At 41.6% G+C, this 56565-nt stretch overlaps 1 protein-coding gene across 1 annotated transcript; it reads right to left on the bottom strand.

Moving 5' to 3' along the window:
• Nucleotides 1-1287: 1287 nt before the first annotated feature.
• Nucleotides 1288-55405, bottom strand: MYH9 (myosin heavy chain 9). The gene is made up of 40 exons (XM_061371764.1): nt 55032-55405; nt 48774-48930; nt 40477-40504; nt 39596-39689; nt 34392-34484; nt 33641-33704; nt 33026-33124; nt 32008-32151; nt 29114-29209; nt 27927-28045; nt 26746-26898; nt 24776-24949; nt 23885-24058; nt 23200-23314; nt 20640-20833; nt 20203-20324; nt 19757-19826; nt 18604-18764; nt 17747-17855; nt 16581-16712; nt 15747-15953; nt 15112-15249; nt 14501-14624; nt 13474-13645; nt 12701-12913; nt 12114-12258; nt 11400-11606; nt 10319-10423; nt 9655-9807; nt 9055-9303; nt 8358-8570; nt 7392-7604; nt 6875-7036; nt 6068-6196; nt 5640-5728; nt 5315-5438; nt 3938-4146; nt 3443-3551; nt 2953-3125; nt 1288-2806 (listed from the first exon to the last, which is right to left on the bottom strand). The coding sequence occupies exons 1-40, from the start codon at nt 55362-55364 to the stop codon at nt 2689-2691; spliced, it is 5883 nt and encodes a 1960-aa protein (XP_061227748.1). The 5' UTR covers nt 55365-55405; the 3' UTR covers nt 1288-2688.
• Between the last annotated feature and the right edge of the window lie 1160 nt (nt 55406-56565).

The raw sequence follows: 56565 nt of genomic DNA, 5'->3' as shown, positions 1-56565 counted from the left end.
TCAGCAGAAACCACATGAGCCACTGAGCAGCTCTGGAGAGCCACAGAACAGCCAGCGTGGAGCCATGAGGACTTGCTAGCTCAGGGTTGCACTCTGCAAAGTGGAAAATGGTGTGAGAAGCCAATGTTGGCCTTTCCTCGTGAAAGCACAAATGTGGAAAGATGAAGGAAAGTGAAGGAAAAAAAGACACAAGTCTCTTTCCGCCTTGCACAGGACAGAGCAGCATCCAGGCAGAACCTGGCTCATGCGCAGCAACACAAAGGACTCTTCAAAAACCCCTTACAAGGGTGAGCACACCATCATCAGCACATCGGTGTTAGGGCAGTTCCGCTCTGTATCACAGCAGTGCCTGGCCAGCTGGTGTTACTGAAGATGGTCCTTCATTGGGAAAGCAGCTTTATCATCACCTGAAAGGCTATTGACAGAGACACCCTTTGTGTTGCTGCAGAACACCATGGGAAATTGAAGCATCTGAACCAGCAACCTTCCAGAAGAGCATGACTCCAGTCCTGTTTGCAGTGGTGTAGACTCAAACCATCAGCATGGCAGTGCCTGTGTCCCACATGCCATGAGTGCACCTCCGTCCTCCATTAACCCCATCCAGGCCCTCACAAGCTGCAGCCTGTGTAACACACCACCAGGCCTTGCTCATGCAACTACACACAAATCCTTGTGCCTCCTCCTCCCGCGCACCCCAACCCGCCTTTTATGTTGTAGCTTCTACCAACGCTGATGTTTCTTAACAAGGAGACTTTCCCCGCTCCCAACATTTGTTCAGATGGAAATCCCACCCTTCTGGAGCAGGATACATGTGCTGCCCCAAGGATGTGCTGAGGGTGAGCTCACCCACCCCGCCCACCATTTGCCAGCCAAAGGGATGAGGGTAGTTACCAGGTGCAGGTGTCACAGGTCCACATCCCTCTTGTGTTGGCAGCCTCAGAGCTGAATTCTAGACATCTGTCACCTCCTCCACTGGCCCAAGCTTCCAGTGACTCCAGAGGTTGGAAATACAAGCAAAGCAGAGAGTTTGTTTGCTCAGTTGTCAGTCCCCGTTAGTCAGAAATACCACCTTCAGGCCCAGAACAGAACTAGCTCAGCCCACAACCTTGTGTTTGAGCAGGCGGCTCCCTACGACCACACAAACAAGGTGCGTTACCATCCTCCAAACCCCTTGGTGCTGCCCTGCTGATAGCCCAGGGGTACCTCAACACCCGATTTCAGCACCGCTGACAGGACAGGCTGATGCTCTGATGCCAAGAGAGGGAACGGCAACACACGCACACGGACTGCAGCACATGGATAATCTTTATTGGTAACATCAGTGGAGCACCAGTAAACCATTACTGACTGTAGTGGTGACACGCAGCTGAGGCACATGCTAAGGCACTTTTATTATATAAAAACAAAAAAAATCTAAAGTTCTCTTTGTGACAGCAATTGGGACGCGAGGCTCCAGCAACGAGAGCGCTTCAGGCATACAGTATGGTGCTTCATATGGAATCATTTTTACTTCGCTCATAAGTAGGGTCTAACCGCAGCATATACAATATGGTTAATACAGGTAAATCCAGCAACCAGTGTACGGTGTAGAAAAGTAAAGACTATCTATATATAACCATGGTCCCAAGAGAAAGGCAGTGATAAAGACCTTTATTTTTTTTTTCTTAATTACTTATTACAAGAGATACAAAGGCCTTACATATATCTGTGCAGATTAAAGGGTTTTTAATATACTCTTAGTCAACGGTGTACAATAACTAATCCCAACCCCTGGTTACAGAGCAGGTGCGAGAGGCTTGGACATGTCAATAAAAGAGGGATTTCCCTCCCCTCATCCCCACCCTCTGCCCACTACCCTATTAAATTCCCCTAGATTCTGTCTATTACCATTAAATATATTTGGTCCCCCAGAGATTCTCAGACAAGCCCAAGGGCACTGTTCTGCTTCCCCAGCCTGTCATTAACTACTGGTCCACGCTACCTTAGATGGAACCGCTCGGAGGCAGACACTAACAGGACATCATTGCACTTCAGAGATCTGTCCACACAGTAAAAATAAGAGGAAAAAGAAAAGAAGACAACTTTGGCAAGTCCTCCAAATAACTGGTCCCGAGAGGAGCTTCCCTCTTCACCCCTCCCTGGAAACGTGTGAAAGCAGAAAGGGCAAATTGCCATGGCCAAAGCACACCGTTTTTCCTGAAACTGCTCCCAAACCATGTGGGTGGGCAGAGTAAAAGAGGCAGAAGTCTGAGGTCACTGAACATGATTGCCGAAAGCAAACAAAGAGGGAGGGGAAAGAATACAGGAAGGAGCTTCCCTGCAGCTAGAACTGAAGACAAAAGGAGATTTACAGCAAAAATAATCTTTCCCTAACCCCACTCCCTCCAAACTGTGTACGGATTCACCAGCAGACATGGCACAGACAGTTCTACAGGCCTTTGTGGTGGCCAAACTGCTGGTCAGATTTCAGAGACCCAACTCTTTGGCATTAAATACAAGAGGATTAGGAAACTGGAAAGAGAAGGAAATGAGGACCACAGATGCCCCATGGCTCCAGATACACAGAGCTGGGCTTGCTCTGCAGATCCCCAGCCAGTTTAGGAGGACAGGGTTTGCTGAAAGTCCAGTGGAAGAGGGGAGGGTGGATGGGTCACTCCATCACATGTAACCTGGGTCAAATGAGAAGACTTATTCAGTAGCTTTGGTATCACCAGCCTCTGCCTTGCCGTCCACTTCCTCATCGGAGCACTCTCCTGTACCCTTCCTGACAATTCGACGTGTCACGACAAACGGCAGGTCCCCACGCCTAAGGGAAGACAGACAGCACGTTAGCAACACGAGGTTCCACTGACCTCACCAGACAGGGCAGGCTCTGCAAAGAGGTAAGCAAGTACCTGACCACGCTGTTTGCAGTGGGCAATTACAGCAATGGCCCAGATTGCTCCACCTTACCTGAGTCTGTTCTTCAGGGTGCTGACTTCTCTATTCATAGCATCAGCTGTTTCAGTGGCATCCTCCAGCTCACGCTGGAGCTTCCTACGGGATGCATTGGCTCGCTGGGCCTCCTCCTCTGCTTCCTCAAGTTGGCGTTTCAGCTGCTTCAAGCGCATGTTTGCCTTATCCGCCTGAGCATGTGTGGGGAAGAGAGAAATACAAGTCAATGTTTCCCAGAGCTGCAGCAGAGTTAGTAGTGAGAGCAGCAAAAAGCAGTTTTCAAAGCCCCCTCTTTGCTTTCGGAAAGGAACTGCCTCAGACTTGACAGCTCCAAGCTTTTCTTCCTTAAAAGCATTTTCATCTGTGTCATCTTGTAATTATCACAGTGAGGATAAAGAAGAAAAGTCCATAGGAAGGTTAATGCCCTCTTTATGCAGACAATGCTTTGGCCATAGGAGGAGAGTTCTCCCACCACAAAACTCACCAGTGCTGCAGTAACTATACACACCTGATCTTTGAACTGCTCAGCGTTGCGCCTCTCATCATCCACCTGCAGCAAGATGTCTTTCAGCTTCTTCTCGGCACGGCGCACTTGCTTGCTGGCAGCCTGGCGCTCCCTATACAGAAACACAGTGATGCTCAGACAAAAACTCCTCTCCCCTTGTCCCCAACAAGATGACATGACTTGGGCAAGTTAGAAACAAGGAAGATAGCAAAACTGCTCATAACCTAGGGAAAAAAGGGGATGGCAGGCTATATTACCCAGAAATAACAAAAAGGAAATGATGTCACACAGATAGGACACTTGGTGAAGCTACAGAAGGGCAGCAAGTGTATCACAGCTGCAGTTTTAGGGGTGGTTAAGTCTGGAAGGAGCTAGAAGCCTCTACAGTGAAAAATGAAGGTTTGCCAAGATCTTACTTCCATACTACCCACTACCCCTAGGATAAAGCCTTCACTAAGACAAATCAGAATTTAAGACAGAGTTTCTACTAGGACATACTTTGTCTCCATGTCCAACTGCTCTTCCAGCTGTGCTACCTTTGCTTCCAAAGCCGTGATGGTAGCCTTGTACTTGGACTTTACTGCGCTCTCCATCTCCTGCAGTTTAAGCTTAAGCTCCTTGTTCTGGCGCTCCATCTGCTGGCGAGCGTTCTCATTCTTCTGTGCGTTGCTACGCTCGGCATTCAGGTCGGCATTCATCTGATCAATCTGCAGAGAGAAGAAGCTCTGAGCACATCCAGCGCTCCAGCCTGAAAGGCTGATTTACTTCCCAGGCACACGCTGACAGCAAAGAAAAAGGACCCTCAGGGTAAGCTGAATACCGGGAATAACTATGATGCAGAGGGAGCTCTCTGTAGGCAGGGCACTTCTCAAAATATCTTAGTTTACCCAGATTTTCAAAGTAATTCCTTGAATAACAGGTTTATCAGCCTCTTCTTAGGGCTAATTTGCCAATCACACACAATGCTCTCAGTAGCAAAAGCCATGGTTTGGCACATAACACAATAATTATCAGTCTTAGTGAATTACAAAAATCCTGAGGCAAGTAGATCCAATACATGTGCTTTACTTATTTATCATTTATTTGCTGTCTGTCTACTCCCTCTGTCTACTACAAAGAAGCAGCTTAAAAATACTGACTTTCAAAGGGGAAAGGGCAAGAACTCGGTCCACTTGCAAGCCAGAGAGGGCTCTGGCTGACCGTCAACCAACTCGAGAACTATGCTCTCATCCATCAGAGTGAACAAGCCATTTGGAAAACCATGAGCCTAGCTCCTTGGCTCTGGAATGTTGAGAAAACAACACGCTCAACCCTCAAAGTTGGGCAGACAAAATATGGCAGAGAACAGGCGGATTACAATCCTGGTTTCTATAGCGGCCTAACAAATTCCATATGGTTAGTGCATCAGAAGCAGCACAGAACTGGCAGAAAAGTAATTTTCCGAGCACATTGTGGCACTGTTCAGCACGCCAAGTTGGAGTAGCAGCATGATATGGATCATCTTTCTCATAATCTCTTAATACAGGAAAAAAAGGGACTGGGAGGTTTGGGGTATTTTTGTGTGGTTGTTTGGGGGTTTTTTGGTTGGTTAGCGGGGTTTTGCTGGTCGTGTTTTTGCTTAGGGTTTTGTTTTAAATAAACTTGATTGTTGCAGCTACCCAGTGATTTAAGTGTTTAAAACCTGTGAGCTAACATCAGCTCTGACTGCCCAACCTATCTTCTGTACTGTGGTATTCAGGTGTTTCATCTTGCTCACATCTAGGGACTTCTGAGGGCCTATACACAAAGGGGCAGCTGGCATTAATCGGAGTGCAGTATGACAATTTACACAGACTAGAGAGCCCCTGCTGACACACATACAGCCTGGATAGATACCTGAAGGTTTGCCTTCTTGAGCCGGTCATTGATTATCTCTGTGTTGCCCTGTTCTTCTTCCAACTCCTCCTCTAGCTGAGCTATCCGGGCCTCCAGGCGCCTCTTTTCCTCCATGGCCAGTGCTCTATAGGACACAATCATTAAAGCAGTGTTAGTGCCACTAATGCCCTGGAGAAAATTCACCATTTCTCATTTCTTTAAATAAACTCAGTCTTTTGAGAGCAGAGGGGATGCTGTGCATGCTGCAGACTATATAAAAATAACAGCCTGCAAAATATTTTCTCAAACCAGCTCCTCCACCCTTAAAACAGGGAACATTACTCACCCTTTACCACTGTTGTTGGCAATCTCATCAGCCAGCTCATCTCTTTCTTGCTGGGCCTGGCGCTTGGCACGCTCAGCAGCTGCAAGCTCCTGGAATGAAAACGAGACGGTCACTGATCCAATGGGAAGCCACCAATTAATGCAGCATAGGAAAAAGTAGTTACTGGCAATGGGTGGTATGGTCTCTAGCTACATCCAGACTTAATTATAAGACATGGTCTGCTCCACACCCACCCCATGGCTTCCTTTGTTTTGCACTCTCCTATCACAGCTGTCAAGGCCAAATTCTGCATTTTGAAGTAGACCTCCTATTTCAGCAGAGCAGAAAGTACAGGAGAAAGGAAATAACCACTCAAGCTTAGACTTCTATGCTTAGTTCTTGGCCAAAGAAAACGAACAAACCCTTTACTTGCATGCATATTCCATTACCTCCTGCAACTGGATCATCTCTGCCTCCATGCTCTTCAACTTCTTCTCATTTTCTTTGGCCTGGGCCAAGATCTCTTCTCTGGAAGTACGTGTGTCCTCCAGTTCCCGCATGTAATCCTTCATTTGTGCCTGAAAAAGGGAGAGCAAATGATGGATTTCAGAGCATCTACATTAACAGACTGGGTTTCTTTGTCTTACAGGAAACATGAAGGGAAATGGAAACAGGGATTCATTAATCTTTAGCTACCAAAAAGTCCGCTGTAAAAACAAAAGGAATAATCCTTTTCCCATTTCACAAGTAACAAGGAGAAGGAGTAATGAAAGCAAACAGCACTGCTTAAATGGCAAGGGAAAAAATCTGTCAGGTATAGGGAGGGGGCAGGGTACAGGAAGCTTTCTAGTGAAGCAATACAATGGATGGTCTAGGGCAGATCTGGCATTTTTCCTAAGAACAGATCAGACAAATGCCTGTAAGAATTACAAAAGCATAAGAGAACTGTGGTGGAGCAGGAGAAGGCCTAAGTGATATTTAGGCCCCTCTAGCTTTGCAGCTCCATAATCCTTTCCAAAAACACTGACACGAGGCAAGCACTAGACTTTCCCAACAGCTTGTCTCTCAGGGAATTAAACAGGCAGATCGGGGTTAGAAGGATATTTGAAACGCCAATAAATCTTTCCCTGTAAATTGCTACAAGGTTCTGCTGCTCTTGTGCCACTGATGCATGGCTCTCACAAGATGAAATCTTGTATCCCATTTCCCTGGGTAAGTGTTCTACAGTGACAGCTAAGACTGTTGCAGCATCTCACCTGCAGTTTGCGGAGCTGCTTGATGGCTTCTTCCCGATTCTTGTTAGCAGTGTCTATATGGCTTTCCAAATCCTTCAGGTCCATCTCTAGCTTCTTCCTGGCAGCCACAGCAATGGAGCGCTGTTTCCGTTCATCTTCCAATTCCACCTCCATCTCCCGCACCTGTAGAAGGAAATACAGGCATCAGCGTTTCAGCTCCTTGATTTCCTAATAGCCAGTTTTCATATCCCGCTTTCAAACTGTACGTAAGGGCAAGCATGTGACTCATTTTCTTTCTTCCTGGCAGGGAGATGGGGCTAACATTCCTCACTAATAAAGCCACATGGGTTCCTTTAATAGACAAAGGCTGTTTGAACGATCATGCACACAAGGGATAAAGTGTCTCACAGCTCTGCAGTGCTGCCCAGACAGTTACCATAAAAAAGAACCTGAGGTTTGACACTCTCTGTCTAACCATCTTTGGACACAAGTGTCTTTGGGTATGGAACACTTTCAGGATTTACAGAGCAATTCTTACTTGTCTAATGAGCTGTTTCTTCTTCTCTTCATTCTGTTCATCACGTCCCTGGAGGTCCCGGTCAAATTGTGCCTTCATGGCCTGTTGGTTCACTTCTAGCCGCAGTTTGGCATCCTCTGTGGCCTGCAGTTCATCTTCCAGTTCTTCCAGCTGTGTCTTCATCTCCTCCACCTGCTGCTCCAGGGCTCGCTTAGCCTTCTCCAGCTCATGGACCTACAGCACAGTACAACATGTGAGGTTTCCTCAGAGAGAGTCACACAATTTCACCTATCCTAAGCGCAAAAAAGGCTAAGAACAACCATTCACATAAGGCAGAATACAAGAATGCTGCATGTGTCTCTTGTAGTAGGGCAGAGGTATCCCTCAAAGCCAGCTGCTCGCATACCTGCAAGCTGCCAGTCAAAATCACAACTACCACTAGTTCTGGTCATGCATGTGTGGTGGGGAAAAAGAAAAAAGCATTTGCTAGCCCAGTCCTGACCTACTGCAGACCTACATCTACTGCAGTCTCCTACTGCTGGAGACTTCTGGTGCTGACAGAATTCAATAAAATACTTTCTGGCCTCTAATTGATTTGTTTTTTGTTTTTTTTAATTTATTTTCCTTCCCGCTTATCATAACATTTTTTTTTGTTTTGAAATACTGGGTTTACTGTCCTCCATTACCTGGTTAATCTCTGTATTTTACAAATCAGACTCTTATCATATCTTCATTTCTGCCACAACAGTTAATTAACAGCAGTTCAGTTTCCCACTACCTCAGTTTTCAACCACTTTGGGTCATTTCCAGGTTCTTGCAATCCATCTTTCACACTTACTAATGCAATACAAACATTCACAAACTCACAATGTGTCCAGTATTCTTTACTACATTCATCTGTGTTAACACTAACATAAGCTTTTTGCAGTATTAAACAGTATCACCTGTGTGGTATTTCCTGGCCAGACATTTTAACTTCATACTTACACTTTTCCCAACATCATCCTTTGAACTCATCAGGTCTTCCATCTCTGCACGGAACTGCTTATTGATTCGTTCCAGCTCATCTTTCTGCTCTATGGCTTCTTCCAGGGCTCTGGCCAGGGAGAGGGCCTTAGTCTCCTTCTCACGGGCTTCTGCCTCAGCACGGTCCCGTTCTTCTGCATACTTGGCAGAGATGCTCTTCTCCTCTGCCAACAGCTACAAGAGCACAGTATCAGTATTCTGAGAAACTCATGACAATTTTCTAACAAGGTAAACATGCACCTTTCCATTAGTGTCCTAGTAGTACTCTGCCACAGAAAGCAGGAACCAGCTTCCAAGAATGAAGTATGCTATCCCACCTTTTGTAACTGTGCTGACCCCAAATGAACAAACTTTCAATTCCCTAGGCCTCAAACCAAGTATTTCCAGCTCTCTCTCAATGATCTTCAAACAACGCTTTAAATTTGATCTTGGTCTTGATATAAATGCTATGCCTTTGGGAAAGAAGTATCACTAAGCTTCCTCTGCAAGCACCAGAATGAATTTAATTCTATGAAAGCTTATTTCTCCACTCTATATGCTATGCCTTAGTTTGGAAATAAATATGCATTCTCCAAGCAGCATTGCTTAGGTGTTCTTAAAGCAGAGCTGTTCAATAAGATGCACCTACTGAATGAATGCCCAGTGACTGAAGTCATACCTGGTCAAACTTCTTCTGCTTCTTCTCCAGGTTGGAAACGATCTGCCGTTGATGATCCAGGTCCACAGCAAGGTCATCCAGCTCCTGCTGCAGGCGGGTCTTTGTTTTTTCCAGCTTGTCATACGCAGCTGTTTTCTCTTCATAACGCTGGCTCAAGCCCTCCAAGTCCTTCTGCAGCTTCTTCCTGGCTTCCTCTGCTGACTCAAGGCAGCCCAGACCATCATCCATCTTCTTCTTTGCATCTATTGCCTGGAAGCCGGAAAAGATCTCACATGAAGCCATACCACAGACAACGCTGTATGTAGTTTACTGGCATCAGAAGTTGAGCCTGCTCAGTTTTGAAGGTCCCAATCCCCCCTCAACTAATAGCTGACTGAATTCCTGAAGGAATTGTCAGATACAAATCTACAAGTAGTTCATATGATTATCATCAGAGACCTCTTCATTTCCTCTCTTGCCCAAATCACCAGGATCACCTTTTCCCAGGAAAGGTTCTGCTACTTAAAGCTGATTCTCCATTTAGATTTTACTACCCTATAGAAGGATTGCACTTAAGCTTTCTTTCAAAAGTCATTGGTTTATAGGATGCAGACTCTGTACCTGTTGCTGAAGCACAGCAATCTGTTTCTCCAGGTTTCTCTTCGCTTCCTCTTCTTCTTCCAGTTGCTCTTTGAAACTGTTCTTCTCATCCTCCATTTGCTTCAGCTTAGTGCTGAGGCTCAGTTTTAGGCGAGTCTCCTCCTGCAGCAGCTCCTATGAAGCAAACACCCCAGTGGAATTCAGCACCGCTCCTTGGCCTTAAAGGCTCACAACACTCACCCACTCTCTCCAGAATGAGTACTTTTGCAGTTGATTTTAAGTATGCAAATTATTTCACAGATAACACAACCAGAGACAGAATTTAAGTAATTGTCTTCCAGCAAGTCCATGCAGAAACAAAATACTCTGAATGGTCCTATTCCCTCATACACTCTAATAATTAAAGTATATTACTTCGCCTCACAAGCCACCCACAGTCTCTTCTGGAGTCTTTTGAGCACACAAACCATTAAACCCTTCCCAGACTGTATTCTGCTACATGGCTTTCTCATATTCAGGTATCAAAGAAAAGGACAACAGGCTAAAATGATATAGCAGGCTAAAACCAACCTTAATAGATTTGTGGTCATTTACCTACTTCAGGCACCAGCATCATCTTACTTTTGCAAATTGTAAGACATCTGGATGCACTACACAGAGATGCCTTGGTTTCCAAAGCTCTCACCTGTGTATCCTGAAGCTGTGATTCCAAAGCAGAGAAGTCCTTAGCTAATTTGGCTGATTTGCTGTCAGACTGGTTCAAGAGACCTGTGACATTGTCCAACTCGACCTGAAGGAGAGATCAGGTATCACTTAGTGAATACATCTGCAAAAACAAAGCCAGGAACAAGTGCGCAGCTACAGGACCCAGAAATGAAAACTCAGGCACCTCTTAACAGTAAGGCATGCATATATTCTCTCAGGGAAATGAATGCATCGTTTCCAGACTCCCAGGAATGGAGTGTGAGAAGCTGAAAAAAAGATTTTTACATGGGATCCCTTCTGTAGCAAAAACCTTCTGGTTCTGGGTGGTTTGGGCTTTTTAAGGCCTACATAAGACTTTAGACAGCCTGGCAAGGATTTTAAAAGCTTTCATTAAACTAACTCCCTCTTTTATACTATCTGCTTCAGGACTATATCTACAGTCTCAAAATTACATTTGCACGTTCTAAAAGATAGCGCACTCACCAGCAATGCTCAACTTTTAATAACAGCCCTCCAAAAATGAGAAGGCAGAAGACAATGCTCTGTGTGACTCAAAGCGGTTTGCTGTTCACTTGAAGACAGGAGGAGAAACCCTAAATTTCCACATCAGCCTTGAGCCACACCTCATCACCATCAACTGCATTACAAAACTTCAAGAAGCTGTCTTCCAAATGAGTTACACAATTGCTGGTCTGTTTATGTCGGTCTACTTCCACAAGCAGCTGAATGTTTGCACAACTGCAAACTGTACTGTACAAACCACTGCATGCTCAAGGGAATGAGCATGCTGATACTTTAAGGCGTACAAAACTCAAATGGCAACTAGTTACTTCAGCTTCTCAGAGCTGGTAAGCAACATCAAGCCAAAAGTCCTGCCCTGGCAATGAGTTAAATAGCTTGCATAGCCCCAGGAAGCAAACTATGGATTTGCTTTTTGTAGGAACTTTATCCTCAGCAGGAACAAGATTTTTTTGAACTAGGTGTGGGGAGGCACAACCCTACAGTGCTTTCAGTCTAACCCTGGGCTCTATCAGAAGCTACAGAAAACCCATGCCACTCACCTGCAATTTGTTAACCCTCTCAACCAGTTCAGTCTTCACTCTTTCACCTTCCGTGAATTTCACCTGGAGTTCTTGGAGCTGAGCATCTACTTTTTTCCGCTTGTGCTCAGCATCCCCTTTGCCCTGCAGAAGGGCCTTCACCTCATTGGCCAGTTCAGTCCTCTCACTTTCCAGAGCCTGTTTTGCTTTTTCCAGATTTGCTTTCACCTGGAGAGGGAAAAAACACAGCGAAACCTCTCAGACTTCAGATATGGCAGGATCCTTCCACCAACTACTTTTTCCTCTCCCCCCGCAACAAGCAAACTAATGTTTCATGTTCAGCAGCTAAGTTGTAGGCTCTTACTCAGAAAAAACAGATTAAGCAGCCTGTCCCTGATATGCAGGAGACAATCTACCAGCAGAGAAGACAACACAGGAGATAGTTTTCCATTATCAGGTTCCAAATTAAGGCTGTGAAAGTCAACAAGCGCAAGCTGGGAAAAGAACATCTTGGTTAAGCAGTATAACATGCCTGATTGGAACAAAGAATGAATGCAACTATTCAAAACAGCTTCATAGTGAAAAATAATCTACCAAGGGAAGAAGAGCAGATGTATCAGATGCCTAGTATCACAAACACTTTATGTTCTTCTGCAGCTTTAAGACATGGTCATAGAGCAGCTGTCCTTTCAGGGAAATTGACTGCTTTGGCCTCGTGTTTTCTATTCCACATACCCGTTTGGTTTGTTCTAACTGCTCTGCCAGCTCTTCAATAGCTTGTGAATGTTTCTGCCTCATCTCTTGGATTTGAGCCTCATGTGTCTTTGCCTCATCTTCAAGGGTCTTCTTCAAAACCGTTACTTCTTGTTCTCTCTTTGACCTACAAAATTCACAAATTCCATTAGTGAGGAAATCAAACAGAAGTGTATATCCACCAAAAGCATGTCTAATGCAGAAAAATGCCAACGTCTGTTTAGCCCTACAAGCTACAAAGACACTTTTCAAAGTTAGAGCTTAGCAATGCACTGTTCCTAAGCAGAAGCTGGCAGCATTACTTTCAGCCTAAGCAGTAATAGCCTGAAAGAATGAATGCTTCAGGTCTATCACTAACACTGTAGTTATGGAGCAAATTAACATTCTTACATCAGGTGAGGTAAATGCAGCTTTGAGTACAGCTTGCACACTACCTCCTTCTATGGCCACTGAGGCTGCTAACCAGACTACTCCAATAAAGGTAAAGACTTGCTTTGGTAACAGACTGGATGCTCCAGCATTTATTAAAATAGTCAAAAATAAAGACAACAGCTACATCGTGGAGTTACCTGAGCTCTTGCTGAGCAGCTGTAGAATCTAGAGTGTCTTCTAGCTCTGTTTTCAATGCTTCCAGCTCTTCTCCCAGATCCCGCTTCTGTTTTTCAGCTTTGTTCCTGAATGCTCTCTCTGACTCCAGATCTTCCTGCAGCTCAGTGATCTGGGATTCAAGTTCCCTGATCTTTTTCAGGGCCATGTTCTTCTGAGCTGCCTCTTCTTCCACCCTGTGTTCAACATAGTGTTCTGATCAGAGCCAGATTTAAACAGTAGGTAAATTAAAATCAACTAGCCTATCAAGAATAATAAATAAAGAAAGCTGCCACAGGCCAGCTCTACAATATTACATTCAAACTTCGATGCATGTGTCACTACAGATTCTATTTCCCAATATCTGAGACAGCACAATCACCACCTTAAAGAAGGGGACACAGAGAGAGAACAGAAGAAAGCAGAAGGGAAAGCACTGTTTTGCACTGGAAACTGGACACTTTACTGAACAGATGAATATAGCAACTACCAGTGAGAGAGTCTGTTGTCACTACTTTAACCCCCTCTAAAATCTTACAGCTCCAATGAAATATTAAATTCATAGCCATGCTCTGCACAGAGAATGTGGCAGTGAGCAGCAGCCAAAGAACTCTGATGCTGAAAACATGGATCCTGACAGTCCACAGGCTGAAATGCAACTACCACAGATTCTATGTAGTCCCTATTCCAAAGGGAGACAAGACAAGAAATACTTCCCAACTTGGTGCACCCTGAACCCTGCAGATCAGGCTCTCACCTAGCTAAGGCTGCCTGCAGCTCCTCTTCTTTCTTGGCCAGCTGCATTTTGAGTTCTGCAATCTGAGCCTGCAGCTCAGCAATCTGGTCATGCAGATCACTGGAGTCCCCTTCAAGCTTTCGACGAGTCTTTTCCAATTCTTGCCTTTGCTTTTCCTCACGTCGCAGACGTTCTGAAGAAGGTGGGGACACATTAAGTTATACAGACGATACATACCCAAAGAAATGTTGTATGAGCAGAGAAAATAAAGCTATTTAATCAATAATTTCTTTCCTAATAATACAACTTTCCCGACTATAGCTAGAGTGCATGCCTACACATGCAACTGCCCCCATATTCTGCCCTCAAAACATACCTGCATGACTTCCCTTCCCCTCGTCTTACAGCCAAACCCTCTTGCCCTCTTTTTCTATACTAAACAATGCCAGGGCAATGCTAGTCTCTCCGAACATCCACACCACACAGGCATAAGCACTCATTAAGTGACACTGACCACAGGGTCTGCTCTCCCTTTACAGAAACTAAGCAGGCTGGCTCCTGCTGTGTTAACCTGGGCAGTCTCCAGATGAAGTACCTCTAGCTTCGACTCTGAAAAGCTCGTGCAAACAGGATATCAGAAACAGCACTAACCCTGACAGATTGATGCTGCTGCTGGAAGTAGAAACGTGGTTACACTTCCACAGCAGGAAAAGAAAGAGAACCAGCCTCTCTTCTCCATTGGCCTGCTGCTTTAGAGAGGATTTTTATTTAGATCAAGGGCTCAGCTGACTAGGCACATAACCTTCATCCAGTCACCGAACAGCTCCACCAAACCAATCAATAGCATACACACGATAGAGTAACTTTTAACCCCTCAGAACCTGGGGAGGACTAAAACTCCAGAAATCAAAATCAAGTTCAACAAATTTTAACAAGAAACCACCTAAAATTAAGAAGTAAACAGGCAAGTTCTGTGCAGAATCTGCCTTAAAACAAACAAACAAAAAACACCCACACACAAAAAAGCCCTGAACAAAACCAAAATCACCTTCAAGGTCTGTGATCATGGCCTCATGTTTATTCTTGAGTTTGGCTAAGCTCTTAGACTTCTCCTCTTCCTCTGTCAGGTTTGTTGTAAATTCAGACATCCTGTCTTCCAATAGTTTCTTTTCCTGCAGAATAGAGAAGGCAGTATCAAAGCAGTTGCTGGAATTACAGGACATTTTTCCACAACTGACTGTGCTTAAATAGGTCAGTGTCATGAGTGCCTACTGCTCCTGTAAGGAACTTGGAACAAAAGAAATCCTTTCAGGACTACAGATAGTATTCAAATCAATGGCTACTTAAAGATTTGTATTTGTAGCCTTTTCAAATCTGAAAGGGAAGTCTAATCATGGAATAACTTGATATTGTTTGGCATAATGATGTATCAGAAAACTTTTGTTAGCAGATCATTATTCAGTCAAGGCTATTTAAATATCATACCCTACTGACATGTAAAAAATACAGGCAGGCAGTTAATTTCAGGTCACAGTTGTCATAGACATGACTGAAATCATTTGTTTCCCCACAATGTAAGAAAGGTCAGCCTTTGGTGGGTAGCTTCAGAAGAAACACCCACGCGTCTTCAGCCTGTGTAAGAAGCTGCAGGAATCTTACCTTAGCCAATTTGAGATTCTGATCTTCCAGAACCATCACATCTTCTTCCAGTTTCTTCAATTTGGCCTCTGTGGTCACTTTTTCCAGCTGCAACTTCTGCCTTGCACTTTCCTCTTCTTCAAGCTGTTCCTCCAGTTCCTTCACAACACCCACAGAAAAGCAAGGCATCTGTCAGTGCTATTTATCAACCTATGTAATAGCACAGTAGCAATCCTAGAACTTAGAAGTTTTCTTTACCCTTCCCCTAGGTATTAAGGTACCTCAAGGTACTTTCCAGAATTAACATCTGTTGTGGCTTGATGCAACATACCCTGTCCTAAAAACCAACTTTTCTAGCAGAACAAACAATACCATTTTGCAAAGAAGAATGCACCATTCTAAAACACCTTGCTTAAGCTTACTTGTCTATTTGACAAGCGGCCACCATCTTCAAGAATGGAAAAGCTCATTCCAGGTGACTGGCTGAATGCCTCAGCCTCAGGACCAGAATCACTACGTTCTATTCCACAGGTAGATTTTTCTATGCTTTATTTTTTATTCTCTCTCACCTGCTTCCCTCCAAGCTGAGAGAACAGAACAGCTCTGACCCTTACTATACTCTTTACTGACAAGAGTCAGTATTCCTAAGGCATTACCTGGATATTCTGTTGCATTTTCTTCTTTTCAGCCTGCAGATGTTGACACCGTTCTTCCTCTTCCTCCACTCTTGCTTCCAGGTCATGACATATCTCCTCCAGTTCTTGTTTCTTGGCTGTCAGGCGGGCTCTTATCTCCTCAGCTTCAGCACAGAGTTCAGTTTCTGCTTGCAACTGTTCCTGCAGCTGCATCTTCTCTGCCATTAGCTACATTAGACACAAAGCCAGAAATGAGACAAGCTCCAATTTACCAAAGCACTTAGCAATCTGTGTTATGCGCTCCTGTGTTCCACAGTTAGTCTTAATCGTTGCAGCAGTCTCCTGCTGCTAATCAAAACCTAAATATCAAAACACAGTTCGTTTGTTTTCCTTTACAAAGGAGCACACTGCAACCACGTATTATATCAGCCTTAATAATTTTCTCAAGACCATATCCATTTGAAAAAAGGAGATTGTCTAGTTTTCCCCTGCAAAAGTAACGCAAATAATTATCAGCCCAGAACAACAATCCTGCTGCCACCTTCTGTGTTCCAAATGAAAAGGATTCCAGTAATAGTGATTGAATTCAACTAGCTTGCTATAATACCCAGCCAAAGAAGACTTAACATAATGGCTATAGAAGGGCAATAAGTGGTCACTACACAAAATGACCTGCTAGAGAAACTAAGCTGGAAAGAAGGGCAAAGGAAATTGAACAAGATGGCAGCCAAGTCACATATTTCAACAACCAGGAATCCTACAGCTTGTCCATCAGACCAATAAAGCAAGGGGTGCTCTCAAGAAGTTGGCCAGGTAGAGGAGAATAACTTTTACACATAAGATTTGAAAACTCACCTGGGCCTGGAAGGTCTCCATCTCACTCAGTCTATTTTCTGCAGCCAGCTGCTTCTCCTTGACTTTTATTAGTTCTTCTTCCTTGGCCATCATCTCCTCTTCCTGTCTGCTTACTTGCAGAAGGGGCTTCACCTGAAAGGGAAACCAAAGGAATGAGACATGTATAAGGAACAAGGAAAACATGAAGAAACACTCTTGTACTTGATAAGCACTGAATAAAACTTATGTAGAAAGTGTTATATACCCTGCCAATAACACAGTTTCTGCCCGCCCAACTTTTTCTTCAGGATGGGATGCATCAGAAAAGGATTAGGGCAATTCCAGGTCTTCAGGAGCTAAGTAGTAATAGCAGGAGAATAAAAAAGTTGCCATAGAGTGGGGAAATTCACAGGTGGGTCAATGTCACCTATCTGCACTTCTCTAAGGCCTTTGACATGATCCCCCACAACATCCTTCTCCCTAAATTGGAGAGATATGAATTTAATAGATGGACTGTTCAGTGGATGAGGAATTGGCTGGATAGTCGCATCCAGAGGGTAGTGGTCAACAAATCAATGTCCAGATATAAACGGGTGCAAGTGGTGTTACCCTACACGTCATTTCATAGGAAAGAGAAAAGTTTAAACTCTGCTCTCAACTCTCATATAGCTGCAAAGTCTTATGTCTAAAAAGCAAGAAATCCCATACGTTTAGAAAAAAGACCATCTGTTCATGTGTTCATTGTCTTTATAAAGGTAGATTATGTACAAGCCTAACAGCAAGATCAGACCTCAATGCTTTTCTTTTGCTTTTACAGTGGAGAAACAGATGGCAAGCCATCCCTGTATTATCAGTTTTTGTCTAGCTAAACTGACTAGCCATGTAGTAAGCGACTTTTTGAAGTGCCATACTGCCAAAGCAAGTGATCCTCTTACTCTTCTTAAGTATAAAGCATCAAAAGATGACTTCTGCTTTTCCACAACATTATGTGGATATAGTCTTGAATTTGGTTTATGCAGATATACTACATAGCTATAAAATATGCTATGATATTCTCTGCCTAAATAAATCAAGGTGTAGTTGCAAGCCAGCCCAACTGCAGAAAAGTGTTTTTTTGGTTCTCTGGTTCAACCCAAGAAGCTGAAACTGAAACCAAACTGTCACAATTGAAAAGGGAAAAATGTTACCTTGGTGAACAACCTCCACCACTGCCAGTTCCGCAGCTTCAAATAGGCAGCACAGTTTCTCTGAAGCACTTTCATGGCTGTCAACTGCTGCTGGCGCTTGGCAAAGGCTCTGCAAAGCAAGCGGAGGTCAGACAAAGGAACTCACAGCAGCATGCAACTCTCTCCATCAAGCCCTTTCTTAGATGCTTCTACTTTTTTACTTTAGAAGGCTCCCTCCTAAAAAAAAGGAGCAAGACTTCCAGTGAACTTGCTCTATCAATTTTTTTTCTGCTCTGTTATGAGCAATTATCCTTTCCTTTATCCAATTTCCTATTTAATAAAGTTTTTCCCTAATGTCTAATCTGAAAAGCCTCACTATTTTAACTTCAAAAAAGGGAGATGTGAAACAGAGGTGTGTTCTGCCAATCTGGCAGACACTACTTTTGTTTTTAGAACTGAATCATTTGCAGTCCTACTTAGTATCTTAAGAGAAATCCTACACCTCCTGGATCAGTACTGTACCAATACCTTTTCATTTTCACATTTGCAGTTTGCAGCACTGTCAAAAATTTTGCCTGCTGCATAGTATTCCTGTAGAGAGGAATAAACTTTACTGCTCTGGTTGTATGTGGGATAGCAACACATGGAGTTTCTTGCAGGTGCCGGAAGTCCACCATTACAGAGATCAGAAAGCCCTAAAACACCATCATCTCTAATATACAAGAAATAAATCATGTCAACAAAGAATATAATTTCTAGACAGATTCTTTTGAAGAAACACTCATAATCGAGTGGGAGAAATATATATGTTTCTATGTGTACTTTATGTACACGTTTATAAACATGTATATATGCTCTTTACAAAATATGATCCTTACTTTCTCGCCAAGTAGCCTCTGCAGCATGCTTGGAAGCCAATAATGACATCTGTGATCTTCAGGTCTCTCTCTTCTTCCAGATGAGCAAGGACTCCAGCTCTGAAGAACACTTTACTCTGTCCAATTCGGTAGAGGTTGGAATCCAGCTCCAATGCTTTGATCTAAAGTGAGAGAGGGAAGAATTCATGTACTGCAAAGACTGCTTCACATGAAACATGACAAAACATACTTCTGTCTCATGGCTTTAAAATATCATAGAATCATAGAATAGTTAGGGTTGGAAAGGACCTTAAGATCATCAAGTTCCAACCCTACAATAAGCACTCAGGCCAGCCAAAGTTACTAGTTTCCAATACAGTTCTGCCCCAATTAGAGGAGTTGGATCTCAGCGAAGCACAGCATGAAATGGAGGTAACCAGAGAGAAAACAACAGAAAGCACTGTTTAATACAACAGCACATCAAGTATTCAGAACTATAAGGATGCTGTGAGGAACATATGCCTAGTCCAAAGAGCCCTTTCCTTTCTGGAAGGAAACACACATGTTGATCCTTCCTATTTATTTCTTCCCAGTCCTAATCTTTATCAGAAAAAGGCACTCCAACTGACTTCCTCATCCTTTAAAGGATTTGCTGTCAACACTTAAACTAGTGTAAGGGCAATAAGGTACACCCCTTTAAGACAGAAAAAAGGGGATCAATTACAGCCAAATTCAATTCAATCTCCCCTAGTCTTCAAGCTACAGAGCCAAAACTTTCCCTCAGAAGCAGGCAATTCTGAATAAACTAACTGGAGCCTTCACTGAAAGCATTTGTCATCAGCAGACCATTACCAAAAGTTTGTTGAAGCTCATACTTTAACCATGTGCTACAGATAACATTAATGCTTCTGCACATTTTGATTCCATGAATACTGCTGGCAACTCAAAGTGTATGCATCTGTGGAAAGATCCTCTTTGCCTAGGACTACTGAATTCCATGCTAGCCAAAAGCATCCATCTGTGAAGCCAAGAGAAAGGTTTTTGCACCCTCAGACCAAATGTTTAACTTCAGAATTTTGGTCTGCGACTATAAGATGCATTTTTAACATGCACAGCTCAGATTTCCAAACCGCACCCCAAAATATATTCAAGTAGAGTTTCTGGGGTGTCTTACCATCAGCACGCAAGCTTGCTTTCCATCCATGAATCCTTTTGGAATTGCATTTGGAGTTAGGATTTCATATCTGAGAAGGAGAAAGCATTAGACTAGTCACACAAGTATATCTGAAAACAACAACAAACAAAACCTAAAAAGCAGTAAAACATTCCTATGCCACTTTGAATTTGACAATTTACAGTTTTATTAGAAGAAAAAAAAATAATGTATCTCTAGACAACAGAGTACAAAGCAGCAGTCTTGGATGGGCTCCCTCTGTGCTCACCTTAACTACATGCTTACTAGAGGGTCAAAGGTGGTTTTGGAACGCTTTGTGCCAGGAAATACACCAATGGTCAGATGTGTTGCTTTTAAAAAGAGTGGCAATCCTGCCGCAATAAAATACTTCAATTTTTGCAATTTTCAAAGGTAAAGACTGCTTCAGATTCTTTCCTAGGCCTTACCTTTGCCTGAATTCCTGGAACACAACTCTGTTGGGGAAACCTTGACGACAAATACGGATTCCCTCCAGCACTCCATTACAGCGAAGCTGGTCAAGGACCAAGTGGGGATCTAGTTTTCCAGCCTGGTGATGAAAAGGCATATTTTATTAATACCACGAAGCTTGTACAAAAGGGGTTTATCCCTTGCCTCCTCCTCGGTTTTTGTAAAGCAGCCAGTTCTCCCTTTTCCAGTTAGAAGTATTTGAAAGCTTTTATGCCAGCTTAAACAGAACCAAAAGATCAGTCTCCAAGATTCTGGGAAGTATACAGTTATTTAAGATGACCTTAAAGAGAGATTTTGAGGAAACAAGACTTTTTCTAACTGTTTTTGAAAACCTGACAAAAGACAGCAAACCCAGCTACACACCCCAGGAAGTTACTGTTGAAACTGTTTTTACCTTTTTCTCATGGTTGGGGATAATACAGCGGACGAAGTTAGGGTTGGTGTTCCTCAAGGTAGCCATCAGTTTAGCCAGTTGTTCCTTATAGAGCTGTCCCACTGTTCGGAACATACCCTTCCTGGTTTTAAAGGCCCCTGGCAGTGCTGTATCTGACATACCAGCTACCTGGTCCAGCCCAACAATACGGTCAACTAAAGAGAGCACAAGAGGGAGCATTAAAATCCTGCCACAAACAAAAAAAGCTTTGGAACACACATCGAACATCTGGGTAGAACAGGAAGAATGACAGGAACTGCAGGATCCTTTTTGCTTCATCTCTACACAGATGTTGACTCCTGTACAGATTTGTGCAGGGATAGGAGCAGGAAGGAAAAAAAAAAGCAACAGCTCACTACAGGAAGTATGATGGAGTCAAACTTACTCCCAGAGATATTCTACTGATGCTCTGGATGGCAGCTCTGGAAGAGCAATCTAGGAGTGAGTTTCAAATGCTTCTTCTTGCTCAGGTTACAATGAAAAATAACAAACCAAGAGTTCTAGCTGTTGGCCCAGCAGAGTCTGTTAACTAGAGTCTACAGCTAGTTAACTCTGACCCAGAAGAGGCCACAGTTAGATAAAAAGCCCAGCTTCACTCTTGCATTACAGGCAGAGCTGCCATGACCGGTGATCAGAAGAAGCAAGTCTACTTGTAAACTGAGCAAACACAGTAAAAGGCAAGACACAAACCAAACCTCAAGATACCACTGTATGAGTTATTTTCGGAGTACAAGTATTCTATGACAGAGACATATACAATATCACTAGGAGAAAGTCAGAACTCCCTGCCCCAACAGTTTCTCCACTATGCCACAGTGACATCCAATCACTGATGAAGCTATCACCTTGATGGTTGGACTCCACAGATCTTTTCAATAGAAGCCAATTAAATCTGAGAGTAGCAGGGGCAAGAAGAAACTAAATCATTACTTTTTCACATTGCTCTTCTACATGGAGGTAAAGATACACCCAACCAACCAAAGCCAACTGCAGCACTGCAAGTTTTCACACTCCCAGTCATCTTTATTAAGGGTTTTCAAGCTACTGCTTCACTTTATCTTTAGTGGTTGGCTGATGCCTAAACTCAGGCTCCCAATCCTCACTTCAGAAAATATATCAACTTGTGCTCAACTGGCTTCTGATTAAAAAAAAAACAAACTGCTAAGAGAAACCCCTACAAAAGAAGAAGGAAGAAAGGATGCTCTGATTTATAGCTAATATCATAGAATCATGTATCAGTTTAGAACTGCTCAGTTCTAGAGTACCTGTTAGAATAGGGTGAAGGTTGTCCTACCAGAAAAAGGTTATGTTACTAGGTGACATCATAGGGAAATCCACAGAAGAGTGTCCCAGATTACAGCTGGAACAATCCTCTTAAAAATCTTGAGCCCTGCAGTCTACATCAAGATAGCAAAGAGGGCAGCCACTTGCAACAGAAGATTCAGGTAAGAACAATAAATGAGAACTTATAAGCTGTGGTTCAGCTGACATTTCAAGTCCAAAAGGAGCCGCATAAAGCAAAGGCCTTGTTAGGCACAACTTGCTGACAGCCATTTTTCATGCAGTACAAGTTCCTTTGCCAAACAAAGTTTGCTGATAGTTTAAACTATCAGCAGCCGAAGTCAAATCCCAATACTAGAATAATGTTAAACTGGATTTCAGTTTAAACCTAGTCACAGAAATCATCCTTCCAAATCTTGCAAGAAATACAGCCTTCCTAGCTCTGCATTCAAACAGCTGACAGGGATTTGCTTTTAGCTGTTAGAGCAACCTTCAGCACCTGAGCATGTCCATATTTTATTTGTATCCACTTGCAACGTGAGTTTTACCTTTGTTTTAAAGTCTGTGAGGAACTACTAGCACAAAGCGGAGGAAATGAACATGAAAGACAAGCAGGTATGACAGAGGGACAAAGAGAAGTTAACGGAAGCATTTCTTGCATGGCTCTAGGATGCATTACACATGACATAACAGCTGGGTTTCTCAGTCACCTGGTTCTAGATGAAGAATAGGAAAGTGTTGATAGAAATAGGCTCTCTGAACGTTCTGCATCTCTGCAACAGACAGAGACGTCAAAGAAAACCTACCACAGAAAGTGACAGCAACAGTAAGACTCAAAAGCAGATAAACTCAGAGAAGATAAAAGTAAAATACTGAACAGCACTGCGGAAAGAATACACTAGCTGCAGGACTGAAAACATAGATTCAATCTCAGATCTTGCATTTGACTGTTGCAACTACGCAAGCTGCTGGGACATAATGGTATATTCATATTTTATCCTGGCATTCTTGGTTTCGAGAAATAATTGCTATATATGCAGCAAGCTAGCATAAGTTGATGCAGAGAACCTTTAATGAGATACCATGATCTAAGCAAAGGATGTTCCAGATGATGCTCATCTTGGTGGCTTAGTCTTCAGGAAAAAAGCAACACAGATCATCACAGACTTTTGATGATCAAACAAACTCTCCCACATAAAACAAGAGAAAAACCCCAACAAGATTAAGTTTAATTACATACCATCTTTCCACAGCTCAGACACAAACTTATCCGATGACTGGTGGAGAAGAGTAGCAATGTTATCATTCAGTGGATCCATGTTCTTCATCAGCCATTCATCTGCTTTATAATCCACCTGGAGAAGATAAATATGTCAAGAAACTGGGGGGTGGGGGGGATTTTCTGCAGCTCAAGATGCGCTGAGGTCCTGCAAAGTCTATAAAAGTAGCACTGAGGTTGCACAATCGACAACAGATCACCTGATCATTCTTGGATTTGCTATCCAAGCAAGCATACCTACAAATTTCAAACCCTAACAAACAGCTGCATGTTCTGTTTTGTCAGTAAAGAGATTTGCAATGCTAGTTTGCTCCACCCAGAGTGTGACACAAGAAGCAAACTGCATCATCATTTTTGGTGATGAAGTCTGATGCAAGGCTTCTGAAAAGTACTGCCAATCTCACCAAGCCACAGAGAGCAAATTTAAACTGGTGTCAGTTTGACATTATCAACTATTCACATATAACTTGCAGACAAGCCCCCTATGGCACTTTAAGGTCCACAACAAATGGAACAACTTTGTTAAATCTTCCACTGGTTTCCCCTAGGCAGATGTTTTGGTAAGCAGCCATTCCTAAGTGGTGGTTATGCATTAGGAAATATAGCAGACATTTAGATGTTCACATTTTAGCTCTGAATTCTTTACCTTGCCAGCATAATGTATGATACAGAAGTCAGCTTTGTCTTTCAACTGTTTTGGCTTCTGAAATTTGGGGTGGGTGCCTTGTTCTTGTACAACTTTTTCCACAAAGCTTTTGTCTGTTGCTTTTGGGAACCAGCACTCTTCATCCAGCAGGGCCAGGATACCAGGAGGCCCAGCCTTAAAGAAGGGAAACATCAAAACATTATTAAATACATGACTATTCCAATGATTAATTACATTTAGATGACTAGAGGAAATAAAATGATACCTAAGCCCCCATTACATTCAACTGTTGTTTGGTACCAGCTCTACACTAATAAACTGTTAATAATTCTTCAAAATCCTCATCTAAATTTTGCACATTTTATGAGAATGTCGCTTCCACGACATTTGTCTAGGCTGGTTTACATGGAAAAAAACCTTTTTAATAGAAGGAACAGTATCACACTGTTCGCCAGATATTAAGGTGTCTAATGCAGAAGACTGTCAAAGAACATTTCCCAAACTAGTACTTACATCTATTATGAAATTCATAGTTTTCCGAGTTTCATTAGGGCAGAACGAAAGCAAGAGATAGTCACAGCTTCCCATCACACTTATAGTTAAGTAAGAAAGATGTACACAAATGAAGACGATTTTGCGAGAGGAAAATTGGCTCACTAAATATATTTTCATCCCATATTACCTACAGAACTGATACTAACAGATTTATTGGTGACACACTTCAAGGCAAAGAGGAATCTGTTCACTTCCACTTCTAAGCACACCACAATATCAGTAGAGGATTACAAAAGCTAGAAAGCTAGTTTCCAGTCTACAGGTAGAGGTTATGTCCTCAATGGCAAAATCAGTGCAGCCATTTCCTGCTGCTTGATGGCAGAACAACAAGCTTACCGGCTTCTCTATGAGGTCAATGCAGGGCTGCAGATCCAGGCCAAAGTCAATGAAATTCCACTCTATGCCCTCCCTCTGGTACTCCTCTTGCTCCAGAATGAACATGGTGTGGTTAAAGAGCTGCTGCAACTTTTCATTGGTGTAGTTAATGCACAACTGCTCAAAGGAGTTCAGCTGATGAAGAAAAAGGTAGAAAGATGTTTGAACAGTTGCTTTTGAAGACACACCTACTATTCTCTTAGCAGGAAAAATCACACCTATAGTTCAGGAACTTAAGCTAGCGTTCTCTGTGGGGTGGACAGCCCAATGTCAATAAACCCATTTGCTTATGAACTGCCTTTCCAGTCATGTGCTCCTGCATCACTGCTGCAATCCCTAGGGAAGTTCATGAGCTCTGTTCCTCAGACTTTGCAAAGAATGTTTTGTTACAAACAGCAGAAGAATCACTGCAGCTACTTCACTTGGGAACAGAAAAGACTCCGGTTTTCTCACAAACTCAGAGCTGGCAAGCCCTCTTCATAGGAAGAGGAAGCAGCAGAAGCCTGAAGAGAAATTCCTAAAAGCATGTGGACTGGAAAGTCCCTTTTTAATCCTCATATGTAAAATCAGATGAAGGAAAATGAGGGGAATTTTTTATCTTCAAATTTCTTCAAACTGTAAGGACAAGGTTACTAAATGACAGCGCATCTTCATGTCAGATCACACTAAATATAATGCAGCTGCTAAAGAGAGTGGTCCACTTCTTTCATGTTTCAGTAATTCCTATAAATGTATTTCCATTCCCCTCCTTTTCATGAGATCCAGCAACTATGAAACCAACCATGATCAGAGGGGGAATGAAAAGAATAAAGTTATCAATGAATTTGAAAACTAAGGCATAGAAAAGTTGGTTTTCTTTTTTAAATTGGTCCAATTCATTTTGCAGCTGCACATGAGCTAGATCCAGTGTAACAGGTTGATAGGAGCTGCCTAGCTGCGATAATGACAGGACAGTTCTTTTCTGATGGCAGCTTGTTGTTGCTTCAGACTAAGTGTAATGCAAAGGCACATTCTGAGGTGTTTCATAGACATGATTTTCCTAACAGTTCACTGCCACCTATAGGGGGAGCTCCCACTTCCCCTCTTTTCCATCTCTCCTTCAACTTTCCCTTCAGCTCTTCCTCACCTATATTTATCTTGCATCAGTTTTTATGCTCAGAGTCCCCTTTGCAGACTGATTCAACTATAAAACACCCTAAGAAGCATTTTTCACAGAGGTAAAGAGGCGATTAGTACAAGTGGTTGCAGCCAGGAGCGGAACAGGAGAGAAGGAGCAAGTTCACTCCTTTTCTGGATCAGGGAGTTGCTGTTAAACCCATTTTGCTGTATGTGAAACCACACTCTGATCCTCGATTTTCAGGCTTCTTTGCAGAAAGGAGCATATATAGGTCAGAATTTATGCTGGATCTGATTTGGTATATACCCTGCCTTTGCCTTTCCCAAAACTCATCAGCAGGAAGAAGAAACCATTTCTAACAATTTTTAATGACGGCAACAGGTTTCAGTGGGTCACCCCTTACATGTTTTAGGACAGACTAATATGACATAAAATTTTAAGTTCAGTGATGATCCAGTGATGACATTTTAAAGGACTTCTTCTGTAGGTTAGCAAACTTTTAAGCTGTGAGCTATAAAGAATCGAGAACACCTGGAACTGTGAAATTAAAGTACTTCTAATACACATACCAAAAAGGATGTAAACACCAGAATACACAGTAATGAGGTAATGTTTTTTGCAGAATACATAAAATACTATAGAATGAGCACTTATTAACTTATCTGACAGTTCACTTTGCAGAGATTTCTAGGAACAGAATTGGAATATATACCGTATCCAAAACCAAACTCTTCCAGTTTTAAAGTCATTTCCTTCAGCAGTCTTTGCTCCAATGGTAAACTGTACCAAGTACAAGCACCTGACATCTCCTTACCTCGAAGATCTCAAAGCCAGCAATGTCAAGGATTCCAATGAAGGATGCACCCTGGCGCTTGGTTTTATCCAATGCCTTGTTGATCCGCATAACCAGCCACCGGAACATACGTTCATAAGTGGCTTTAGCCAGCGCTTCAATGGCAAAGTCAGCCTAAACAGAAAAAAGTCAAAAATCAGGAGTTATACTATATATCCAAAGAAAGGCGCAAGTTACACTGTTTTGGCACCTAATGGCCCAGCAGTAGGCCGATATTTTCTCTCCATCAAACTCACTGAAAAAGCTTAACTTCAGATGTTATTCCCAATGTAAAGCTGATGGCACACTGACAACCCATAAAGAAGAGCGAAGAATTTGTCTTACTTAGTGTGCAAAAGCCAAATTTCAGGACCCTGCCTGTTGGAGAAACCAATGCCTGGCATTCAAGAAAGAAAACTTATGACCATTCACCTCCAAAAGCTATAGTAACACAGCATGTTTAATAGGCCCAAAGAAAAGCATTTAAATTCTTTTGTAACTTGGGATTTCTGAAGCCAAATCCCTCCCTCTCACGCCAATACCCTTTCTGTAGTAAGAAATTAAGTACCAAAATTGAAAAGCAGCATGGAAAAGCAGTCTGTGATTATTTCCAGACTTTGTGCTCTTCCTAACCCCTTCCATGTTATGTGGACACATTTATTTACATTGGGAATAAGAGTATGCTCATAAAGAAGCCATGCAGTGAGTAAACACAGGGGCTTTCCTCCGTTCTGGAAGCCACTAGCTCCCAGGTCAGGTTTCATTTTTAGCACAACCTGATTTAAGAGTGTTACAAAACTTACAGTCAATTTGAAGGGTGAGCAGCAAATTCTTCCACCCTGGTAGCTGACCTACTCAGAAGTGCCATACAGAATGTACAATACAGAAGTGGTGCTTTCTGTATTACAGCAATTTGAAAATGTCACCTTTGCATACAGCACTGAAGGAACACTCCCTTGGGACAGCCAGATTTCTATCTTCATACAAATAAAGTGAGCAAATACTAGAAACAATATGTTTGCTACATTATTCAAGTGTGGTAGCCATACATTGCGGTCATAAAGATGGTTATTAAAAGCTACAGAAACCTGTAATATACTTGTTAGCTTTGTAGTGGCAAGATTAAAGACTAAAGTACACGTTCACTTTTAGAGCATGCATACCTGCTCTTTGGTCTGAGCTTTCTGGACATAATCTCGCCCAACTTTGATGCGAGGAGTCAGGATACCTCTAGTGAAATCCGTCACATTGATACCCAAAAGGTGAGACACTTTCTGAGCAGCTAAAGATGGTCAAAGGAAACAACAAAAAGATGAATATTCTTTCCTTTTTCTCACAGAAAGCAAGAGAAAAACATCCCTGCAACTGCCTTCCCAACAGCTTTTAAACACCCTCCACCCCAAAAAAAGTTACATGAAGAACAGGCTGATGGGACAGAAAAAAAAGGTATCTTCAAAAAAACCCAAACCCTTGCAACCTATACTACAGGTTGAGTTTCTCCTGAAGCCACGAGAGTAAATTTGAAATGATACTCTCATACCATTAAGTCATAACACAGAAGCTTTACAAAGTTCATAGCCTGTAATCAATTTATAAGCTATGCCAAGTAATAGATTTCTTAAGCTAGCAGTTCTGTCTTCATGTACTGATTAGTCTTTGAGGCAACTGTGTATTTCATATTCAAGGTCCAAAACCAAACCGGTTTACTCTCCTCCCCAAAATGCCACTTAGAGCATATTTTCCACAATGATAGCCAAAAATATAAAAAAGGGTATATTAGCAGCCTCTTATATTTCTGCAGTATGTCTATAATGAAGGTGTAAGAGTTAAGTCTTCCTTCTATTATGTGAAACATGGTACTATTTACACATGAAACAATAGACAGTGCAATTAAAATATGTACACATACTTTACACCCACCACAAAACTATCCCTTTTACTCTTACAGCTACAAGTCTAACTACCAAGTCAGCAAAGAACATTCCTTAAAGTCTGATAATATAGGTTTGTAGGAGCAATTACTCCTAGATTGGCTAAACACACACACACACACACGCACACTACATATTCCAATAAAGTAATCCTTTTCATCTGGTCATCACAAGTACTTCCTGCCTAGCTCTTTCACAAGAACAGTGCCACATTATTGCCCATGGGTGGCTGCAAACACACGCCTGGCAAAACAGTGTGCACTCGTGTGAAGGAGCATGGCAGCTCCTTTAACAAATAATTCAGAGAGAAGCAGGACTCCAGCATTCCCTACATACTGCAATACATTCTCTTACTTGCAATAACTTCCTGTAGGGGGGTTTCTGCATTTTTCTTTGTGGATGGAGAAGAGATTGGTTACCTGTGTTGTCTGGCATGGAGGCTTGGTCTGTATTACGCTCCTTCTTAAAGACTATGTTGCCAAGTTGAAGAACACCAGAGATAACCTTCAGCAGACCTTTTAAAATAATAATAATAGCTTAGTGGAAGACATTACCAAAAGCCCTGATATGACCCACTCGTTTTTCCTGGCATGATTAAGAGGCCCTTCTCAACATCCCAAAGCTTGTTCTGGGTAAAAGCATCAGAGGAATTACCTTATATGACTCTCATGCAGGACACAGGACACACCCTATCTACCCTATGCAAGACTACACAGCTATTTTCAACATCACTATAGCAAAGTGAGAGACAAGATTGAGCATAATATGCCGTCTTCCAACATCTAAATTTTTTGATAAAACATTTATTCTCTGATAAGGCTCCAAATTCACTCAATGAATTCAATACTCAATTTTCCTCAATGACTACTGTTAAACACAGGAAAGAGACAGCTAAGAGTATAATCAGTTAAGAGGAGGAGGATTTTACTCTTTGAACCCTGTATCGCTTTCATCTCCCTAACCAAGGTCCATAGTCCATACAGACATACATTAGAACATATGAAGAGCAGCAGGATGTGGGCAGAAGTGACTGTACCGTAACTATTACTAATTCCCTGATGAATCACCCCACCTATTGCTAATGATATATTCATAGTCTTCAAATGGTACATGTTACAAAAGCATCATCAGATGCTAGGAGAGGAAAGGCATTTTTCAATACCATAGCATCAATTCAGTTTTCACCACGTATTAATCAAAACCTATTGCATAACAGCTTTTAGTTGCTTTGAGCAAAGCAAACTGCCAGTCACTTGCAAAGGGGATCTTGTACCATAGATGTTTTTTCAACCCCTAATTTCTACCTGTTTGTGCTGGTTTTGGCTGAGATAGTTAATTTTCTTCACAGTAGCTACTATGGGGCCATGTTTGGGATTTGTGCTGAAAACAGTGTTGGGAATACACTGGGAATACAGCGAGATGTTTTAGTCAACTGCTGAGTAGCGCTCACATAAGAGTCCAGGCCTTTTCTGCTTCTCACAACACTCCAACAGTGAGTAGGTTGGGGGTGCACAAGCAGCTGGGAGGGACACAGAAGGGACAGCTGACACCAACTGAGCAAAGGGATATTCCATGGCTTCATACTCAGCATATAAATATGGGTGAAGTAGGAAGGGAGATGTTTGGAGTGATGGCATTTGTTTTCCGAAGTGACTGTTATGTGTGATGAAGCCCTGCTGTCCTGGAGACGACTGAACACCTGCCTGCCCACGGGCAATAGTGACCAAATTCCTTGTGTGCACAGCTTTTGCTTTATTTATTGTCTTCATCTCAAGCCAGGAGGTTTTTCACTTTTATTCTTCTGATTCTCTCCCCCACCAGGAGGGAGTGAGTGGCTGTGTGGTGCTTAGTTGCCATCTGGAGTTAAATCAGGACCCTGTTACAGAAACATTTGCTCTAAACGAATACCCCTTTGACAGCAGAGCAAACAAAGGCTCCATATATGCTACCTCAGGACTCACAGAAAAGAAAAATGTAAGTTGCTAGTGGCATGTTATGAAAGTCACTGGTTTGACGGCTGAATCTGAAGTCCTGGCACTTAATTTGACATTGACTCTTAAACGAGGATAGTTAGTGCTTAGACTTCACATCAAAACTAAGTAAGCCTACCATCCAGCCAGCTACTGTACATATTATTCTTCTAAGCCTATAAAGAACATCAGAGAACTTTACACTTTGAACATCAAGTGCAAAACACGGAAGTTATCTTTTCTGCAGTGGCTGGAACCAATAGATCACCTATGTGACAGCAAAAACATGCCCTAGAGCATACATTAAAAACCCAACTCAAAAAAACAGAGCATAGCAGGACATCCTGACAATAAATTAAGTCTGCCAATTCTTTCATTTGGTCTTGGCAAATTTCTCTTCACCTCCATACAGCAGTTTCAGTCTCAGATGATTCAAGGTACCAGGAAGTGTATTAAAATGTAGATAATGACAGCGTGGATTTATAGCACGTTGGACTGTGAAAAGCAATAGTTAAGGCAAAGGCACATATTTCCTACAGCAACAAGAGCTGCAGCCTCCAGCAGAGGAGGTGGTGACCTCAAACCACCACAAATGCTTGCTTCAGTGTAGAGAAAAACCCAGTACTAGTTCAAAAAGACTTTCTATATATATATATGTATATATATATATATAACTATATATTTTGCAGAACACTAGTTCCCAACCAGTGAAGCGGATCATGAATGAGGTGGCACAGAGCTCTGGTGAATACATATCACTGCACTTTATGCTGGCTGCATTTGATTCTAGCTTCACTGCCATGGTACTGTGCTCCCAGAACCAGATAATATTAATTTCTGATCAGCAGTTCAGTGTTAAGCTGGAAAGAAAAGCAGTATGACCAGGCCATTCTCAAAGTACTAATCCAGCAGTGGCTGGATTAGATACTTTAGAGCCACTGCTTAGGGACAGGGGAGCACACAAGCTGTGCATTGCACAAGAGAATGAGGGGTTTCTTTTATCTTGGATGTGCTATTCTTAAACTGTTATACAGCCCTCAGACTGCGAACTAAAACAGCAAGCAGAAGCATGTTTTCATTAGCTGCCTGACTTCTAATGTTAACTGTATAAACTGAAACTGTGCTGGCAGATCCAGAGGTGGGTCACTACAAAGCCACTAAGTTTATTACTTGCACATTGTTCACTGGGGCGAGCTGGTGTGGTGTGTGGAAACAGACATCAGACAAAACAAAACCAACAGAAAAACCCCAAACAAAGAACCCCAGAATACAAAAGGTCCAAAGATATAATCTGCTCACTCTTTCGCTTCCTCCCATTTTCAAGCCCTTCAGAGGTTTCATACCTATCTGCTCCTCATCCGGGATGCCCATGATCTTCATTGCCTCCATGGTCTCTTGAAACATGTCTTTGTCTTGCTGACCCGGGATCGTAACATGCCCATTGGAAAGGAAGCGGTATTTGTTGTAAGGCTCCAGCAGCAGATCAGCTTAGGAAAGAATTGAGAAAGAAGTTACCATAGTATTTGGTTTTTATTTTTCCTTTTTTTAATGGAGAACAAGCTACCACTGAGATCACATTTCTGATTTGCATATGCTAGCAGCTGCTGGTTGAATGTGGGATCAAGCCCAATTTAACTGCGTGTGGAACGTTCAATGTATTTTAGACAAAACTGAAGATTTTCTGCCTTTTTTCTTTCTAGCTCCTCCTCTGGACTACTTCTCCAAAGGAGTGTCAATCATCATTACACCCTAATGCTATAAGAAGCAGGGATTAATTTGAAAGTAAATTTGCCTTTCATTTCAGACACCTCATTTGTTTCAAGTCAGGTGGAAATTTATACATAGCTCTTAAACAGTAGCAAATACAAGAAAAATCCTCACCTATCCTTCCTCCAAATCAATTTGCATCTCTTGAACAACATGGATCCCAATTACTAGGCTGAGGTATTAAAGTTACATGTGCTAGGAACCTAGACTTCCAAAGCTGCTTAGGTACTGGCAGCTTTGCTCCATTCAGTTAAATGCTGCGCACATCAGAGTAGGACCATTCCTGCACTAGAAGGTTTACATCATGCAAGACGAGACTAAACACAGGACAGTGATTTAGATAAGGAAGGGCGTAGAGTCGTTGCTGGCAAGGAGACAAGTGCAGGAAGGAACCAGAGAAGCAAGTTTTCAGGAACTGGGAAGTGCAAGGGGAGGGCAGCGGGATATACAAGTGTATGGAAGAAGTGGAGGAGGGGTGACAGTATCTAAAAGGTAGAGCCACTAAACTATGAAGGAACAGATCCTAGCCTACAGGAGTTTTGGACTTGTCATTGTGATGAGGGAACCCCATAGCCACAATGAAATTATACTTACTCTTCAAATGTTCCCCTGCCCCAGACAGCAGGTAGTAAAAGATGTGGAAGGTTCTCTCCTCTTTGGCTTGACGAATTGCACGTGACTTCTCCAGCAGATCTTCAGAGAGTCAAGGCATATGTCAGGATATACAGATCACTTCCTATTCTATGGCAGGATAAAAAAAGCCTTGTACTACCTGCTGTTCCTCTCATAACAATTAACAGGGGTATTGATTTAGCAATCACTAGCAGTCAATAACCTACTGAGGTTCTGGTCTCAGTTCTGCCAGCCTCTGAACAATGGCTATGATAAAAGACTTAACTGATTAGCAACCAGAAAAACAGTGGTCATTTGTCCCTTCTTGCCTTGGACAGAAGTAAGAATGGCTTAATAAAAGCTATTAATCTTATCACAGTTTATGCTTCCATTTCAACTTCCTAAGATTAGAATGGTGGAAAAGGTCACAAAGAAACAAGAGACTACAACAGTAATCTTGCTAGCATAAATTTAAGTGCTTCCAACAACTTTCCCGACCTGACTACAGAAAGCCAGCTGTGAAGAGATTGCTAGGTACCATTACTGCCACCTCTACAGCCTTTAACTTCCCCTTTTAAGAGGTTGCAGAAAGGATACAGGTCTCAATATTGGCTCCAACAATGTAACCGTTGACATCAAAGTTGATTCTGATGAACTTGCCCTAAGAGGAAGATAATAATATTAAAATTAGTATTAATTCTATCTGGTAACAGCAGAAAACAGCAAAAGTAAACCTTCTCTTCTTAACCCAGGAGAAGAAATTCAGAACTGGTCAGGCAGGTTTTCAGCAAAACATCGGATCAGCCAATAGGCAATGCCTGACAATCGCAAAAGCAGTTTAACAAACAAGACACCAAACACTTTCAGACATACCTGACGTTCAGACACCCTACAGTTCTAATTCATTATGCTTCAGTGTAACCAGGGTCCCTTCAGTTTCATGTGCTATATGGTCTAGATACTTTTACCTCCCTCAATGTTAGCTTCAACCGTTTTCATTAGGTACCAGCTCTAGCTCACTCATCTGCCTCTCAGAGGCTGCCCACTGCTCTCCAGACCCAAAAAAAAGAAAAAAAGTAAGAACCAGCATTTGTTTTCCAGGATAAAACTGACTGGAATAAACTTACAATAAAAATCAGCATAGATGATCCTGGCCGAGCGTCTGGTTCCTTCATTCCAGAAATGTATAAGGTCTACTCTGGATAATTCAATAAATGAAATTCACTTCCCAGATTAATAGGAAGGAAATCACTCATAGGCAGTTGTCCTATCCCTGACAGCAGTTCACCCAAAAGCAAACCAATTCTTCCCTCTGGAAAGTGGAGAATACTGGGATAGTAATACTCACAAATCTTGACGAGTTGTCGTTCTTTACTGTCTTGGCATTTCCAAAGGCCTCCAGGATGGGATTAGCCTGGAGCAACTGTCTCTCCAGTTCTCCCTAGAGGGAAGTCAGAAATTAATAAAGTAGGTAGCAGTTCACTACACTACCTTGGGTCAAACCAGCACTGAAGTTTCAATTCACACTAGCTTGGCATCTGCTGCAGAGAAGCTATATTAAACATTAGAAGATGATCCCTTAAACCTTCAAATAAGACTCAGTAGTTATCTGGGTAAAATAGAAACATTCACAAACATGCCTTATTTTCTTCCTCAACACAAGGGCATTCCAGTGCTTACTTTGTGCTAACAAGAAACCCTTCAAAACCACTTGGCAATAAAATCCCACAGACTTCCCAGGATCAAAGTGAAACACTGTAACATCCAAGTGGTACAGCGATACCATCCAAGACCATCATCCCAGGAGTGTCTTGCCATCTAGGCTTGAAGAACGAGGAAAATCCTGCCTTGCTACTGCAAGAGAATCCTGAACTCAGCTAGCAGTATGTTAAGTCTGAAAACGCCTGGTATTTAAGCAAAACCAAAATGCTTGTACTAAGAGTCTACGTCTTCCAAAATACAAACAATCAAAGAACTCCTTTGTAAGGAGGCACAGAAAAAGCAGAATTAGTGGTATCCCATAAACTGCATGATTGCTTGCATTCTGCTGCCATATTCACACACTCCTCCCCTTAAAGAACACAAAATGCTAAGAGCTGTAGGAAAAGAGAATTCAGAACTTCTATCCCTGCCAAATACTAGACCACTGGAGCATATACACATTTCCCTGCAGGCTCTAGATATAACCCTGGCTAGTTTAGAAATTACTTGCCCTCTGTGCTAAAAGCATGGAGTTCTATATATTTCAGGATTACCTAAAAAGCTTCAACAGACACAAAAGGGCAGTTTAACATTTCTCTTCATAGCAGTTATCAAGACTCAAGTACTCAAGACTTCCTGTGCGTAACGGATGGAAATGAAGTTTGATTCATCAGAATTGGAATTTATGGGCAAATTATTTAAGGGAATTTATAAAGGAAAATTGTTCCCATTCATTCTCAAAGTGCATTATAAAAAAGATTAATCCTTACACAGTCTCTCTAAAAATACATACACAATTAAAAAAAAAAAAAAAAAGAGGAAGATACATGAGAAACTGTACAAAGAACTACAAGTCTTTATCTCTTCCTTCCACAATTACCTCACTTCATGCTTGCAAAGTGCAAGGCCAAAAAAGACCCTCAGTTCCTGTAGAACTGCACATACACAGCAAGGGCAGCTGGTGCAAGCACTTTCATTCACTGTCAAGTATCTGTAACAAAGGGGTTAGCTCTGAGAAGGGAACCTGAGCTGGGACATCTGCTCTCTAAACAACAGAATGGGTATATCACTTTTGTAAGGAGAAAACCTTGAAATTAAGAGATCAGTCCTTGAAACTGCATGGAAGTCACATTTCCCCTCCTAGTCTGGCAAATATACTGAAGTTGGAACCCTCTTCCCTTATCCCATTCCTACTCCCCATCCTGCAGTGAAGTCCTAGTACTTTGTTACTACAGTCTGTTACTATGCAAGTGGGAGATGCCAGCAACATAGCATTTCAACCCAATTATGGAACAAGGAGGGGGAATATGAAAACAAAAAAAAGGAAAAGGCATTATTTTCCCTCTAAACAGAAGTCAAGCTTTGACATCAAATCAATTTTATTTAGCTAAAAATAAAACTAAGGTCATGCTTAGCTACACAAAGATCTAAAGTGTATAGAAATCCATACTGAGGACACTTGTGTGATTTAGCACCTAGTGTCAAGTAGGAGTTGCTAAACTGTAGTTTAGAGGTGATCAGGTCTCTTGAAACCACCAATGTAGTAATATGTATAGAGAATGCCAGCTCAGATTCACAGCAATATAAAACTGTATGAAAAGGTCATCAGTTAGCTCCCATGACTCGCCTCAGCACCATGATACAGTGGAGAGATAAGTTCCCAGCATTAAGTGGCTGCGATTACTGCAGTGTATCCATTCCTCACTGTACATGATCCTCACTTAAAAAGACAATCCCATACCTTCAAAATTTTAAAGAAATTTTTCTGGTGGAGTTTGTTGTTTGGGTTTTTTTTACCTTAAATTTTGATGGTCGCCTTTCATTGAAGAAGAATACTTCATTTTTATTATTATACAATGGGTAATGCTGCAAAGCAAAACCACTACAACACAGAGCTGTCCATCACAAGCTTTCTAGAAATTCTAAGGCTCCTATCATTAAGCTGCTGCCAATTTTCTGACACCTGTAATTGCTATTCCTTGACCTGAAACAAATCTGTTTTATACTTGGCATGCATTTGAAGTATGCATAATATTCCTCATGAAAACAGAAGCAGTAACAGCCACTGAATCTGTTAGCCTGTGGTTGGCCAGTACACACTCTGCAGTACACTCTTTCTACAGCTCTGAAGTTACAACATCAACTTAAAGCAACTAAAATCCTTGACAGCTATCCTGTACTCTGAATTTTTTGTATCTCACACACTTTTTGGAATTATTTTATGCAAGGTAGAAGTTTTGCCAGCCATTTATTCTTCAAGTATGGAGAAAATCACAGATAACAGCATACAATTTAAAACACTACAAGATGGAGAGGGTGTTTGGGGATTTTGTTGGTTTGGATTTTACACGTCAGGGATTTGCTTTTGTATTCTTCCCTGCAGTCATGTGAGAGATTCTTGGATAACTGAATCCCAAGAAGAGCTGGTTGGATGGGGAGGGGAGAAAGATCATCAGTAACCTAAACTTCATTACAAATTACTAAGCATTAGTAACTATTACCTATGAATTTCTGATTTTCTGCAAACATTCTCATCTTGAAAAAAAATTTTACATGATTTATGTCAGTAGAGAAGCAGAGACTAGACATGGGAAAACATCAATCAACTTCCATAAATAAAGCTTCATCAAATGAAAAAGAAGTGTTTATATAATTAGATTCAGTAGGCCCCAAAAGCAGCCTTAATGTGCTTAGTAGTCACACCATGCAGCTAGAAGCTATTTAGCTGAATACACTAATGCACTGGGATCGGTGGAAGCTGCCACTACCTCCAAACCAAGAGAGCTAGAGTTGAGAATCCGTTTCACAAATCTGATTTTGCTCTGATACTTGAAAAAACAGGGGTTTACATGCAAAGCTTCTAAAAGATGACAATCAAGAAACCTTCCTGGTAGATAAAGCACACTAGTTTCTACACTACCACTGTGCCTAGTCTTGCAGCATAAAGGTTTTATGCTACCATATTTTACTAAGGAAAAAAATCTGGCATGAGCAGTATACCCAAGATCCTAAAAAAATTAACTTGTTCAATCTTCATAGATCCTCATACTTTGGTTCAAAGTTTAAGGTTTGTAAAGAATTGTTGCATAGAGCACTCATTACCAATTAACATTCAAAGACTCCAGTTCTAAATCCTCTCTGTTAAGGCCAGTGACTACTGTTCAGTCACAAAACTGGAGGAAATGGGAGCTGCAGGATTTTTTGGAATAATCAAAATTCAGGGGAACAAAAAAAATATAAATATCAAACTTGGGCAAATCACCAACCAGTCCAGCTTAAGACTGTTCTATTCTCCTAAGCAGCTTGCCTTAGTGGTTGAAGTTTTGTTCAAGGGTAAGCGGTGGAAGAATACTTAACTCAACCCCATGATTCTATTTTCCACATTTAAAAAAAGAAAAGAAAAAAAGGAGAATGTTTCTAAATACAGCTACTGACAGACCATGGAAAAAGTCTTCATATGTCTGAAAGTTTGGCACATACGAAGGTGAGGTTTTTTTTTTAGATTCCAGAAGTTACTTACTGCTATGTGCACTCACACATAGCATGCCTGCGTGCGGAGATGCCTTCTAATTCATGTACTCTACATGCGTAAGACATGCCTACACATTAAGCTACTACAGGAAAACTCCTATGTAGGGATACTGCGGACAACACTTGGCATCTGGCTTTCATTACACAGCTCATCAGTGAACATTTCCAAAGTGTTCAGCTCTGGCTAACAAGTTCAGGGTCCTGGAATACCCTGTCTGCAGGGCAGGGCAGCCTTCCCCCCAACCTTTCTTTGCGACCTGTAGCCACATCTCACCGCGGGAAGAGAAATCCAAACACCTAATTACATTTATCTTACTAAGAGTACCACAAACACTAGAAAAGAAAGCCTGGTCCAGTACTATTGCCTTGGAGGTTTACTTCTGGAACGGTGTATCTGGGAAATTCCTGCAAGAAAAAACTTAAATGCAAACTAGTATTGAGCACAGAACACAAGTATTCTTGATATTACTTCAGTCTCCAATTGAACATCCTCACAAAAAAATTACTGTGCACCACACACAAAAAAAAAAATAAAAATTGTGAATTGTCTATGGATTTGTTTTAGCTGCAGAAAGTGATATTGGTGTGGAGTGAAAAGCTGCTCAAAAAAATCACACAATGGGACAGAAAACGCATTCCTGGTGCAGAACGTGCAGTAAACGTGCAGCTCACCTACGAGGATACAACTGACGAATTCGGCAATAGTCCATCGGGGGAGAGGGAGGGGAAAAAAATATAAGTGAGACATCTTTTAAATCCTCCCACCATCACCACCACCCTCCTTTCATGTGCTAACACTTGGCTGTTTTCCACCCTTTTCAAGTTCTACCTACAATTTCAAAGTTTCCAGCTGATGTCCACTAGTGAATCTCTGTATTCTCCAGTTTTGAGACTGTGTGTCTATGTATATGTATTTAGAATAGCCAGACCTAATCCATAAAAGTACAGAAGGAAGGACCAGTTTAAAACTGCCTAGATTGGTTATAAGCAATACATCTGTGTGAGAAGATCAGAATGGGTGATGCTTCATTTACAGTCTTTTGCCCATGCACTCACCCACAAATCCAAGAGACTGCAGATGAGTTTACTCCCACTGTAGCTCCACTGAACTCAAAGGAGTTATGACTTAGAACCATGTTCCCTGGCTTGCAATTTTGGCACACTTTTATTGCTTCATAGTTCACTGTCCTCCTCAGTCCCTTAATAGATGTTAGTATCTAGTCTTTTATTGAGCAAAATGGCTTTTACCACCATCAGCCAGTATATATTTGTTGTCCAAAGTAGGCACAGCAATAAAGCATCATTAAACCTAGGTCTTACCTGGTCTTTTTTAGATTTGTGCGAGGAAGCAACATGAGCCAGATACTGAATGACCTTCTTGGTGTTCTCTGTTTTACCAGCTCCCGATTCACCCCTGTAAAGAAAATCTGCAATTCATTCACAAACAAGACATAGGGAGACATACTCATATTTCTAACCCTAAAAGGGCTACAGAGCTTTGTTCTAGCCATTGCAGCACTTCCCTCAAACCCAAGAAAAAACAAGCTGTATTGGTAAGCAGTAGCAGTGTAGCTGGGCTGCAGGCTACCCCTCAGCCAGTTTGCCACTGGGTGCAGGTTCCATACGAATGCATGGAGGAGGGAAGGCAATAAAGAACTGTGTTTCCTAGTCGATTGGATACAAAGATTGCCAAGTGCCCGAGCAATAATTCCCAGGCTGTCGCAGAGGTAGCAGTGAAAGGTAATGAAGTGAATCTTTCAAAAGGAAGCCTTGTGACTGCAAGAAGAAATACACCAATTCCTTAAGCAGAACTGAGGACAAACCAATTTTGCTGTGCCTAGAAGAGAAACTGCTGCATCAACAGTATCTGTTACTCCACTAGCCTCATCAGTATGTATGCACTTAAACATAACAGCTGCATCAAATCTGAAGAATTTGTCCAAGCCTTTTCCATTTAAAAGCTCTATTTCTTTAGGAATTTGAGCAACAGGGCTGTTTCAAAACTTCCCCTCTTCCTCCACTTCTTATAAACGCTACTAAATATACATTGGAGAAACCGTAGTGGGACCTTCCTTGACTCTCAATTATTCCCTGATTTACTAAGCTTACCCCCAGCACTTACAATTAAAAGAGTCCTCCACCCAAGAATTTAAAGCCACAAGCTTTGACATCTAGTTAAGCTGACAACTGGAAATACTCACGTGCAAAGGATGGACTGATCCTCTCGATCTAGAATAAAATTAAAAAGTAGTCAGACTAAGACTGTAAAATTAAATTTCTCTGTCAGAATGAAATCACCACCAAAGACAAAACCAGGAACTAGTAAACTCCGACAAGTATCTTCAGAAATATGGCCAGGTAACCCCTTTTCCAACAATACACCCCAACCTCTCACCATATATCAAAGTATAATGGTACCATGCCAATTTTCTTCATCCAGAAAGAATACTGTTTACATTTACAACTTTTCTACAAACAATACATGTCTCCCCCTGAACATTTCTTTACCACAGAGCTTCAGCTTGATGTACATCTTGTTTGATGTACTTGTTCTTCAGTCCCCTCCCCCCATTATACTAGGCCCATACTGACTTAACGAAATTCATCAGCAGAGCAGAGGAAATAGAAGAGGGAGGAAGCAGGACAGCAACCATCACAAATATCAGTGTGCCAAAACCTTGTATGAAGCAGAGGCTTTCACCCCAAAACAAACACTGGAAACAGTGAAAAAATTTTGTTATTTATTTTGTACAGAATGGACTTCAAAACTACAGTACTAAGGAGCAGCCCAACCCCTGTACAGCTGATCTGTTTGTAACACCATCCCCTATTGTATTAACACAGCAACTGGTAACAGCAGAAACCTTTTCTTTTTCATGTTGACATACCAGTAGGCATACTAATCCCTGTGTTCAATTCCCAGCTGTGAATGATAACGTCTTTCCAGTTACAGAACTTACTTCACCCAGCCACTTCACCACTATCTTCTCCCACATCTTTAATCTCCCTCCAGCTTTCACCCATGGTGCCAATTCCTCATACGTGGCCCTGACTAGTCATTCCACCATGCCTTCATCCCACTGCTCCTTCACCACTTCTGTGTGAACACATTCCTCTGCTACTGCCTTGGTCCACCCTGTGTCGTCCCACTCCTCCCTCCCCACAGAGTGCATCCTATTCTTCCTCCATGACACCAGAAACCATCTGGGAGCACTTGGCAGACTGGAGAGTGCCTGTTCCTACACTAAAATAATCTTAGAAGCTGATACTCATCACAGGGATGGTAAGATCTTTTCACACACGGAACAGACTTGGGCACAGCAAGTCATTAACAGACAGTCCACGAGAGCTACTGGGGCACTCACAGGACAGACTGTCACTGAACTCAAAATCCCCACTAGCTTGTACGTTAACCATTTGGGATTTGGTTTTGTTGGGTTTTTTTTTCGTTTTGTGGGGTTTTTTGTTTGGTTGGGGTTTTTGTGTGTGTATATTATTTTTTGGTTTGGTGGGTCTGGGGTTTTGGGTTTCTTTATGCTTAAGATCAAGACCAAAGAACAATCAGCTCATCCAGTCTGAGACTCTCAGTAACACAACAGTTGGATTCCATCCAGTTATTGTCATTCTTCCCTTTCTCCACACTGGGCCCCAATTTTGTGTTGGACCAAAGTCTAATCTCTGAGGGAAAGCACAACTCAAACATCCAATTCACTGGATTGCTCCAAAATATTATTTCAGCAATTAGTAACCTTCATCAGTATGATTATGGATGTTGACTGCCCTCATATGTAGCACTGGTTATTTGTATTCTTTTCTCCAGTATCTTAAAGAACCCAAGCACATTCCCTACTCTCTCCACCAGAGTACTATACGATATAACTGAGTCACCACTCAAGTTGTTCTGTGCTTGATAAGCACAAAACTTGATTTTGAACTGTAATTAGGGAAGGCTTTATAGTCAGAGATCAAGTACATGGAACTGTTTTCTATACTCTTACACACTGCTGATGAAAGTGAATTTAGCGTTTCAGTCTTAATATCATCACTAACATACTCTTATGTTAGTGATGATGTTAACGTATGTTACTACATAACATTCTGAAACCAATAATGAAAATATTAGGTTCACACACCAGACAGGCAACTCGTGCTCTTAAGCTTCTTTACTAAAAACTGATTGTATGGAGATGAGCACAAAAATTAGGAGAAAATAATCTGCTTTATCCCTGTTAATACTGTACTCAGAAAGAGCTGATTAGCCCTAAGTCTGGAAGAAAGGAAGCAGAAGAAAATCATCACTCAAATGGTTTTGCCCTGGCAAATTCTTGAGCATTCAGAAGTAGATACTGCAGCTTTATTGGCATTGCATATTCATTTTTTCAAGTGCTGAATTTTATTCATTGCCTTTAAGATATGCACCCTTTTTGCTGAGGGCCAGGCTAAGAGTACATGTTAGCCAGCTCCCTTGAATCCATTCAAGGTTCCCAGTGGGTCAAGGGCTCAGCAGGCACATGCCAGACCTCTTTGTGACTGGGCACTTTGCGGGTGGATCAGGGGAATAACTAATGACTCATTTATGGATTGCCTGAGGTAATATATTCTTCAGTAATGTGACTGCCTGGGTGCCATTCTCTATCACAAAGCAACTATGCAAAAGGACAAGACTGTGCCTCTGAATAACATCTGACTTGAAAGTTTGGCTATAAAAAAAAACAGCGCACTTGTCCTAGAAAAGGTTATGTTCACATTCAGGTACTAGAGGCTCTTGAAACAGCCAATCTGAGAGAAAAATTAAAAAGGGAAAAGAGAAAAAGATAACCCTAAGGAAGGCGCTCTTTATTCCTGGTAGCCAGCTCTGGTCTTTGAATTATGAGCTGGGGCTCCAAAGACAGGCAATGAAACTCTAAGCACTTGAATTCCTTCCCATTCCCCCTTTTCCGGAAGATCCTTATTCCAGAAGAAAAAGAAGTTGGTAAGCAGAGAGTTAAACCCCAACAGAAAAAGAGACAATCAACATCAGATAATACCAAGAAGCTCTTTGGCACCAAAGGCTTTTTGATCATGACAAGTTTTGTCACATTTGGTTGAGCAGCTCTTTTCAAGCCTCATTCCAGTAAGGCAAGTTAGTAACTGCACCCTTGAGTGACCCGAGGAAGTCCCAAAGGGGCAAACACAGGATTTTTCCACACCTTAAACACGGAGCAAGATGCTGAAAGGTGCTCAGACAGGAAAAGTCATAGACAACATTCAAAATCCTCTCAGCACAACGTTTTCCTCCCCCGACATACTTTCGTGGTGGCCCTCTGCAGCTGCGTTAGTCACCTCTGCTTTAAGCCAGCAGGAACGTACCTGCGAGTGTGGGCAAGTCACCGGCAGCGTGCAGACAGAGCCATAAAAGGCAACATTCCTGTTTGCAATCCGGGAGAAATTCTTTCCCAGGACTGCAAAGCAGCAGTCATTGGGATAGCTGGAATTCTTCTAATTGTGTACAGACAGACAACTCCAATAATGTGTTGAGCAACAGGAAACTGGAGCCGACCAAAGGGGCAAAGAGCTAACGCATACAAAAGCGTAACTCTTAGATACGCTTCCAGTTAAGCATTGCTTTAAATGTCAATATTCCTCTCCATACAACACTGACTGGTGCCATCACGAATCAGAATTCAGTTGTCCAGACAAAAGGCCACCTCCACGCCTCTTTTTTTTTTTGTTTTTTAAGGATCATTCAGCATGGGCGTAACTGCACTACTTCAGTCAGCACTTGCCTTTACTCCATTGTCAGTTGTGCAAGCGACCTACTCAGCAAAAGAGAATGTGCTGGGTACCATAAACTCAGTGGCTTATAATAACACCATCAAGAAACGCCTGATTAAAAGAAATCTGCATCTGCTTTTCAATCCTAAACAGAGTCACTTATTAAAAACAATCCAGAATAACAACTCATTAGTTAATTATAGCAACAGTTCTGTATTTCAGACCAGCTGGCAAGGAAAGCTTTTTATCTAGCCTCTTCTTTAGGTCTCATCACCATAGTATTCAAGTGATCATAAGATGCAGCAGCCTCAAGCACCCAGAAATTCAGGAAGTAAAACATCCTTCAAAGTTAAGCTATACAGCAGTATGGTATATTAAGATCAGTAGATTAATTTTACTATATTAAAAAACATAATGTCTCATTCTTGACTTTCTTCAGTCCAAAAATAAGACTGCATTTCAGACTGCTTCTAGGACATTGCAAACGTAATTAAACCAAATTTTGTTTTCACAAGAGAGACATCTTGTACATAAGAAGTCCTCAGCCAAATATTCTACTGCAAAACACCAAATCTGAATGAATGCTGAACTGCTGTGGTTAAATTTATTAGCATAATTGATAAATAAACAGAGCTCTAGAATCCTGAATTTTGTTTTCAGATGTTTTGGGGAGGGAAAAAGAAAAAGGTTGGGAGGCTAGAGAAGAATGTGCGATTCGAGCTCCACATCTCGGTCACAGAATATCCAAGCAGGCCTTTATCACCCACTTCCTCTGCATGAGTGACTCCAGTTTCAAGCCTGTTTATCACCATAAAAGGAGAAGTACTATAGCATTCACACACTGGTGACATCACCTCTGCAGCTAAGAGGAAGTGTAGCTGAAAGGCAAAGGCTTGGCTCGCAGTCCCCTGCCTATAGCTGACTCATTAAGGCTCAAAGCTTAACCATAGCTGGCTGGTACCACCCACCTCCTAACCACCAGTGTCTGGCAGAACCAAGCAGCCTGGCCCTCCAGGTTTCCGTTACTGCATTGCTCCCCCAGCACTGCAGTATATGCTTCTACCCCAATTTAGGCAACTGGCTGCCTCAACAAGTTAGAGATGACCTAAAGCAAGCATTAGTCTTAAATGCACGTAAGTGCTTCAGCCATACAGTAGTTTCGGTTCCTCAGTCCCTCCTCAAGCTTCTCTTCCGACCTCAACATCATCTTACAACCCAAGTCCTTCCCTCAGGGCTCTAACACGGGAGGAACCCCAGGCACTTGACACTTGCACTATTTGGAACAACCCCACTGGAACGGAATCTAACCAGGTATGTTCACTGTGGTGCTTTAACCTACATGCTGGTGTGAGTAGGATCAAAACCACTCCAGGGGAGCACCAGAACAGAGTCAAAGTGCCTGGTTTTGCATTACCATTTAGCGAATACATTATAGAGCAGTTTCCAAATGCTAATAACTTGTCATCAAGTACAAAAAAGAGAGAAAGGAATCAAATGAAGGACAAACATAGCACATCCAAGACAGTTCTCAATAACAGAACTTCAAGGTAAAACCAACCAACCAAAAACCACACAAAAAAGCACCCCAGCCAAACAACAACAACAACAAACAACAAACCCCAACACTTGAGTTAGGAACACTGCAGTGCCAGGATTATCTGAAGTTTGAGGACAGTCACAAGGAGAAAAGTAAATCTCATTCCAAAAAATGAAATGTGTCCTACTGGGTCAAATGCAAATATTTATCTCCCCAAGCCATTTTTGGACTAGAGCCCATACCCCTTTCTCTAGCATTCCTTAACTGAATCTGGAGAGAGCAAAACAGGAAAACAAGTTAGGCTGTAATTTTAAGTTACACAAATGTTTATGAAGTTCTGACAGGAAAGAAAAAGTGGTATACAGCCTGCAAAAGCTCAGGCAGCTCGTGATACCGAAACAGCGAACTGCAGGGAGACTGACAGCAAGGGCTGAACCATTACAAAAGGGACTGCCAAATTGCTCCTGCTCTGGTTTACAGGAATGAAGCAAAAAGGGTGTGGTAGCTACTAAAAAACAAGTGGGCAACAAACTTTTTTAGCTCCTTGTTCTACTGAAAACCACATTTTGAGACACAGATTCTGAGAGCTGCACTTAGAAATCTGAAGTAATTCAAAGCATGTAAAACATTTCTTAAGAAAACACAAAGCTACCTACATCTTTTCTTAAATTTGTATGCAAACGCCATCAAAATCCTCCATAATTAGTATCCCAACTTAACACGGCCTTTTGCATCAGGAATCTGGATGAATCTTGAAAACCAGTGAAACCACAGGCTATATTCTTTTGGGTTCAGTGGAAACAGAACTTGACCTTTACATGCAAGTTGAAAGAGACATCTGTGCCTCTACATAATCTGAGCAGCTCTATCAATCAAGTATCCTTGAATCAGTAAACAGAGAATGTTGTATAGAAAAGAAAGATGCACTTTGGGACAGTGCTATATACAGCACAGTGTAGCAGATCAATACTAAGCAACAAGAGAAAGACTACTTGACCAAGCAAGTTAGAACAGAAGTGTTCTACTGGCTCGGAAACTTATTAAATACATAAACATCCAGCAGTTACAAATTAAATACTTCAAGGTTGTATGTTATAGAAGCAGATGTTGCTAAGTAGTGCTTATTCTAAGTCTAGGACTTTTCAGTTTCCCATGCTGTGCTAATGAAGAATGGGAGACCAGGAAGCAGCATAGTCAGGATAGCTGAACTGAACTAGCCAAAGGGATATTCCCTACCACAGCACATCATGCCGAGTGTATAAATGGGGTGAAGGTGGCCAAGAGGTACTGATCACTGCTCAGTGACAGGCTGCACATTGGTCAGCTGGTGGTGAGCAATTGTACTGTACATTACTTGTCTTTCTTAGGGTTTATTTCTCTCCTCCTTTTTGTTGTCTCCCTTCTCATTGCAATTATTACTATTTTAGTTTATTTCAAGTATTAAGCTGTTCTTAACTCACAGGTTTTGCCTTCCCCCCAAATTCTCCTCCCCATCCCACCAGGGGCAGGGGTGTGAGAAGAGAGCTGCGTGGTACTCAATTGCCAGCTGGGGTTAAACCAAGACATTAGGGAACAGTGACTCCGATACGGTTAAGTGAATAGCTTGTTTAAGAAAATATGTTGGTAATTGAGCTGACAAGGAATGGGCAAGGGAGAGAAAAAAATAACAAATGAAGTGAAACAGTGATAAGCGGTTTATGGATAACCACACTGCCACATATAGTATTGGCAGTGCATCTGTCCTTGTCCTTCATGGCAGATCCAGCCTTTGTCTGAGGGAAGTGATGTCTTATATAAATGAAGTCCAGGATCAGAAGTTTCTTCCTCTGGATACAGCATTCCTTTCAGAGTAACACATCAGTAGTATAGCTGTATTTCTTAAAGAGTTGCCACATCTTCAACAAATTGCCATCAGTACCTGGCCATCAGTTCCCTGCAGCATGGCTGTATGGCTCACCTTCCCCACCCAAAGCTTTTATAAACATAGCTTAATCCATCCATCATGTTAACACACCCATGTGCTCTGCTCTGCATGGCACCACACTTCAGCAAACTTTTTCAGCATTCTTCACACCTAAAATTCATTTAAAACTACAAGCACAGGTAGATGGAAGGAGTTTTTCTTGCACCCTTTCCACTCTGAGCAACCATATTGTTATTGTCACCCATAGTTATGCTTGGAGGAGCAAGTGGTAGTGAGGGCAGGGGAAAAGCAGAAGTCTAAAACTGATTATAATTAGAATTTTAAAGCATGATTTTATTATATCTGGCCTTTGTCATTAGTCTCACTTTTTTGAACAAGACCCGAGAGAGACAAACACCTGAGTCATTGCTAGTCGTCATAAAATAGAGGAGTAATCAAATTCATAGAAGCCATGCCAAATCAAAGCTTCCATTATAACCTTCAAACCTTACAAAGCACACCTCTTCATACAGCCCAGCTACAAATAGGAAGAAAAGCCCAAAATACCTCCAACACCTGAACACTCTCCAAGCATCCCCAGCACAAGCACTGGCTCTGTGTAAGAAGGACCTCCTCTCAGAAGAGGGGAGATACAGGGGAGAGATGCACAAGACATTCAGAGCTCCATATTTAAAAGTCCTCAAGTGACAAACAAACAGCAGGTTCTTCATGGTTCTCTACTTCTCATTTGTAGACACAGGGAGGGGAACAGGTCAAGCAGCTTGCTTTCATGTATTCTGTTAAAAGCCAACAGATGTATCTAGTATTTCCTGATAATAAGTTTTATTCGTAGCAGAATAAAAATGTAACCAAACAACGCCTGATGAGTAAAACTACCAGTGACCATCACACTTCAATAAACTTGTTTCACCCAACCAGACTGTATGATTGGATTTTAAATACTTTTGTTAAAAGCCTGTAGCAACTAATACACATATTTGCCCACATACAGCTATCATGCCACAGGCTCATCACTGAAAGGGAATGCTCACTACCTCAGTTTGCCTGTTATTTATGTCACGTTTAGCTCTTGCCAGACTCTTTGTAGGGTTCTTCAATCCAATAGAGCAGGAGAAAGCTATTCACCTCAACACAAAGCTGGCACCAAGAAGGTGTCAGTTGTCTGTAAGCAAGGGCAGAGGAGGCAACAATGCCTTCTGATAGCATTGAGCTGTTCTACAGTGTTTTGACTGCAACCTTGATTTGTGATTTCAACAAGAACCATTATCTCAGTCAGCACTCACCTTGCATCATACTCCTGTAGGCTGTGTCTGTGATGGCATAGATATGAGGCGGCATCTCATGTCTCTTTTTGCCTTTGTACATCTCCACTATTTCTTCTGAGTATATGGGCAGGTTCTTGTAAGGATTGATTACCACACAGAACAGGCCTGAGTAGGTCTGGAAAAAAAAAAACACACCCCAACAAATAAAGACAGGAATTAAAAACGTTGTATACTTGCACATTTTAGCAGTATATTACTTGGAAAAAACAAATAAACAGGTCCTTTTTTAAGTGCCTCTTCCACTGACACCACTAAGCAATATTAGAATCTGAGCAACAGTTACAGTCATACCAACTTAGCTAGTATGCAACCTTTCCAATTACACAGACAGCATCAACTGATACATTAGTCACACTGATATCAAACTATCCCTGGCTAATAAAGTCCTCTAGGGTTGGCTTTTTCTTCCTTCCAAAGTTCCTATACAATGTAACTGGATACTTGACTTGAATATAAGGTAGGTGCTCAGCTCAAAGAAACATGCATTTTATTATGTTCTGCCTTATATTTGCTATGGATTTGTTAAGTAATTGATCAATTACAACATAATAAAACTTTAAGCCAAAAGAAATATATGACCACTGTATTCTTTAGACATTTTCAAGACAACTTGAAAAACTGGACTAGGCTAAACTCAGTGTTAACACTGCTCTGAACAGGATGTTGGATTAGGTGGCCTCCCACAGCCCTTTCCAGCCTAAAGACTTTCATGGTTCATAATGAAAATAATAGAACTAGATTCAAAATGGTAAGGTCATTAACATTTCTGAAGTATTCCATGCTCAAAGAGTCAATGACATTTGCCAGTGTTGATTTCCCAATTGGTTTCTGCTGGCTTAAATTCAACAGTTCTGATGGAAGACAACTGTCAAAATGTTTCTAGTTTAAAATAGTAAGCTACTTAAAAGAAAAAAAAAAATCCAACCCTTTAAGATACAAATATCTAAAAAAAAAAAAAAACCAAAAAACACACCACCAAAAACCACCCTAACAAACATTTTATTCGCAAAGGGAACAGGAGGAGCAGAAGCTTCTTAGATATTTCCTTGATATTCTAAGAATAGCATTCAAAGCGTTGCTCCTGGGGTTTACAGCTACTCTAGAGTTCCCTGACAATTTCAGAGGCAGCTGTTTGAAACATCTGGAGAGGAACAGCTTTTGACAGCAACTTGCAGTGCTACCAGAAGACAGTATATTTGGCACTTTTTTATTGCTACCACCTCTTCTACTGTTTGACCAAGGAAGAGTGCTTCGGAGTGGTAAATAGTTGTCCACAGCAAGCACAGAATACTTAATCAGATTTAGCCTCCTCATCTAGATAAAGGTAAGGATTAGATCCCAGCAATCAGAAGGGTGAAAATAACAACTACTACACAGTTTATTGTCTTATATCTAAGTTTTCTGCATGCTGGCTTAACACCACGTAATTAGCCCACTCTTGCATGCAGGAGGTTCAGATACAGCTTTCACCCTATGTCTCCCTGAAAGCAAAATTTTTATAGGTATTTAAGGTTCCTTTTCCACACACCAGTCTAAACTATCAGGATATGTTTCCAGACCTACCTGTTAAGTATTTGAGGAACATTTGAAAATACTAAATCTCTTTCCAAAGTGGGAAACTATGAAACTATGAAAGTTGGCTAAAAACCTTTTAGCACAGGACTTCAAGAGCTCCAGGAAGCTAAGCTTCAGTGAGATGTTCTAGTGAGGTTAGGTCTGAGGTAGTGCTTGAAAGGAACAGTTTCAGGAGTTTGCAGAAACCAACTTGGCTAGTTCCTTTTGCCTGAGCCTTAGTTCTCCATCATGTCAAACAGTACTTGTACAGCACAGAGTAACTGCTGAAAAGTCTGGGTCATGCTTTCCTGACCTTTGACTACACTAGTGGATGACAGAGTAGGACCAAGAGGTAGGAAGGGGTCAACTCAAGAGTAGCATGTTCACAGTACATGCAGTACACATTTTTCCTTACACTGTCATGGAAATAACTGACACTGGAGTCAACTGAACTGCTAGACGAAAAGCTACAATTCTATCAGAGCTCTGGAAAACAAGTAAGCAAAAACCTTCTAGGTTGCCAGTTTCAGCTGTCTGCATTAGCAGCCACTGTGCCTCAAATCCTATGGCAGTAGCAACAGGTACATAATAATCGGAAGAAGATGCCCTATGCAGTCCCACTTCCCCCTGGCCCCAACAAAACTGTAACTCATGGCACAGATCGAACCTACCTCTCCTTTCAAGAGGCTAATAAGGCTGAGGGCCTGTTTGCTGCTTTTGGGGATTAGAAGTGAGAGCAAAAGAAAAGCGGTAGCAAGTACTGTGGTAATAGTCCAAAGGGAATATAACGTTTTCTTGCCTGCATTTGTGTGACTTTTTATGGCTGTGTTTGCTGACACATTAGAATTGTTTTTCAAGTAAGAATAAAGGTCTGAAGCTGAACTGAAGCAGTCTTACAGATGAGAGCAGCAGTTTAGAAAAAAGAAAACATTAATTTCAATTAGAGTAATGAAACCATGAAGCAGGTATGCAGGAAGAAGCCATCACCTTTCTTCCAGCATTCTGGTTGCCAGGAGAAATACCTACGGGAAGTTTCCTGCAGTATAATGATCTCAGACAGATGTGTGAGGTGATATTTTTGTCTAATAAAGAGAGGCAACTAATCATGGCTGGGATAGGCAATTGAGTGAGAACACCGTATCCTGACTGCTGTTCAAGCACAGACGGTTTTATATAGGAAGCAAGCTGAATTGAGCAGAAGCTGCCAGCCCTACAAAGAGAAGACAAGAGTCATCTTCATCTTGTTAAAGAACAAGTAAAGACTTATATGCATAAATCCCCAAACTGAACCCAAGGCTCCAATTGAAAGGCTATTCTATTACAAGCATAGCTGTCTTGAAAAATCTGTACTTTGTTTCAGACATCACTATCTCAAAATAGAATTCTGGCATTACCTTTTGCTAGATATTTCAAGTGACATGGGCCAAACTGGAACTAGTTTAATTTTTCTAACTGCTAACCTAGCTCTGAATAGCTCAAAGGACCATCTACAGCATGGCACAAAGCTGACAGCCTCAGACAGTTTATTTTCCAGCAACTGTTAACTTTAGTGAAGTAACTGGAACATGTAAGGCAGTTCAGGTAAGCAATACAGAAGCCAAAAATGATCTTGATAAAGCATTCATAACAGAAAGGGTTAATATGAAAGCCAGTCTATTAGCAAAAGTCACTTCAGTGCAGAGCTAATCAGCACACAGTAACAGCAAATTGGTGTTGGACTCAGGCTCTTGCTTCTTGAAATGTTTGACACACTTCCTGCTCAAAACTTGTGTGCACCAGCCTTAAGATTTCACCCCTCTTTCTATAGGATGAGTAGACAGAAAAATTTAAAAAATAAAAACAAACAAACAAACAAAAAACCCAAACAAAAACCCACAAAACCACACATTTCTGCTGGCAAAGACAGAAAGGGTAAGAGCAGAACTAAATAACGCTTATGATCTTTCCAGAGACATTTATGCGAGAGATACATTGCGTGTATTCTCTTTCTTCAAGAGGATTAATGATCAACCAACAGCCATTCCAATGAAAGTATTTTAAGCCTCCACATTAATCTCCTGACTTGCTGAGAACTGCTGACAGGTGAGATCAGTCCATTTCACAAGTGCACAGAAATACAGTTTTGGCAAGACTTAAGATTCTGTAATACAGAATTACTATGCTAGGATTACTTTGGTGAAGGGTGTGGAGATATTTTAATACTTCTTACAATCCAATTAGAAGAACCCAATTTATTACAGTCACAGACTATGTCTGAAATTTCAGAGGGTATCTTGCAAGATATGTGAAACAGCCCATTGCATAGTGCTCAACAGACTTTGAGATGCTGCTGAATTATTTTCAACAACTTATTACATAACCCAGCAGCTTCCTGTTCTAAAAATGTTACACATGATCTTGCACATACTATTTCATCTCACTACCAAGATTCTTCCCTCCAAGAACAGATTCTGACCGACAGCCAAAGGAATTATTGATTACAAAGAATAACTTACTGCATCAACCTCCAACCACATCAGCTATCCAAATTTTGACATCACTTGGTAGGAATCAGACTAAGTTTTTACTTTTTACCAGCTTTGCACCCTTCAGATGTTTCTGATAATTTCTTCAACAGTTCTTTATATAGAGGCGATTTAGGAGGTGATCCTGGCCCTCTACTCTGCTGTTGTGAGACCCCACCTGGAGTACTGTGTGCAGTTCTGATGTCCCCAACATAAGGACATGAAGCTGTCAGAGCAAGTCCAGAGGAGGGCCACGAGGATGATAACGGGGCTTGAGCAGCTCCCATATGAAGACAGGCTGAGAAAGCTGGAGCTGTTCAGGCTGGAGAAGATAAGGCTTTGTGAAGACCTCATAGCAGCCTTCCAGTACCTGAAGAGGGCCTACAAGGATGCCAAAGAGGGACTCCTCATCAGTGACTGTAGCAATAGGATAAGGGCAATGGGCTCAAACTAAACCAGGGAAAGTTCAGGTTAGATATAAGGAAGACGTTCTTTACTGTGAGGGTGATGAGGCACTGGAACAGGTTGCCCAGAGAAGTGGTAAAATGCTCCATCCCTGGCAGTGTTCAAGGGCAGGCTGAAAAGAGCCTTGGACAACATGGTCAATGGTAGGGCATCCCTGCCCATGGCAGGGGGTTGGAACTAGATGATCTTAAGGTACTTTCCAACCCAAACCATTCTGAGTCCATGCCTTCATGCCACTCCAGAAGAGCAGTGGTCACAGCACTAGCAGAGTGAAAATTTTTTGCTTTTGTTCATGCTCCTTAGCTTAGAAGGCAACAGATCACAAAGGTTTCTACCCAAGATGGATAACAAGGGTGAATTGCTGCTGTGTGGTGTCTTAGATACCACCAGTCCCTTCTAGGGCAAAAGATATGATCTACAATTTGCCGCATAAGATGACTATACGAAAGACTCTATCATTACAGGTATGATGAAGTAGCAGGCATTCAAAAAAACCCCCAAAACATACATAAAACATACATACAGATGTTGCAGAGAGTTCTTACTCATGCTGTCTTCTCCATATGACAAGAGGGGCAGCTTTGGGGTTTTAGCAGCACAAGAAAGGGAGGGGAAGGGAAATCTAGGCAGACATCTTCAAGGACATCTACATATGAAATTTATTCTTTAATACATTTTGTTTTAATAAATCTTTTAATTTACTGTGAAGAATATTTCATAATGCCTAAAAATATGAACATCCACTGTTTCGGCATCCCTCAGGATTCCATCTTAGGCAGTCACATTTTAACACTGTTGGAGGCTAGTCTGAAAATAAACAAACCACAACACACTAGTTCCTGCTTTAACCAGTCACTGCTCCCAAATTTTACATTAATCATTCTTTCTATGCCTGCAGAATATTAGTAAAGTAGATGCTGTCATGACCAACATCTGCTGGCTAAACAGAGGCCACATGAAGAGGAAAGAGAACTTCAGAAGCGAACTGAAGGACCAGATTAGGTTCCAAATTCTCCTTCCCCACTTTTCCCTCTTTATTGCTTTTGGTATTCAGTGAAGTAGTTGCTGCATGCTTCATTTGGGTATGCCCACTGGTTCCATAAATGGTATTTTTGTCATTTCCACAGCAAAAAGAAGCAGGAATCTCTGCTCTTGTCCATTTTGGGATGCAAAGAAAAGGAAAAATTTCTTATCTGTAAACACATTCAGGCCCACATGTGCCTTCTCTAGTAGGACACTCTGAGATCCTGAATTTTTATAACACAAAAAGCTTGGTATCAGCATTCTTTCCCTCTGAAGCTCCAGACATGGGAAAATGCAATTCAGATGTTAGGTATATTAGGACTGCATTTTTATTATTACTTGGTTCAGTTCAGAATAGACTCTTTACTACTTTCCAACTGCTCTCATGTCTTGCTTAAAGAAAGTTAAATGGCATTCAAAACATCCTGCAAACGAAGACATTAAAATGTTAAAGACAGATTTACCACAGCATTCCTTGAAAGCTTCAACTAGAGAGGGATTGGCATAGTTTAGTGAAAAAATGTTAAGCAGAAGGAAGAAGCTAAGTCACATGAGACTTGTGTATAGGGGCAATGAAAGGTTAACATACACATTTTTAGAAGCAAAGTAATTACATTAAGTTCACATACTATGTAATCAAAAACTTACCCCAACAGACAAGATTACTTACATAGATCAGTCCTGAGTAGTATCTCTCCTTTAAGTTGTGAAGAACAGAAGCCTCATTCAAGCACGTCAGCTCTGCCATATCTTCCACTTTAGAGAATTTGGGAGGGTTCATCTTCTGGATGTCATCCTTATTTACTTTCACTCTCTTCCCATTCTCTGCCAGTTCCACCACGGCCTCATCTCCTACTTCTTCCTTCAGGCTGGCTGCCTCAAACCCATTCTTCTCGGAGGGAACCCATACCAGCTTCTTAGCTGCCCAGTCAGCCTGAGTCAGAGGGTTATTAATGATATTTTTGTCCACATAAAGGTACTTATCTGCATCTCGTTGCGACATTGTGTTTTAGAACTGGGGACCTGTGAAAAGAGAAGGAAACAGAATGTATGTATTTTTAAAGCCTCAAGTTGCCTTGCAAATTCCTAGAGGCAGACAGGCACATGCTAAGTACTGCAAGTCCCTGATCATCAGAACATGCCTCCCTCTCCTTTAGTTTCATGTTAGGAAGCACTGGTAAGTTGTCAGACTTCCAATAAGGTCAAGGTTTTGCTTGCCAAGAGGACGCAAAAAAAAAACCCAACCAAAAAAAAACCAAAACTCCATAAACTAGTAAGTAGCTAAAAACCTCCAGCAAAACACTGACCCTTAAGCATTTGAAAGCCATTACTGAACAGAAAAGAGGATGCACATTAAAGTAGCAAGCATCAAACAACTTGTAAGATGCGCCAGTACTCATAGCATGAGATACTATGTCACTAAAGTTCAGTTCAAGATTAGCCTTTCACTGCTCTACTTGGTAAAGATATTAGAAAAATGTTTAATCAACAGCTTTATTTCCTACCTCCTGGTTCTGATAAATAACCAGTCTAATACCACAACTTCTTAGCAATGCCACAAACCAGTCTAGACAATACATGAGACACACTTTGCTTCTAGAAGACATCATCGATAATTTGAGGACAAGAGTTAAGACCAACATGAAATACTTTCCATCACCAGCTTAGTAGCAACACCCAGCCCACCAATTAGCATCTCTTTTCTAGATCATGTTCAGCAGCAGAATACCTCCAAGACAGTAATAGAATAAACCTGCGGTCAGGAAATCTTACAACCCCAAAATCCTTCTATGCAGCTACAGTCAGGTAAAGGAAAAAGTACCACTTCTACAAAAAGGAGATTTAGGCAGCATTCTCAGAAAACAGCACCCTAGATTTAGTGTTTCATCAAAACCAGAACATTACTGCCATGGATTTTCCAGTTTATAAGTCAGCAATTTTATTGGTGTCATTCAGAAATTCTTTCCATCAGAAGAAAGGACTGTATGTGTCAAGGCTCATTGACCATGTAACAGCAGCCTCTTTACAAGGTCCCATAAATATTACTTGTTGGATCCTTCCTCACAAAGATACCAGTGTCCTCAATACATGTTTATCGTAACTTGGATAGAAGCTAGAGCTCTTTATCACCAAAAGAACAGAAAATGAAAATATCAATACCCATGTCACTGAAGGCTGTCAGGAGCTCCAGGGGTAACTTTTCT

This window comes from Neopsephotus bourkii, unplaced genomic scaffold, assembly GCF_033783945.1.
Source record: "Neopsephotus bourkii isolate Nb327-2 ecotype Australia unplaced genomic scaffold, CSIRO-AGI_Nbou_v1 NB_1589, whole genome shotgun sequence".
Taxonomy (NCBI): Eukaryota; Metazoa; Chordata; class Aves; order Psittaciformes; family Psittacidae; genus Neopsephotus; species Neopsephotus bourkii.
This window is presented reverse-complemented; position numbering and strand designations above follow the sequence as displayed.

What these genes read in the sequence shown, in the direction of transcription:
- MYH9 (XM_061371764.1), bottom strand. Translation starts at nt 55,364, where the DNA reads ATGTCGCAACGAGATGCAGATAAGTACCTTTATGTGGACAAAAATATC. An exon ending in TCATACATTATGCTGGCAAG is followed by an intron (nt 23,315 to 23,884) that starts GTAAAGAATTCA and finishes TATCTTCTCCAG; the next exon opens with GTGGATTATAAAGCAGATGA. An exon ending in AGAATCTCAAATTGGCTAAG is followed by an intron (nt 14,625 to 15,111) that starts GTAAGATTCCTG and finishes TCTATTCTGCAG; the next exon opens with GAAAAGAAACTATTGGAAGA.